This window comes from Martes martes (genome assembly GCF_963455335.1).
Source record: "Martes martes genome assembly, chromosome: 17".
Taxonomy (NCBI): domain Eukaryota; kingdom Metazoa; phylum Chordata; class Mammalia; order Carnivora; family Mustelidae; genus Martes; species Martes martes.
This window is the reverse complement of record NC_137905.1, coordinates 53,754,190-53,826,278: the sequence shown is the minus strand read 5'-3', so window position 1 is coordinate 53,826,278 and position 72,089 is coordinate 53,754,190. Positions and strand designations below refer to the sequence as shown.

The 72,089-nt window shown below is 46.0% G+C and overlaps 3 protein-coding genes across 3 annotated transcripts in view; 1 reads left to right on the top strand and 2 right to left on the bottom strand.

Moving 5' to 3' along the window:
• LOC308358420 (zinc finger protein 701-like) overlaps window positions 1-7,064 on the bottom strand; it is a gene marked incomplete at its 5' end in the record, with an annotated part of 16,725 nt that extends 9,661 nt beyond the window's left edge. Inside the window, 2 exons of the mRNA XM_080828602.1 lie at window positions 745-836; window positions 6,865-7,064. Coding sequence (XP_080684728.1) covers window positions 745-836; window positions 6,865-7,064 — 292 coding nt within the window. The remainder of the gene's footprint in view (window positions 1-744; window positions 837-6,864) is intronic.
• Window positions 7,065-38,167: 31,103 nt separating this feature from the next.
• Window positions 38,168-67,432, bottom strand: LOC308358419 (vomeronasal type-1 receptor 4-like; the record flags this gene model as incomplete). The annotated part of the gene is given in 3 exon segments (XM_080828601.1): window positions 38,168-38,368; window positions 38,372-39,142; window positions 67,388-67,432. Coding segments are annotated over 3 exon segments (1,017 nt in total).
• Window positions 67,433-67,819: 387 nt separating this feature from the next.
• On the top strand, window positions 67,820-68,758 carry LOC308358418 (vomeronasal type-1 receptor 4-like; the record flags this gene model as incomplete). The annotated part of the gene is made up of 1 exon (XM_080828600.1): window positions 67,820-68,758. The coding sequence occupies one exon, from the start codon at window positions 67,820-67,822 to the stop codon at window positions 68,756-68,758; it is 939 nt and encodes a 312-aa protein (XP_080684726.1).
• Window positions 68,759-72,089: the final 3,331 nt, after the last annotated feature.

Below are 72,089 nucleotides of genomic sequence, written 5' to 3'. Positions count from 1 at the left end.
ATGCTTCCCATGTGGCAGGCATTGTGTTAAATGCTGTACGTGCACAAACTGTAACAACATCACTCACCGAAGACAGATCTGTTGCCACCTTCCTGAGGAAACACCCGTGTCACACACATTCCCTGAAACCCGCCCAAGGTCAAATGCTAAGAAACGGCAGAATAAGCTCCTGAATCCAGATGTTTAGGCTTTGGAACTGAACCTAAACAAGGAAACATATCACCGACGGCATCAAGAGTAGACTGGCAGAGGGCTCCCTGACACAATCTGAAACAAGTTCAAGGCCAACAACGTGGAAATGCATAAAAGGTCATGATATGTGCACACATGTCACTCTTCTTATATTGTTTAATTCGTGTTAGTGCAGGAAAAATGTACAGCTGTGGAAAACGCTTAAGATTTCACTTCAACAATTAATAATTTATTTATGAAATAATGATAATGTATTTTCAAAAACGAGGGGCTTGCGCGTCTACGCATTCACCCACACACATATACACGCTCAAACGTACTGAAATAAGGAGTCAGCTCTCCAGGACACAAAGGGGCCCCCTCACGGGCTCCACGTCACTGGGGCACCAGGAGGTGGAATCTGAGTGGAGGCAGACGGACTGAGGGACGGCGGGGGGGCGTGTGCACAGACACGACTCAGGCCGGACACTTCAGGGTCAGAGAAGGTGAGCGAGTCCCTCAAGGGCGCGGCAGGAACGAGAGACAGAACGCCAGCCCGGAATATGACTGTACCTGACAGCCAGCCATTCCCGGCTCCTTCCTTCCTCTTCCTCCTCGTCCACGCTGCTGCCTCCTCAGACAAGACCAGCCTTGAGAATTCAATCCTAAGGGTCAAGAAGCTGCAGTTGAATGCTTAGGATCAACCAACGTCCTTCCTGTACCGCAGCGTCACACGCGAAGCCCTCTCCGTGTGGACACGACAGTCCTCTGCTGCCCACTGCCACAGGAGGGGCGCACAGGGACAGTGACCTCCTCCAGACACCAACCAGCGAGTGTCCCCACCCCTTTCTTCAGAACTGGCTCCCGCCCGGGAGAAGCCCCCCCCCCAACCCATGGCAGCAGTGGGGACCCGGGCTGGACCCGACACTCCCCTCCAGGTCACAGACCCGCCCTGATCACACCCCACGCGGAGCAGGGCCCCCTCCCCTCTCCCTGGGTCAGGGGCTGCTGTCAGCCTCCGAGACGGAGGACCCGGAGCCTGGGTGATGCTGGATCCACGCCAGAAGCACCCGGGGCACTTTAAGTGGTACTGAGGCCGAGTCCTGTCCTCCCCTCCGACCAGTGCAGGGGGCACCTCTGGGAGGGACTCCGGAGCTGTATCTGCAAAATGCCTCAGCCGTCCCGCGTGACGCGGGGTGCAGCACACTCACAGCCCAACACACCTCCCACCTTCTGGCTCTGCTCGCCCCTGGGCCCTGCTGTCGCCAGCACCCGGATCTGGAAGCGACAGGGGCTAGAAGGAACATGCAGGGCAGGCAGCAGAGGTGGGGGGTGGGCTAAGAGGCTCCCCTGAGAAGGTCGTGTCAGACTGAGGACCTAGGTAACAGCACAAGGTCACGGGTCTCTGCCTAATCCCACTCCCTTCGTGCCTCCTCGGGCGTCAGCATGAGCTTCCCAATGAACCCAGCAGGCAAATCTCAGCCTCGGCGTCTGTGTCCCAGGGAACCCGAGCTATGACAGTGGCACCCCAAACGGACCCAGGCAGCCCCGCAACGACCCATAAATCCATTTCCAGGTGCTCCTGCTAGAACGAGGACACCCCTTCACGGCAGCGCCACACACCCTCGGCCCCATAACCACGCTCGGGACACGCGCACACGCCATTCACGGCATCCGGGGGCCCCACACTTGCTTCCGCGTGGCTCCCGCAGACCCCGCGAGGCTCGCTTCCATCCCCCCACCTGCCTTCCGCCCCCGCAGGCCCCACGCGCAAACGGGCTACGGCACAGGGACCGCTGGGCACGGGCGGCACAGCAGTGATGGGCACGAGCGCCAACTGAAGGGCGCTGGGCCCTCACTCTGGACACCGGGAAGCTGGCCCTGCTGGGAACACTCGTGAGCAACCGGGACAACACGGAGTCCAGCTTAAAAACCGTCCAAGACTGGCCGGATGGAGTTCAGTGAGGACATCAGAGGCAGAGAAGCCCCTCGATCCTTCCTCCTGGCCCCACGCACAGCAGATTACAAGACCTCTAGTTCTTCAGGGTGTCTGTTTTATGGCCCCTCGGGCTCCTGACCTGGTCCGCACCCTTCCTGAAGGGAAATTAGGATCCCTGAGCCTGAGCAGATCACCTGCTGGAAAGCAAAGCCCCTGCCCGAGACGCAGCTGCTCCCTGGTGATGCGCACAGCGCGGACCACCCGGGGGCTGGCAGAGGGCAGTGACACCGCAGGGCGACACGTGTGGGGACCCTGGGCTGCAGGGCTTTCTAGGCTTCAGCACATCTTCTTGCTCTTATTTTGAGTAAAAGAAGCAGCCATGGGAGGTTTAGATCAATTGGTGTTGAGATTTCCAGAATAATGGGCACCACCCTCATCACCTGCCCTAGCTCCTTGGTCTTTGAGGACCACCCGGGAAGCATCTCAACCCAAGCCCGAAGGAAGGGGCAGCAGCCAGCCGGGAGGCCCTCCACTGCAGGGAAAGCAAAGACTCCAGACAGTCAACGGAGAAGAGCTTTTCTCATCCGGGTGATTGCCATGGACACAAGTCAACCTGCGTAACACGGCAGACCGACCGGGGAAGGACACTTCAGACGACGGGTGGGCAGGAGAGGCCGGGCAGACGTCTCTGAGCCGACACCTGAAGGAGGAGAAAGGGCCAGAGCCGAGACGATTTAGGGACAGAAGTAAGAGTAGGGACCAGGTCCTGGGACAGAAAAGGATGGTGTCTGGGAACAGAGACGACGTGAACGCGACTGGGGCAGAGCGAGCTGTGGAACTGTGTGAGCTCCCAGCAGGAGGCTGGAGACCGGACAGGAGCCCTGATGACACAGGGCCGCGGAGCTTGTGCTGGTGACAACGGGAGGCCGGCGGAGGGTTCGATGCGCTATCATCTGCCTATAGCTTTCCCCCTGCTGCAGAGAGAGACAGCTGCCGATGGTCTAGGACGCGCAGCCCGTGTCTCTGCCTCCATCCTAGTGTTCCTGTGTTTCCGTTTTGGAGGACGGGGACCCATTAAAAAAATTTTTTTTTAAAGGATTTATTTATTTTAGAGAGAGCGAGAGAGCAAGAGCTAGAGAGGGAAAGAGCACAGGGAAGGTACAGAGGGAAAAGAGAATTTCAAGCAGATTCTGTTGCAGGGTTCCATCTCAAGACCCTGAGTCAAAAGCAAGAGTCACGGATGCTCAACCAACTGTGCCACTCAGGTGCCCCCCCGCCCCATTTAAAATTCTATTGACAGCTGGGCACTCCGTCCATGAACTGCCACGCAAAGCTATGCACTGAATTTTGCCAATCAGTTCAGGGTTCAGTGTTGCTCAAAATCAGTTTCTGTCTAGTCCATCACCTCCGTGTTGGGGTGGGCTCACTGAGGCCTACAAGGGAGTCATTTCCCCAAGTTATCCTGAGAAGGTCTATGTTGGGTAAGCAAAACTTGGTGTAACTGAATTTTCATATGGTGGCCTGAAGGGGCCAGTGGGCAGAATCTGCCTGCATCACTCTTCTCACTTAAAAATCCCAGGACCATCTTTTACATGACTGAGCAAAACAAACTTCAATTTCTTTTTTCTTTAAGTAATCTCATCTCTAAGCCCAACATGGGGCTCAAACACATGACCCTGAGATCAAGATTCATGTTCCACTGACTGAACCAGCCAGGCATCCCTAAGAAACTTTAATTTCAAGATATGATCACAAGGATCTCAGGCACTAAATTCCCCTGTTCCAGAACATCACAGTAGAAGATTTACAAAATACAGATTTTTGAACACGTAAGAGTTGCTTCTGTCAATACCACAAAAGCGTGTACAGAAATAAGACAGTCAAAATATCCTCATCAGGAACAGACGGGCTCTGTTAGGTGACATTTCCAAGTAAATCAGCTCATTCTTCAACATTTGCAAAGAACGGACAAGAGGAACTTGAGGGGAATGTCTATTTGGTCACTCTTAGCCCACTGTTTCAATACAACACATAAAAGATAAGAAAACTGAATATCACAGTAACAGAGTAAACCAGGTTTCAATGTAGATAAAAGATAACTAATACAACCAAGTATACATGGAACAATCTAAAATTACTTACTAGATACCAAAGAATGTTCTCAATATACGTGATGAAGAGAAGAGAGCCTGCCTGCAGACCTCAGGCTGAACTGGACAGAATTAACTTAAAAATGAAAAAACTAAAAAAAAATTAAAATTGAATGAAGTATGAGATCAAAAATTTTAAAAATGGCATGGTCACATTTATTTATTTATTAAATGTATTTATTTGACCAAGAGGGAGAGGGCAAGGGCGAGGGAGCACACAAGCAGAGGGCGGGGCGGGGGAGGGAGAAGCTGACTCTCCAGAGGGAGCCTGGTGCCCACTGCACAGACTCAATCCCAGGAACCCAGGATCATGACCAAGCCCAAAGCAGACACTTAACCCCCTGAGCCACCCAGGTGCCCCTAAAAATGGGAAGGTCATCTTTAGAAAAGAATGCCTGAACATAGCTCCAAAGCTCGCTTCATTAAGTTAGTAATTATTTATAGAAAAGTGTAACTTAAATAACCAAGATTTATTTGAAGCTTCAAAACAAAAAAATGATGTAAACATAAACGAAGAAGAATAAAGTAAATCTATTACAAAAAAGCAACACTTTTGATGATCCTTAAAAAGCACTGTGTATTCACAGTCATTTCTTGCGGCTCTGAGCCCAGGCAAAGGGACAAAGGTGACCCAAGTCTCCGCCCTCTTGATTGAACAAGGATATAATTATAAAATGCACAAGCCTTTTAGACAGGCGTTTGGCAATGCTCATCCTTGCCTGCATAATTCAGTTTTAAGTGCATTATAAAGCCACACATCAATGTAACGTACTTACTCATCCATAACCAATCAACTCACCACTCATCTGGATCCCTTTCTTCACTACTGTCTGTCTTTCTCTCTCTTGATACTCATCCCCTCCCCTTTTTTTTTTCTTTTCTTTTTTCCCCTTGGCTTTCTTCTCATTCTGTTCCCCTCTCCTGTCTTGCGGTTCCTCCCGTTCTCCGGATTCCTCCTCCTGTTCTGCCCCATTCTGCAACCTGTTGCCCTTGTTGCTCCTTCTCCGCAACCTTTCCAATTGTCCTCCATCTCCACACATTTTGGCCTCTTTCCTCCCCCATCTCTACTCCCCATCTACACTCCCAGTTAAGTTTGCTCTTGCCCTGCTACTCCTCCTTTGTCCCCACTCTCTGCCCCCCCCCCCCCCCCCCCCGCTCACTCAGCTTCCTCCTTGCCGCTCCAACCTCTGTTCCTGTCTCCTGCCCCTTCTTTCCTCCAGCACCACACAGCTCTGCCATGACTTCAACTTTTTTCTTTTTAAAGATTTATTTATTTATTTGAGAGAGGGAGAGAGCTCATAGGATGGGGGATGCAGAGGGAGAGAGACAATCCTGAGCAGACTCCCCGCGAAACCCAGAGCCTGACTTGACTTGAGATACCAAGAGAGTCTGATGTTTAACCCACTGGGCACCCAGGCGCCCCTGCCACAATTCCAATTCTTTAACCTCTCCCTTTGTTACCGGAGCCCCGCCCATCAAGAGCTCCTCTCAAAAAAAGGGGGGGCCCTCTCCACATTTTGTTTCCTATGATCTCCTTGGAGATTTCCTTCTTACTCTAAATTTCTCAGTCTTCTTTTCTCCCACTGCTGCTACTTTGCCATCTGTTTGTGGTCCTCCCTCATTTTCCTTTGTTCATTTTTCTACAATTCTCTCATTGGGTCTTGTGAAAATAAATAAGGAAACTTCATTTAAAACGGAGTAGGCATAACCCCGAAGTGGGAGCTCTCAGGCAAGTACCACTCCCTGCAGCCTACTTTACCAGCAGGAAAAGGGGAGAGAAGAGTTATTTTTAACATGGGAAGGTATTTTTTTTAATGAGAATTTCATCTCCTGCTCGCAAGAAAAAAAAAAGATCCGTCTTGCCCCAGCACAAATGCACTAACCACGTGCAGCCACTGAAAAACCGCCACCACCTCCAACTCTTGTTCTTCTCCAGTGAACTTGTGTTTAAAGCAACCCTCCCCAACCTCCTAAAAATGAGAGCGGACCTTCCTTTCCTTTCCCGACTAGCCCGTGCGCGCCATGCATGTCCCAAACCGCAGTTCCTCTGCTTCTTCCCGAATCATCTCGTTTTGCTAGTCAAGTGATGGGACATGTGCTTGTAAGGTGGACAGCCCCTCCGCCCCTCCGCGTTCCTCTCACCCAGGAGGGGGTTGGGTAAGATGCCCACCTCCCACAAGAGCGCCTTATCCGGGGCGGGGTGCACTGTCTCAAGACAGGACCTTTTTAGTCACCTCCCAGCACAGAGAGAGGAGAGGCGGGGACTGACGGGGGGAGGCCCGGGGAGCGGAGGAGTAAGGCGGAGGGGCAATGCGAGCGTCTCCGGGGAGCGCCGAGTTCTCCGAACCTCCCGGCCCAGGTGAGGACCGGCCTCTCCCGAGGGGCGGCCGGCGCTGCCCCCTAGGGGCCGAGAACGGCGCGCACCCACCTCGCGGATTTCAAACCCAAACGGAAGCCTCCGGCCTCCCACGGAAGCGTCTGAATTGGGGGGGGGGGGCGCGGGCTGATAGGGGTGGTGCAGGCATTTTGGCGGCCCCCACACCCCGGGGGTAGAGGAGGTGGGGACTGCGAGGCGCAGGTTTAAACAATAAAGACGAAACTCACACTCCACAGACTGGCCTCGGCTCCACGAAACCCGCTTCCGGGTCTGCAGACAACTGCGCGCGCGCAGAGGGAAGAGGCGGGGCCTGGGCGGGGCGCAGAGCAAAGCCAGGCCTGCGTAGGGACCGCGGGGGCCGCAGGAGGGGCCTCAGGGGCGGGAGGAGGGGCCTCCAGGGCCGGCGGTAACCATAGAGACGAGGCATTGTTCGGGGAGAGGCCCGGATGGATGCGCGGGGCCGATGCGGGGGCGGGACCTGGGAGTAGCTCCCAGGTTTTTAGGGTTTGGTGATACTTGAGTCCTGTTTCCTCTCCTGGGCAGCAGCATTGCTTTCTGTTTCAAGTTAATGTTTCAGTTTTAAGGTAAAAGCTGAGAGTTTTATGAGCGCCCCTTCTGTTGGAGAGTAAGATGTTACCCTCTTCGCAGCTGAAAACGGTTCAAGTCAAAATCCGCAAGTCCCGCCGGAGAAGCTGGAACAGCTCCGAGATCCGGGATCTGGGACCTCGGAGCGAGGTGGAGGTGGGCGGTGGGCGAATTCTGGAACACTGCTGCAACTCAATGAAACAAAAGTTGGACTGTGCCTCGGCGGTGCGTTCTAGAATGTCAAACGCAAATTCTGCCTGGGCGGAATGTGCCATCTCATTAGGGCACATCATTTCCAGAACACCATTTGCGCTTCTACTCTCCGTTCACCTCTAAGTCGGTGACTCAACCCTATCGTGTTCCGGAGACTTTCCCAGGGACGAGACCTGAGGTGTGGGACTTGGAGGACTAAGGCGTGTGATAATTTATTGCTTTTAAAAAAGCAATAACTTTAAAAAAAGGTTAAATTGCATCGCTGTTTTTATACTTATATCGTTCCACACGTGAGATGAATTATACTCAAATGCATTTGAGATAAACGCTGTTGGCATCACAGTATGGTTAAATCGTAATTTCTAAATATAACTTCAAAATACAGTCACACTGAAGATAATTAGAAACCATGTTTTTTATTTATTTTCTTATTTAAAAATTTTACTGGGGAGCCTGGCTGTACTAGCCAGCCATTGGTCTCCCTGCTCAGTGGGGAGCTTCTAGAGAGAAGCTCCCCCATGTTGGTGTTCCCTCTCTTGCTATCTCTCTAAAAGAAAAATAAAATAAAATTAGGTAAGTGAAAATGTGCTCTTTTGGTTATAACCTATGGGTAGGGAATTCTGCGAAGCACAATGTCTCCAACTCCGGGGGCCTGCTGGTCACTCCGCATGTTTAAAAAAAAAAAAAAAAAGCACAAATGAGCAAGCCATCAGAAAATCCCTCCCACTAACCCCACCACTCCTTTAGTTTTTTTTTCTTCTGTGTATATTGAGCTACTGTCACATGAAGAGCATTTTAAACATCAGTCATAAGGAAACAGAAGAGACACAGGGAATCTGCCCCCAGAAAGGGAAAGCCCTGCACCTAAATCCTCCTGAGGAAAATGGTTATCTAAAACCCAACTCCCAGGGTATTACAAGAATTAACTCACAAACGATATGTGAGGTTCCCAGCACAGTTCCTGACATGTGAGCACATCGCGGGTGTCAAAAAACAATATTGCTTTAATGAAACGAATGCACGTTGCTTCTGTAAGGACAAATGTAAACTAAAAATGTGAGAACTTTTTTTCTTTTCACATTGAAAAATGTGAGAATATTTTTCTTTTCTTCCCTCTTGGGGGAAGAAAAAGCGAAGAGACTTCTCTTTCCCCCTTTTCCCAGATCATTTCCCTTAGAAACCTTGTAAGTTCTTTGCCTTCCTGTTTGAAATGTTTGCACGTCTTTGAAAAGCTAATCAGGCTCTTGCCAACACTGTAACGCAGGGATGTTTGCTCAAGGATCTGGGAGCCACCTCTTTGAAATGTAAACAAAAAGGGGATATCTCTTTATCTCCCAATTCTCGTGGAAGGGTAGGTGCCTAACTCAGCAGTGGCCTTGTTCCTAGTGGCAAAACTCCCTCCTGTCATAAAGATAAGTTTGTTTTCCCTATGGTTAAAGCCGATTAGCTAACACAAACGGCCACCGGCTTACCCGGTGATGTTAGGAGGAACCAGGTACGACAAATGGTGCTGTCGTGTCTTCGCGAGGACTAGTTGGGATCTTTCTTTCTTTTTTTTTTTTTTTTAATTTATTTATTCGACAGACAAAGATCACAAGTAGGCAGAGAGGCAGGCAGAGAGAGAGGAGGAAGCAGGCTCCCTGCTGAGCAGAGAGCCCGATGTGGGGCTCGATCCCAGGACCCTGGGATCATGACCTGAGCTGAAGGCGGAGGCTTAACCCACTGAACCACCCAGGCGCCCCTAGTTGGGATCTTTCTTGAGGACACGTATGTAATCGTCGTATCGCCCCGTCTTCTCTCACAGGGTGACATTCATTTTTGCAGTCTCTCAAGACTGCCTCTGATGCACATCACATTCTGGTTTAATGCCTATGCACTAATGGAACTGTTTCCTTTCTGTACTACTTTTGTGGAGAGGATTGCTGGGTTGTGAGACGATTTTTTTAAAAAAAAATGGTATTCCCCAGCACCGCCCGCGGAGCTTTTGCTTAAACCGGTTTCCATTTAACAGGAAAACATCTCAGTTTCTAATAGAAATCACAACTCTAATCTCACGTTGTCTGAAACATTCATTTAAAACGGCCGGGAGACTGTTCGGTCCGCGAGACACCGAGGTACTCTCTGGGCTTGAAAAGGCAGGAAACGTCCGGAGGCGGGGCGGAGGTCCGGATTCCGCCCCTGCGTCGGTCACGCCCCTTCTGTCCAGTCCAGGCCACCGTCCACGGCCCGGCCCCGTCACACGACGCGCACGCGCAGCGTCTCGCAGACGCGGAAGCGGAGCGAAGGGCAGTCGGGTGAGTCAGTGTCAAGATTTTCTGGTTCAACGCTGGTCTTTGCGGAACTGCCCTCCCGCCTCCGGGTTCCGGCCCGCGGCACCCGGAGTTCCGGGATCGCCACGTGCGATAAAACCCCTTCGCCCGCGTGTCTCGCGCCCGATGATTCCCGGCAGCATCGTCAGACATTCCGGGCCTGGGGGCTCCACGGCGGGTCCAGGGGTTCACGTCTGTTTGGAGTTAAAGTCGCCGAGGCGGATGCCCGCCTTCCGCCCAGGTAGACAGCGCCTGCGTCGTCGTCTTCCTGCTGGAAAAAACCCTCCGGGCCTCCCGCCACGCTCCGGCCCCTGCCCCTCTCAGCCGCGCTGTGTGTGGAGCCTTCCCTCCCTGACCCCCGGGGCGGAGGCGCTCGTACAGAACCGGCCGCCACATCTCCGTGGCCTTGGGGTTCCCTCTTCCCTGACGCCCCCTCCACCTACGCGACCTCCGGAGCCGGCGGTCCCCTCCCTTGTACTCGCCGCCTTAGGGTTTCTTCCGCACAAACCGCGTGCCACTGGCTGTGCTTGTCATGGTGTTTGCGTTCCCGAAGCCCTGTTAGAAAGTAGGGCTTCTTCCCAGGCAAAGAACATATTTATTCCATACTTGTGAGAGGGTGTGGGGCGAGCAGACAGCCTGAGAGAGAGTGAGGAAGACCACGTGTGTGAGAAAGGAAGAAAGTGTAGAACCGTGTAGAGCAGGCGGACGTGGAGAGAGAGTACGAGTGCAGTGAACCAGAGAAAGTAGAGGGAGAATAGAGAAATCCAGATTAAAACGTATCTCCAGAGAGGTGAAGGGTAGGTAGCCCATTAGACGAGAGTCACCTTAACCGGTGGTAGGAGTGGGGCAGCAAGCAGCAGATGCATCGGACTGAGACCGTGGGAGAAGAATAGAAGAATGGGAGCCGTGGCAGGCAGAGGTGGTGCTGGGACAGAAAAACGGGCAAGGGTTGACAGCAGAGGGACAAACAGAGCCTGGAAGGAATCCCCTGGTTTTAATCCCTTCGTTGGCTTCCTGTTGCCCTCAAAACAAAAATCCAATCGCACTGGACGGCTACAGCAGAGAGCTCTGGATGTGGGCCCGTCCAGTTTGAGGGAAGGAACAAGTTTCTCTTTCCTGCATTGACCAGACGTTGGACACTGGCTGCCCAGCCAGGGGCTGTGAGGAAGAGACCCCTGCTCCCTGTAGCTGACTCGGTTTACAAGGAGGGAGTGAGCTGTCCAGGGGTCAGCAGCCGAGCTGACAGCTTTGGGGCAGTTTGTGTCTGAATCCTGAGGAATGGATCCACGAAGGCCCGTCTGGTGCTCATGTGGTTGACTTCTGCAGGGTCTCTTAGGACCCATAAGGGGTTGAAGGGAAACTGTCACCATTTGGGGGGTAATCTGTAGTGGTTTTGATCGGGGATCTCATTATTCCAGGCAAAGCATTACTGAAGGTATCACACGTGTTTTGTGGGATACAGATGACATTTGGGGGCATTTCATTAGAAGATACCTGAGTCTGGCTGGAGTATGGAGATCATTATAAGACAGACATTACTGTTGTATTAATGGCATTATGGAGGTGTCTGAGTTTAGATTGTCTTCAAGAAGGAACACATCAGATCCTGGAGTGGTGGGGGTCTTCCTGCCAAAACAAAAGGTTGATGTGAGGAACACACTGTGGGGTTCTTTGGCAGTGTACAGGTGGTTAGGAGGTTTTGTCCTGTAATAATGTGGAGTGTCCCCTGGGATTGTAGAACAAACACCGTGGGAACTTGCAGGAGTGTCTGAGTCAAGAAGGGAGACAGTGGGGGGCTGGGACCCAGGTGGTGGGTGTTTTCACTGGGGCAGACTTTCTGGAGGTGGGTCTCTGGGGACAGTGGCAGAGCGGCAGAGGGGCCGTAGGGTCCAACAATGTAACAGTCGCAGGATCCTTTGGACACTGCCACTGCTCGGCAGTTCTTAACCTTATCTCTAGGCAATGACTTTATTCACCATATACATACAGTAAGTTGTCCCATCTTTAAAAAAATCCACAAAAAGAGCCTTTTACTACATTCCCCCCTCTTTAAAATGAAACATCCTCAATTAGCTATACTTCCTACTCTGGTAAGTGTCCTTTCTTACACTCCATTTCAGAGCAGAATGCACTAAACACATGCGTATACTCTGCTTTAGATCTTGCTTCCAATTTTTAAAAAGATTTTATTTATTTGAGAGAAGAGCAAATGAGCAGGGGGGAAGGGCAGAAGCAGGGGGAGAAGCAGACTCCCCGGTGAGCAGGGAGCCCGATGCGGGGCTCAATCCCAGAACCCTGAGACCATGACCTGAGCCAAAGGCGGACGCTTAACCAACTGAGCCACCCAGGCACCCCAGTTCTCACTTTCATATCCACCATACTGCTGAGACACTCCATGTCTGAGTCACTGGGACCTCCCCAATTCTCAGTTCAGGAATTGGTTTGCTCTTACCATGCTGGTCCCAGCTACAGCGCGCTGGGCTCCCTCTTCCTGAAGCACTTTCTCTTGGGTTTCCACATCACAGTATTTTTTTTAAAGCACATCTATCTTACAGTCACCCCTTGGCTTATTCCCTGAACCCCTTCTCTTCTGTCTCCACCTCCTACCTTTCCATGTCACTCCATCTCATAACTCTGAACAGCGACGTCACTTTGCACCACTCAACCCAGACCACCAGACCTCTCCTGAAACCAGGGCCGTGTATCCAGCTGTCTCTGTGACATCTCTGCTGGGATGATAGCCTGGCATCTTCCCCTTAATATATCCAGCAATGACCCCACAAACTCCTCCAAGTGTCTCCTGCAGTCTGCCTCTGCTTATAGGGCGACCCTGTATTTCCCGCAGCCTAGGGGGGCATCCTGGCATGTTTGCAAAGTATACAAGCTGTTACTTCTTAGTGTTTTAACTTACGACAAAAGAAATAAAAATTAGATGTTTACTCAAAATGGATAAGGGGATACATGGTTTCCAAAAGTCTTCTGAGGTATGGGAGAAAAAGTGTGAAGAATTCTGATCTGCTCTGGAACTTTCTGATCTGCTTGCTTGAATACTCTGATCTTACCTGCTCTTTGTCTCCTTCACTCACCCTGCTCCAGCCATACAGGCCTCCCTGTCCTTTCTGGAGCCCAGAATGCCACTATCCCAGGGTCTTCACATGGGTGTCCTTTTGCCTAGAAGTCTCTGACCCCTCACATGCAAGGGGCAAAACCTCCTCTTTCCTTGGGTCTTTGGTTCTGAGATCACCTCTCAGTGACACCTTCTCTGGCTTCTGTCCCTTCATCTTCCACTCCCTTTAACAGTCCACGTACTCCCTCGCCCTCAATTCTGGTCCCTTTTGCCTGCTCTGCACGTTTCTCTCTGCATCTTCCCCTTCCACTGGCTGGACACTCATGACAGCAGGGCCCAGGGGCGAGCAGAGCCAGAAGGTGGGAGGTGTGTTGGGCTGTGAGTGTGCTGCACCCCGCGTCATGCGGGACGGCTGAGGCATTTTGCAGATACAGCTCCGGAGTCCCTCCCAGAGGTGCCCCCTGCACTGGTCGGAGGGGAGGACAGGACTCGGCCTCAGTACCACTTAAAGTGCCCCAGGTGCTTCTGGCGTGGATCCAGCATCACCCAGGCTCCGGGTCCTCCGTCTCGGAGGCTGACAGCAGCCCCTGACCCAGGGAGAGGGGAGGGGGCCCTGCTCCGCGTGGGGTGTGATCAGGGCGGGTCTGTGACCTGGAGGGGAGTGTCGGGTCCAGCCCGGGTCCCCACTGCTGCCATGGGTTGGGGGGGGGGCTTCACCCGGGCGGGAGCCAGTTCTGAAGAAAGGGGTGGGGACACTCGCTGGTTGGTGTCTGGAGGAGGTCACTGTCCCTGTGCACCCCTCCTGTGGCAGTGGGCAGCAGAGGACTGTCGTGTCCACACGGAGAGGGCTTCGCGTGTGACGCTGCGGTACAGGAAGGACGTTGGTTGATCCTAAGCATTCAACTGCAGCTTCTTGACCCTTAGGATTGAATTCTCAAGGCTGGTCTTGTCTGAGGAGGCAGCAGCGTGGACGAGGAGGAAGAGGAAGGAAGGAGCCGGGAATGGCTGGCTGTCAGGTACAGTCATATTCCGGGCTGGCGTTCTGTCTCTCGTTCCTGCCGCGCCCTTGAAGGACTCGCTCACCTTCTCTGACCCTGAGGTGTCCGGCCCGAGTCGTGTCTGTGCACACGCCCCCCCGCCGTCTCTCAGTCCGTCTGCCTCCACTCAGATTCCACCTCCTGGTGCCCCAGTGACGCGGAGCCCGTGAGGGGGCACCCCAGGCGCATCCTGCATCCCGGTGGGCTTCACTTCAGGTGTGTGCTGTCAGCTCTCTCTGGACCAGGAGCCAAGAAGCTACATGGGGAAGTCACATATTAACGTGTATGGATAGTTGGAAAATTCTGGAAAACAAGTACGAGAAGAGGAAATCAGCCCTGCCTGACTTTATAATGCATTCAAAGCTAAACAAGTGAACCATACATAGTGTTTCTGGTTCTAAAATACGATTTAGAATAACGATTTAGAATATAAAGTTCAGGAATAGATTATCAGTAGGATGTTTTTTATCCATAATTGGCTTTAAAAATGGAATCAACCTAAATAATAAACAGTAAGAGGTTTTTAAAAATCATTCTCAGCGCATCTATCCCACAGAGACCATGGTGTTCCTGTAGCAACTCTTGTGCAGAAGATGTTTTAGGTAAAAATGGTGGTTATGTAGCCAAGATGCGGAGCACAGAACTCTCTTTGCCGTCAGAGGGCAAATTCTGGTTCCACCATTATTTTTAAGTATTTTACCTCTTTTATTTTCAGTATCACATGGATGAGTGACCCATGTATGTATGGATGTACTGACTGATTAAACTCCTCACAAAGCGGCCGCTTAGGCAGTTGAGATGTAATGGGAAGGGGACACCCCTCCCCGTGCTCCCCTCCACTGTTCACGTCTCAGTGGGGAACCACTGTTGTCAGTTCCGTGGCAAGCAGCAGTTCAAACCTTATAAAAATGCATTTACACGTTGTTATAAAATTTTAGAAAAAACCGCTCAATGAAGTGTGTTGTAACATTTTATCTTGCAAATTTAAAAAAATGTACCCAGCACGTCTAGGCGTTGTTTTCATGTTAATAAACAGAGACACAGCTCGCTCTTCGATCCTCACGGGGGCAGTCTCTTAATGAAGACGTGTGGGACCTTCACCATCTTTCACGGGTATAAAGAATGCCGCAGTGGCTGCGTAGAGCAGACCGTCAGAGGACTTCTCTGGGTTGGGCAACTTGACCTGTGATTACCAGGTGGAGGATGGTGCATTACACCAGGACAGATTCTGTCCGACGCGGTCCCCTGAAGCTGCAAAGTACCCCATCCCACAACAACATGTGTGACTCCCTCCTCCGCCAATGTAAGCAAAACTTGGTACTGTAATCTCTTTGTGTTTTGAAAATTGGGGGGAAAAGGACAATCCCTTGTATTTCCATTTTTTTTTATTTAAAGATTTTATTTATTTATTTGTCAGAGAGAGAGAGAGAGCACAGGCAGACAGAGAGGCAGGCAGAGGCAGAGGGAGAAGCAGGCTCCCTGCCGAGCAAGGAGCCCGATGCGGGACTCGATCCCAGGACGCCGGGATCATGACCTGAGCAGAAGGCAGCCGCCCAACCAACTGAGCCACCCAGGCGCCCCTGTATTTCCATTTTCTACCAACTTGTGATTTGCATTATTTTTGTGGACTCAAACATGGTTTTTCATACTTTGCTGTTTTCCTTTGATGTATTTTTAGGAGCTATCTTATATTTTGTGGTTTAATTCTTTACATACGTGCTTGTGTCTTTCTTAGTTTAGCAGTGTTTTGCAGTGAAATGTCAATCTTTCTTGCCCTCTGCTTTCTGATCTTGCCTCGGAAAACCTCAGATAGCGTAATCTCAAAGTACTGTGTTCCACTTAGTACTCTTTGTTTAAAATTGTCTCTCTCTTATTTTTTTTTTAAGATTTTGTTTATTTATTTGACAGACAGAGATCACAAGTAGGCAGAGAGGCAGGCAGAGAGAGAGGAGAAAGCAGGCTCTCCACGGAGCAGGGAGCCCGATGCGGGGCTCGATCCCAGGACCCTGGGAACACGACCTGAGCCGAAGGCAGAGGCTTTAACCCACTGAGCCACCCAGGCGCCCCTAAAATTGTCTCTTTGTCTTTTTAATGTATATCTTGTAGCTATTTATTTCATTGATTGAAAAGTTTCAGGTAACACACACATTAACAGGTTCACGTGTTGTTTGGCAAGGCTCTCCATTTTTTCTTTTCAAAGTGATTTCTCCTCAGCCTCATGGAGACTGTTTTTTTTTTTCTTTTAAACCCCACATTTCTTCTGTATTTGAATTGCTCTGAATTTCTGAATCACTGAGGTCTTTATGTCACCACATTTTCCAGTTAAGAATTAACGCTTGTCAGTCTTTGATCATGTCTTTGTTCCGTCTTTCAGTAGTTTCCTCTTCACATCGGTTGGGAAATGTCTTGCAAATAGAGGTCCTGGTACAAGTGCTAATGGGAATGGGTGTCTCCCCCCACCCCTTCGGGTCTCGTGCATCATCATCAGTCATCAGTGGTGACTGACAGGAGCCTGGCTGGCCCATGGGCTTCAGCCTCACCTGTGGCAGAAATCCTTCCAGCACTTACTAGAATTTGTGATGCCTGGTGGACTGGTCTTGCTCAATAACAGGTTTTTAAATGTCCTGTTTGGCATGATTTTTAATCATCCAGTATTTCTTCCAAGATCTGCTCTGATCAACCTGTGTTCTACTTAATCTGTTAAATTAACGTATTTTAGTAAAGTTCCTCCTCATGAATTGGGTTTTTGTTGTTGTTGTTGTTGTTGTTAGAATAAACTCCATTTGGCTAATAAACTCCATAATGGTTAAATGTCTGACTTTAAATGGAAACATGTAATTTATATATATATATATATATTTTTTTTTAAAGATTCTATTTATTTATTTGACAGAGATCATAAGCAGGCAGAGAGAGAGGGGGGGGGGGAAGCAGGCTCCCCGCTGAGCAGAAAGCCCGATGTGGGGCTCAATCCCAGGACCCTGAGACCATGACCTGGGCTGAAGGCAGAGGCTTAACCCACTGAGCCACCCAGGCGCCCCTGTAATTTATATTTTTACAGATAATTTGTCAACACCTGAAGATACCTCTTGTGCTCTAGATCCTCTAAGTGTGTAGACCTATCACTAGTGTGGAGAACATAATATGTACCATGGCCACATAACCAACCGTGTGCTGGACAGTTTTCATGTATATAGTTCTTTTATTTTCCACGAAAATGGGCAATCTCCACTGTTTTAGTGGATCTGATATCCTCTGATGGAAAAACATAATAAAATTAGGGATATATAAATTGCTGACAATTATCTGTTCTTGCTCAAAATGATGCTGAACATTCATTTCAGTTGAATCGATCCTGACATCCCTTTCCTGCTCACATTTTGTGTGAACATGAGAAGGCTCCCCAAGGTTCCTTGGTGAAAAGTGTTTTTCATTTCAGGAACGCTTGACCTTCAGGGATGTGGCCATCGACTTCTCTCAGGAGGAGTGGGAGTGCCTGGACCCTGCCCAGAGGGCCTTGTACAGGGACGTGATGGTCCCTTGTACAGGGACCAGAACCTGGTCTCCCTGGGTGAGGATAACGTTTCTCCAGAAGTCGGGGGCTGCCCCAGTGAGTCTCTTAGGAGCCCCTGGCCTGCCTGAGATTGAGGCCGTGTACCTTCTGACACGAAAACGTTTATGAGGCAGCATGTAGACTTTCACCTCCCCCTGTCCTCAGATGATCTCCCCACTCCACCCTAGCTTAGGGGCACTTCCAAAAGCTGAGTAAGAACAAAACGTTATGGCAAGCTTTAAAAAACATCTGATTCTGGATCCACTTTTATCCCAGTACTTTTGATTCAATAGTTCTTGGAAGAGAGCTGGATATCAATGTTTTAAAAATATCCCTTAAGCATTCAGAAGGACAGACTGAACAACTTTGTGAAAAATCTTTTCTAGACACATCGGTAACGTCCTCTCTCGTCAGCTGAACAAAGGGCTGGAACTGTATTCTGGAAAAGACACAGCACAACATATGCCTTTCTTCTTCTAAGCAGGAATCCCTCTTCCTGACCTGAATAACACCTTTATTTTGGAGCAGGGGAAAGAGCCCCAGACTGTGGAGAGCAAGGTGAAGACAGTGAAAAAGCCAAATGGTGGGAACACAGGGAAGAGCTCAGAAAGGCAGAGAGGGGGCCACACCAGCAGTAGTGTTTGGGGACCTTTCTCCCAGTGGGAGAGTTCTTCCTTCTTGTGAGCTCTTGGAGGAAAGTTGACTTCCCTTCCCCTTGTCACTCCTTTCTTCAGACACGTGGAAGTGTATCCTCGCAACCTCTAGCGCATGCAAAGACCAAGGCAAAATCTTCATCATGACCTGTGGTTCTCTACTATATGCTCCTATGACCTCTTTTTTTTTTTTTAAAGATTTTATTTTATTTATTTTTTAAATTTTTATTTATTTATTTGACGGAGAGAGAGAGAGATCACAAGTAGGCAGAGAGGCAGGCAGAGAGAGGGTGGGGAGAAGAAGGTTTCCTGCTGAGCAGAGAGCCCGATGCGGGGCTTGATCCCAGGACCCTGGGATCATGACCTGAGCCGAAGGCAGAGGCTTAACCCACTGAGCCACTCAGGTGCCCCTAAAAGATTTTATTTTTAAGTAATCTCTATACCCAATGTGGGGCTCAAACCTACAACCCAGAGACGAGGAGTCGTATGCTGTATGGACTGAGCCAGCCCAGAACCCCCTGCCCCTATGACTTCTTTGGTTCTTTGACCTGAAGGAGCACTGGGAGGCTGGTTTTAATTAAGGTCCTTGGCCTCAGCCCCACCCCTGTTCCCACTCCACGCGCGTCAGAGCTGAAGACTCCCCAGTCCTGGCACCAGGCCTTTTCCAGGATCCACCCCATTCTGTACACTTGGGAGACCGCCTCCTGGGGTTGGGAAACATCAGCATCTGGGGCCCCAGAGTTCTCTGCCTCTTCAAGCCCCCCAGCCGTTTCTTCAGTTCTGCTTTCGCTGCACATCAGAAAGTGCGTCCCACCGGGGAGTAGGGTAGGGGCTCTCGATCCAGCAGTAAAACTGCTTTCACGTTGCTGGACTCTAAGCAAGTCCACACCAAAACGATGCTGTAACCTTTGCTATGTTGTGGTTTTGTTTCTTTTCTCTCAAAGTATTTTCTAATTTCCTTTGTTATACCTTCTTTGACCCCCTGGATTTTTTTTTTAAGACTGTTTAAAATTTTTCATGTATTGTTGAGCTTTCCAGTTTTCCTTCAGTTCTTCCTTTCTAGTTTCGTTCTTTCGTGGTTGGTGAAAATAGTTTATATGATTTCCCTCTTTTTCAGTTTGTTGGGACTTGCTTCATGGACTGATACGGGTCTGTCCTGGAGAATGTTTCACATGCGGGTAGAGAAGAATGTATTTTGCTCTTACTGGGTGCAGTGTTGTGTGTTTGCTGGTACTCGTCGGTTTATAGTCGGGCTAAGACTGTCTGTATCCTTATTGAACGTCTGTCTGGCTGTACTCTCCATTTTTGAAAGTGAGGCCTGCAAGTCTCCAAATACTATTCTAGAACTACTTTTATTTCTCCCTTCAAGTCTGTAAATGTTTCATATATTTTGGGACTCGCTTTTGTATATGTTCGTATTTGTAATTCCTTAATGAGTTATCCTTTAAAAAATATATATATATTGCCCTTTGTCTCATAAAATTTTTTACTTTAAGTACATTTTATCTCATTAGTACTGCCACTGGGAAATGAAAAAATTCATTAGATTTGCTATATTATATTCCCACAATATTCCCAAGGTACTATATGAAAACTTGGCTTCTCTATATCCTGTCCTTCTCTCCTGTTACTGTCATAAAATTTTATCTCTATATATTGTGACCATCAATGTAGACTTAAAATAAGTTTTTTTTTAATTTTTTATTTATTTTCAGCGTAACAGTATTCATTGTTTTTTCACCACACCCAGTGCTCCATGCAATCTGTGCCCTCCCTAATACCCACCACCTGGTTCCCCCACCCTCCCACCCCGCCCCTTCAAAACCCTCAGGTTGTTTTTCAGAGTCCATAGTCTCTCATGGTTCACCTCCCCTTCCAATTTCCCTCAACTCCCTTCTCCTCTCCATCTACCCTTGTCCTCTATATTATTTGTTATGCTCCACCAATAAGTGAAACCATATGATACTTGACTTTCTCTGTTTGACTTATTTCACTCAGCATAATCTCTTCCAGTCCTGTCCATGTTGCTACAAAAGTTGGGTATTCGTCCTTTCTGATGGAGGCATAATACTCCATAGTGTATATGGACCACATCTTCCTTATCCATTCATCCGTTGAAGGGCATCTTGGTTCTTTGCAGAGTTTGGCGACCGTGGCCATTGCTGCTATAAACATTGGGGTACAGATGGCCCTTCTTTTCACTGCATCTGTATCTTTGGGGTAAATACCCAGCAGTGCAATTGCAGGGTCATAGGGAAGATCTATTTTTAATTTCCTGAGGAATCTCCACACTGTTCTCCAAAGTGGCTGCACCAGTTTGCATTCCCACCAACAGTGTAAGAGGGTTCCCCTTTGTCCACATCCTCTCCAACACACGTTGTTTCCTGTCTTGCTAATTTTGGCCATTCTAACTGGTGTAAGGTGGAATCTCAATGTGGTTTTGATTTGAATCTCCCTGATGGCTAGTGATGATGAACATTTTTTCATGTGTCTGGTAGCCATTTGTATGTCTTCATTGGAGAAGTGTCTGTTCATATCTTCTGCCCATTTTTTAATATGATTATCTGTTTTGTGTGTGTTGAGTTTGAGGAGTTCTTTATAGATCCTGGATATCAACCTTTTATCTGTACTGTCATTTGCAAATATCTTCTCCCATTCCGTGGGTTGCCTCTTTGTTTTGATGACTGTTTCTTTTGCTGTGCAGAAGCTTTTTATCTTGATGAAGTCCCAGAAGTTCATCTTTGCCTTTGTTTCCTTCGCCTTTGGAGACATATCTTGAAAGAAGTTGCTGTGGCTGATATCAAAGAGGTTACTGCCTATGTTCTCCTCGAGGATTCTGATGGATTCCTGTCTCACGTTGAGGTCTTTTATCCATTTCGAGTTTATCTTTGTGTACGGTGTAAGAGAATGGTCAAGTTTCATTCTTCTACATATAGCTGTCCAGTTTTCCCAGCACCATTTATTGAAGAGACTGTCTTTTTTCCACTGGATATTTTTTCCTGTTTTGTCAAAGATTATTTGACCATAGAGTTGAGGGTCCATATCTGGGCTCTCTACTCTGTTCCACTGGTCCATGTGTCTGTTTTTATGCCAGTACCATGCTGTCTTGGTGATCACAGCTTTGTAGTAAAGCTTGAAATCAGGTAACGTGATGCCACCAGTTTTATTTTTGTTTTTCAACATTTCCTTAGCAATTCGGGGTCTCTTCTGATTCCATACGAATTTTAGTATTATTTGCTCCAGCTCTTTGAAAAATACTGGTGGAATTTTGATTGGAATGGCATAAGTTTTGTTTTTTAAATCAATAGGGAAAAGGAGGAGCGACAAACCAAAAATACAGTAATACAGTAACCCTGTACACACTTAGGCACTGTCTTTATTACTGTTCGTTATTTTTTATGTGGATTCAAGTTAGTCTCTTCCCTCATTTTAGCCTGAGGCATTCATTCCCTTTACCATTTAAAAAAATATTTTTATTAACATATAATGTATTATTAGCCCCAGGGGTACAGGTCTGTGAATCATCAGGCGGACACACTTCGCAGCACTCACCATAGCACACACCTTCCCTTTACCATTTTTTATTGGGCTGGTCGACTAGCAAGGGAGTCTCAGTTTTGGGTTTTTTTTTTTCTGGCAATGACTTAAGTTATCCTTTATTTTGAAGGGTAGTTTTGAAGTATGCTGACAGTTTTTGCCACTTACTTGCTGTTTTTGTGGAGACATGCACTTACAATACTCAGTGATTTTCATGCTGTTACTTTTACCCAGTTCTTTCTAATACTGTCTGAAAACTAGTATTTTCAGAAGCCAGTGGACATGGGTGTAACTTAAACTGCTAGGAATGGGTGGGAACTTTTCTTAACATGTTTTCCAATTCTTATCTTATGTGCTTTTTCTGGAACATAAGTCTTTTCTCTTGTTCTTATTAAGAGAGAAAGGATTAGAATTCCACCGTCTATAATTTTGTGTAATTGTGGTTATTTATTATTTACCTGTTGGTCTTATCTTGATGTAACTGAAAAATTTCATTTAGTAACTTGTCATTTAGAGATTATGGAGTTTAGCGTCTAGTTTGGAATATGATGCAATTCACCAGTTGTTAATGTTCCAAAATGCCTATCCTGCATAGAGTATAGATAGCTTTAGAGTAGATATTAAGAATATTTTTGTTATTCCAATGATGTATTAAATTCTTCTTGATTTTCCTATTACGCTTTTAGTTTTCCAATTCATAATTTCCATGTATTTATCTTATTTGTTAATTTTTTTTAAGATTTTATTTTTAAGTAATCTCTACACCCAACATGGAGCTCAGACTTACAACCCCGATATGTCACATGTTCTACTGACTGAGCCAGCCAGGTGCCCCTCATTAATTTTGTAAATGGATTATTTTCCCCCCCCCCAATCTATTACTTCATTTATAGCTGTGTTTCAGCATTTCTTTGCACATAACAATTACACTGTAAATATGCATTTGTATGTTTCTTTTTTTTTTTAATTTTAAAGAGAAAGAAAGGGGAGTAGGGGGAGAGGGAGAGAGAAATCCAGGCAGTCTCTGTACTGAGCCCAGTGTGGGGCTTTATCTCACAACCCTGAGATCACAACCCGAGCCCCAAAAACAGTCAGACATTTAACCGGCTGTACTACCCAGGCCCTCCAATATCTGTTTCTTTTCAATACGAGACACCCACATTTGTCTACTGCTAATTGGTGTGTGTTTTGGTGTGATAGTCAAAAAATACACCTTCAGAACTTATGTAAATTTACATAGTGTGAATGATTTGGTCATACAGTGTTTGAAAATAGGTGTTTCCAGGGGCACCTATGTGGCTCAGCTAAGCGTCTGACTCTTAAGATGATCCATCCTGGGTGTGGAACCTGCTTAAGATTCTATGTATCTTTCCCTCTGCTTCCCCTCCCGTTCTCTAAACACACACACACACACAGTAAGCTTCCCTTAAAATAATTTGAAATACACATCATTTAAAAGATTTTTTTATTTATTTGACAGAGAGCACTAGTAGGCAGAGAGGCTGGCAGCACAGGGGTGTGGGGGGGAAGCAGGCTCCCCACCGAAGCAGAGAGCCCGATGCGGGACCTGATCCCAGGACCCCGGGATCACGAACTGAGCCGAAGGCAGTGGCTTAACCCACTGAGCCACCCAGGCGCCAGCAAAATACATGTCATCTTTTATTAAAGGGATTCTATTCTATTCTATTCACTTTGCATTCTTAAACATTTGCAGATGTTGGCTGGGAAGTTTTTATCTCTTCAATCTACTTACTTTTAGTGTAATATCCATTTTGCAACTCTAGTTAATGTGAAGACTATGGTTTTTAATATCTTTCAGATAGCTCTCCTAGATTCATGATCAAGGAATTATTACCAAAGAAAGAAATTAGTAACAGAGAATTATGCCAACCAGTGATCTTGGGAAGACATGAAAACCATGGCCTTGAGGATTTTGACTTCAGGGAAGTTTGGGGAAATATGTCTGATTTTGAGAGTAACTGTGGATATGAAGAGAGAAATTCCAAAGGAGTGCTTGTGACAGTATATTCTACTGGTAGAATATATAGAATATATACCAGATATACTGGTAGAATATATATATTCTACCAGTATATCTTACTGGTAGAAAAGATACACAAGACAGCAAATCCTGGATTAATTTACCTTTAAGGCAGCGTGTTTCTTTAAGAAAAAGTGCCTATCAGTATTTTAAGCAAGGGAAGTCGTTAGCAAAAGATTTGTTAAAAATAAAAAAAATATATAGTCTATGCAGGAAACAAGTATACAAAATGTTTTGAAAATAGAATTGGATTAAGCTTTCAGTCACATCTAGTTGAATTGCAGAGATTTCAAACTGAGGAGGAAATTAATGAATGTAACCAAGCTGAGAAGTCTGTCAAAACTTGTTCTTCAATTTTGCCACTTCCAAGATTTCTTCCTAGTGTCAAAACCAACCTCTGTAATAAATATGGAAGGGTTTTTATGTATCCTTCATTGTTCACACAGCACCAGAAAACAAAAATTAAAGAAAAACCATACAAATGTAGTGAGTGTGAAAAAACTTTTAGCCATCATTCAGTCCTTACTAGTCACCAGAGAATTCATTTTGAGCAGAGACCTTACAAATGTAATGAGTGTGGTAAAGCCTTTAAGCAGTTCTCAAACCTCGCAAGACACCAGCGAATCCATACAGGAGAGAAACCGTGTAAATGTAATATCTGTGACAAGGTCTTTAATCAAAATTCCCACCTTACAAATCACTGGAGAATTCATACTGGAGAAAAACCACACAAAAATGTCATGAATGTGGTAAGGCTTTTATCAAATGTTCAGATCTCTGGCATCATGAGAGAATTCATACTGGAGAGAAACCTTACAAATGTAATGAATGTGGTAAGGGTTTTATCAAACGTTCTTATCTTTGGGATCACAAGAGAATTCATACTGGAGAGAAACCATACAAATGTACTGAATGTGTTAAGGTTTTTAGGCAGTGGTCTACCCTCAGGATTCACCGAAGAATTCATACTGGTGAGAAACCTTATAAATCTAAGAGTGTGGCAAGGCTTTTAAGCAATGCTCACACCTCACTAAGCATCAGAATGTACATCCTGGAGAGAAGCCACACAAATGTACTGTATGCACCAAGACTTTTATCCACATTTCAAGCCTTATGAAACATCAGAAAATCCATTCTGGAGAAAAACCGTACAAATGTAATGAATGTGGTAAGGCTTTTTTCCAAAGTTTAAGTCTTGTGGCACATCAGAGAATTCATACCGGTGAGAAACCTCACCAATGTAATGAGTGTGGCAAAGCCTTTACTGTCCAGTCAAGCCTAACTAAACATAAAGAAACCCCTACTGGTGAGAAGCCTTATAAGTGTAATGAATGTGATAAAACGTATATACAGCTTATACACCTTACTAGACATTGGAAAATCCATACCGAAAAGAGACATGAATCTAGTATATGTGATAATGCTTTTATTCAAAGCTCAAGTTTGGGGGCTCATCAGAGAATTCATGGAAAAGAGAAACCTTACAAATGTAGTGAGTGTGGCAAAGCCTTTAACTGGTGTTCTCGCCTCCCTCGACATCAGAGAAGCCATATAAATGTATTGTGTGTGGCAAGGCCTTTAGTCAAAATTCAAACCTTACAATTCATCAGAGAATTCATACTGGAGAGAAACCTTACACATGTCATGAATGTGGCAAAGCCTTTAAGCAGGATTCAAGCCTCATAAGACATCAGAATATACATCCTAGAGAGAAACCACACAAATGTATTTTGTGTGGTAAGGCTTTTATCAAACGTTCACACCTTTGGGTCATGAGAGAACGCATACTAGAGAGAAGCCATACAAATGTACTGAATGTGGCAAGGCCTTTAGACAACGGTCTGACCTCAGGATTCACCAAAGAATTCATGCTGGAGAGGAACCTTAGAAATGTAATGAATGGCATAAATCACTTAACCATTTCTCACAATACACTATGCATTAGAGAATTTATAGTAGGGAGAACTACGTATAAGTCCAAGATTTACCTCATGTTAAATTCTTCACAGTAAGTAAAAGTCAAATTCATTTGAAGACTCATGAGATGAGTGTGAGTGGAGCAGGCAGAGCTTTGGGAACGTAGCATTCCTTTTAAAAATACTTACATTACTTGCGTTTCCTTGAAAGGCCTGCACCACTCACTACTGATGTCTTTTGATCTGAAGTTTGGAATTTGTTGATGTTATACCTTCGTTACATTTTTCATGAATTACCATGATGGTCTCTGGGGGCAGATCATGTTCAGGATCCCTTCTACAGTTAAGTCTGTATAACAGAGGGCCACGGGGTCATCAAAAACCATTGCTCTGCCAGAGGCGCACGAAACAGCAGACTCCGAGACTGAAAGACGGATTTTCATGATAGGTTAGGAGGGACTGCCTATTGGATAGAAATAATGGTGAAGTGATGGTCATCCTCTTCCTCTTACGAAAATAGTGCTTGTATATCAAAGATGAGTGAAAAGTTAGTCTTATTTTGGGGGGAACTAAAGAGAGCAGTTATCAGGAGAACTTAATCAAAACAACCAGAATGCAGTGTACAGGTATAGGATTCCCATTTAACCACTACACTGATGCCGTTTTACTCAGAAGGTATCATACTTATATTTTAAGTAATAAAATTATTTTTTCAAAACTGAATGAATCGTGTTTTTTTTCCCCTATCAGATCAAGTCTATGCTGTTTCCTTACAGTACTTCATAACGAACACGAACACTACATCTTCAGGCTTGTTGAGGCTGAGAGGCATCTGCGACAATTTTTCTTCCATGATGGAATCAAACGACATACAATTTTATGAATATATACTCATCATTTGCTTGAGTTATTCTCTCCACAGTCTGCTGCTTGGATATTTATTTATGTGGCTGTGATTACAATACCACAGCAGTGCAACTTCAGACCCTCCCTCTAAACATCTGAAGCGCAGTTCGTGAATATGCACTTGATGGCATTTCCACGCGCCCTCTGTTATGCCTACGTGAGACCCATGACTTGCAGTGGCCTTGATGTACATGAGGATGTGTATGTGTCTGTGTGTGTAATTAAAAAAAATACATTTTACTAAGTAATCTCTACACCCAAGATGGGCTTTGAACTTAAAATTCCAAGATCAAGAGTCACATGTTTTACTGACTGAGCCAGCCAGGAGCCCAGAGGCAAATATATTAAGCATAGGAGAAGTGTTAGGAAATAAAATTTCAGGAATAGAGATTGATACGCACGATCTCCCCCCAACTTGGAGCTTGCACTGGAGTACTTTGGAAAGATCACCGATCGAGTCTCTCCTTAACAATGAACACATACACCTGAGAATACAGTGGGTTTGTTTGTAGGCCAAGTAGGAACTTAACATATTGACCCCCTCAGAAGTAGTTCATCACAAGATGAACCCCTCCAAAATCTAGTCTTGGGTGTCAAGACTGATAATGCTAGACACCAAGAGGGGATACAAATGTTTTAATGCATAATGAGACTTTGCAGGGAGAGTAGGGCAGGTTTCCAAAGTTGCCAGAAAAATAGCTTGAGAGCAAGAAACGGAGACTCATTTTATGAGGTGGTCCTGCAAGGGGTCTGCTCTTCCCGAGGGCACCAAACAAAAAGGCACGTGGGCTTCTACGCTTGGCCACTTGTGGAATAGAAGGGATAAAGGGGGATACACTGAATATATGGTCTGGGGTGGGTTTGTTTATGTATGAATGTATTGATCAATTATACCGTAAACTACCAGAGACAGGGAGAGCAGCTGAGAGAGGGTTGAGGCTTAAAAGCTATCCATGGTCAAATATCAAAACAAACAAAAAAGAAAGTAGAGTGAGATTCTAATACAACACAGAATATTTACTGTCAAACCTCCTGATTGCTTGGTTACGAAAGACCAGTTTAGTTTACACGTTTTCCCTGTGTTACTACACTGAAAATTTTGGGGAAAAAATGCATGAGTTAAAGAATCTTTTAAGAGTTGTGTAACGTGGGGCGCCTGGGTGGCTCAGTGGGTTAAAGCCTCTGCCTTCGGCTCAGGTCATGATCTCGGAGTCCTGGGATCAAGCCCCACGTCGGACTCTCTGCTCAGCGGGGAGCCTGCTTCCTCCTCTCTCTCTTTCTGCCTACTTGTGATCTCTGTCTGTCAAATAAATAAATAAAAATCTTTAAAAAAAAAAAAAGTTGTGTAACGTGAAAGTGAACCCAGGACAGTAAGAAGTACAGAGGAAGTGTTCTATAGATATGAAGAACAAGAATCCTTTTATATCTTTAATTCAATGAAAGAAGTGGGACAGTATGAAACCGTAAACTGGAAACTAGTAAGATGCAACCAGGAAACCTTTCGATACCCCACAAATCTAACACTGGTGTTTGGGGAACACAGCATGTTCATTTTACCTTAAAATCACTTCCAGTTCTAAAAAAAAAAAACCAAAGCCATCTCCAATTCTTCTGTTATTATTGCCCTAAGACGAATCATCTCTGTCCTACATTATTGCAATGGACACTGGACCTTCTGTCTCCAAGTCCTCATAGTACAGGGTCAAGATGTCAAATTTTTTTCTAAGTTCAATGTGAAGCTATTAGATGTTTTTACTTGGTTTAATAAGATGTCATACCATAAAATCCACTCTTAAAATGTACAATTCAGGGGCAAGGATGTCCCCTCTCACCATTCTTATTTAACATTGTGCTGGAAGTCCTAGCTAATGCAATGAGAAAAAGAAGTGCACAGGACAGTCATTAGGAAGCAAGAAATAAAACCGTCTTGTCTACAGATCATATGGTCTATGTAGAAACTGCACGGAATCAACAAGACTGAAGGCCACAAGTGTCATACAATGTGCTGTTTGTGTCACCCTATGTTGTGTTATCCTATGGAGCAATTCTCCCCCACAATGTGATGTGTGGAAGGGTGCCTTTGGGAGGTAATGACTACCTATGAGTGGAACCCTCACGAATGAGATTAGTGACATAGTACAAGGGACCTCAGAGAGCTCTTCTACTCTCCACCATACGAGAATCCAACAAGATAGGCTTTTGCAGCCAAGAATAGGGCTCTCACCCATACCTAATTCACCAGCACATTGACCTGGGTCTTCCCAGCTCCAGAACTGTGAGAAACAGCTGTTGCTTATAAGCCACCTAGTCTAGGTTACTTTTTTGTAACAGCTCAAACTGACTACAACAGTATACAAGTGGAATTCGAAATTAGTAACACAGTAACTTTACACTAGCACCAGAAAAGACCCTCACTTAGGTATAAATCTAACAGAGTATGCACAGGATCTACATGAGGAAAGCTACAGAGCTGATTAACAGAATCAAAGAACTAAATGAAGAGATTATTCAGATACAGGGACAGGAAGACTCCATATTTATGAGATGTCAGTTCTTCACTAATCAACTTACAGATTCAATGCAATCCCAAACTAGAAAGCAACTGATTCTTTGCATATCAACAAACTGATCCTAAAGTTTGTATGGATAGTCAAAAGATGCACACTAGCAAACAAAATACTGAAGGAATGAACAAAGTCAGAGGACTGATACTACTTGATTTCAAGGCTTCGTATAAATGTACAATAATAAAAACAGTGTGGTACTGGCAAACAGATACACAAACTGACCAAAGGAACATAATGGAGAGCTCAGAAATGGACCCATACAAATAGAACCAACTGATCTTTGACAAAGAAGCAAAGGCAGTATGATAGAGAAAAGGCAGTCTTTTCAACAGATGTGCTGAAGCAAATGGACATCGATCTTCCCCAAAAAACCTGCATCTAGGCATAGGTTCCCTATTCCTTTCACAAAATTCAACTCACAATGAATCACAGGTGTAAATGTGAAATGCATAACTATAAAATTCTTAGAAAGATGACACAAGAGGGTGGAGATTCCTCAGGAAATTAAAAATAGAGCTTCCCTATGACCCTGCAATTGCACTACTGGGTATTTACCCCAAAGATACAGATGCAGTGAAAAGAAGGGCCATCTGTACCCCAATGTTTATAGCAGCAATGGCCACGGTCGCCAAACTCTGCAAAGAACCAAGATGCCCTTCAACGGATGAATGGATAAGGAAGATGTCGTCCATATACACTATGGAGTATTATGCCTCCATCAGAAAGGACAAATACCCAACTTTTGTAGCAACATGGACGGGACTGGAAGAGATTATGCTGAGTGAAATAAGTCAAGCAGAGAGAGTCAGTTATCGAATGGTTTCGCTTATTTGTGGAGCATAACAAATAATATAGAGGACAAGGGTAGATGGAGAGGAGAAGGGAGTTGAGGGACATTGGAAGGGGAGGTGAACCATGAGAGACTACGGACTCTGAAAAACAACCTAAGGGTTTTGAAGGGGCGGGGGGTGGGAGGTTGGGGGAACCAGGTGGTGGGTATTAGGGAGGGCACGGATTGCATGGAGCACTGGGTGTGGTGAAAAAACAATGAATACTGTTACACTGAAAATAAATAAAAAATTTAATTAAAAAAAAAAAAGAAAGATGACACAAGAGAAAATCTAGATGACCTTGGTTTCATGATGACTTTTTCTGACTTAACACTAAAGGAGTGGAGGCAATAATAATTCGGGTTTCATCAAAATTAAAAACTTCTGTTCTGCAAAACACACTGTCAAGAAAATGAGAAAACAAGCCACAGGTTGGGATAAAATATTTGTAAAGCACATTTCTAAATGCACTGTTACCCAAAATGTACAAAGAATACTCTCAGAGCACAACAATAAGAAAACAAAAAAAAAATCATCTAAATATTTGGGAAGACAGGAATAAACACCTCACCAAAGAAGATACACAGATGGCAAATTAAGCATATGAAAATACGTTCTACATCTGGTATCATTAGACAACTGAAAAGTAAGACAATGAGTTACCACTACACACCTACTACAATGCCCCAAATCCCAAACCCTGACACCGCCCGATGCTAGTCCAGATGCTGAGCAACAGACACTACCATTTGCTGCTTCTGGGAATGCTAGAGCCACTTTGGCAATTTAACTCTTTCTTACAAAACTAAACATACTCTTACCATATAATCTAGCATTCATATTCCTTGTTATTTAAACAAATGAGTTGAAAACTTATGTCCGTGTAAAACCAGGCACAGGAGCTTTTATAGGAACTTGTGCATAACTGCCCAAACTTGGAAGCAACCAAGGTGTGTTTCAGTAGGTGAATAGTTAAACAAGCTGTAATATATCCAGAAAATGTAGGGGGTATAGCTCAGTGGTAGAGCATTTGATTGCAGAAAATGGAATATTATTCATTGCTAAAAAATGAACTATCAAGCCAGAAAAAGACATGGAGGAATCTTAAAAGCGTATTACAAGGTGAGAGACTCCAATCTGCAAAGGCTACACATTGTACGGTTCTAAGGACATGACATTCTGGAAAAGGCGAAAATAGGGACATGTACATTTGGACAGGCAGAACTACGGGTAGGCAAAACACTTTCCCACGTAAGCCAGCGGGCCAACCACTCTACTAATCTTGACACGTGAGCTCGGACCCAGTCCCACCTGTGAGGAAACCTGTGTTGCCCTCAGCTACATTCACGGAAATCTAACCCAGCAACAGCGGAAATGTAATACACGTAGAAACACATTCAGGGAAAAATATTTAAACAATGACTTACTCCACAGCTGATACCATTTTGATCTTCACATATAATGTTTTCTTCAGGAGGTTTCTCCTCCTCTAGGCACGGTTTGTGTCTGATACTGCACCATAATTGCACAAATAGCACACGCACCCTGCGTTAAGATTTTCTGCTCTAGAGTCCACGGGTTTACACAGGTGGTGTTGGCGTGAACTGACATCCAATCCAGCTGGTCTCCTGAATCAGTCATCAATGAAGGACATATTGTCACACGAATAAAAAGAGATCTATCACGTGCATTAAACTGCCACACATTTTCCAGGGAGATGATTCACTAAGCATCTCTACTGAAACACTCCCTGTTTAGACATTTGTAGAGCTGATGCGCGGCATCGAAGACGGCAAGGAGCGTGGATCAGCAGTCATGCGCATCTGTGCACACATGGATTGTCTGGGTGGTTCTGAGTCAAGGAGTTGCCAAGTGTCGTGGTGGCACTTGGGCTGCTGATGCCTATCTATGGCAATGAGCGCAATAGTTGGGTTCCTCTGGAATCGTAATGTGGAGACAACTCCTCACCAGGATGTCATTCTGGGGTCGCTTCTGTGAGGGTGATCAGATTTGGCTGCAGTCATGAGGGTGGCATTCTCACATTTAACAAGAAGAGACCAGAGCTCCCTCTCCCTACCCCATGAGGATACAGCAGGGAAGATGACAGCCTCCCAACCAGAGGACCCTCGGGACATAGAAAACCTACCAGAAACTCGATCTTGGATCCTCTAATGTGGAGGAGGCTCTCCTAACACAACAGAGCTCTCCCACGTAAACTAACACTAGACAGCCAGCGGAGTAGACAGTGCACACAGATTCTCCCCGCTAACACAACGATGTCTTCTCTGCTTTTGTGACTCTACAATCCAGTTATGGTGGACATTGTGTTTAACTGTCTTGACTCACATTTTCTTACACCAGATCTGTTGCCACTCCCCTGTCCTCAGGAGAATGACTGTTTTGAAGAATGCGCTCATTGTCTGCAAAATGTCCTTCAGTATGGCTTTGTCTGATTGTATCTGTCACCCTTACACTCGGGTTCCACATCCCAGCAGAACTTCCCAACACAGATACTGGCGGCACCCTCTTAGTCCATCACTTCGATGGTCTAATATGAGAATTTTCTATTATTGTTGGAGGCTAAGACATGCACCAGGCCCTCCTGGCCCTGGGGGCAAGGATGACAATTCTGGCATCTAGGCACAGGCTGTCAGGACACAGCTTATCTTGTTAGTGGCTGGACCTGAGGCAGGGGCTGCTATGTGGAAGTTGGGTCCTGAAAGCCATTTGCTGTTTCTGGCCACACACCAATCTCTCAGGCAACACTCAGGTCTTGCCCAGACACTGGCCCAGGTCTGCCATTCACATAACCCAACTCTGTAACACTGCCTGTTCTAGGAGAGGTGCTCTCTGCCCAAACCGGCACCAGTCCAAGCCCAAAGGTCTGGAAAATACCACCTCTCTCAACACAGAATCTGCAGCTGCAACCTGGCCCCTCCAGCCTGGGCCCCTGGACCACCTGCCCTGATCCATTTGCTACCCAAGCCCAGGTTTCAGCTCCAGGTAGAACTAGAACGCAAAGCACAAACCTGCCGTGCTAACATGGGCTCTCCTCTCATGGGTCCCTGATTGGCCTCAATTCCACCTTTTCCTTCCAGCAATCCCTCGGGCATGTGCACACATGGTGTTCGGCATCCCCAGTCCCCTCCAGTCCTTGAATGCTGTACCTCCTAAAATTTAGATGCCTTGGAGGGCAGCCCCTGGTCCTGGCACTGGACTCCCCCCAAAAATAAGGTATCCAGCAGTGCTTACTCCAAAATGGCCCTAACAGAGGACCCCAAGTCTTTGGCCCCACACATGCACCCTGACACAGAGTTGTGGGCTTGGCTCTCAGCTGCACCCAGAGTCTGGCCCAGGTACGTGCTACTCGACCACTTTGGAGTCTGAAGGCACTAACAAAGCACGGTCCTCTTGATTTCCTCAAAAATAACCGCCCAGGTGGAGAACATACAGATCTAACTGGGCCTCATCTCCAGGCGGGCCTCCTTCGACTCCTAATTTCTGCTGGGAAAGCCAGGGGTCACCCCACCTAACACCAAAGCCCGCACATGCGCATGAGCCAGTAGCCGTACCCACATGCAGGGATCACATGCTCAGGCTTGCTCAGAGGCTAAGGATGCCACAGCTCCAAACCCCTGCATCTGCACTGACTACGAACCAGGCATCTTCTGATGGGGTCCTCAGACTTTCCCCGTAGCAGCCCCTCCCTCCATAAAGGGGTCACTTGTCCTGGTTCAGTTCCTTCCCCATCATTTGCTGAACGCAGGAAAACCACAGTAGCGGTGTTGAGAAATGATGGTAATCTGTTAAGAAGACCAAGAGTGCTCTCCTTGCTTTCGCCAGCGTAGTGCTGCTGAAAGGGACTGGAGGGAATGCTGTGGAAAGGGCTCTGCGAGAGAAGCATCAGCACCCCTAAGGACGCTGTTAAAAATAAAAATTCACAGGCCCACCTCAGAAGAAAGACTGTTGGATTTCTGGGATTCTGCAGAACAGACCACAGACACGTGTTATCCTTCAAATATGGGGGATTAAACCAACAGAACACTCATTCTTCTCAAGGGCACATGGAACTTTCTCCAGAATACAGAACACTCCAAGTACGGGGAGGTATGACCCTGAAAGGGGTCCAGAGATCCTGAGGGCTGCCATGGTCACCATGTGCCAGGCTGCCATTGCCCTGGGCTTTGGGGACAGGGCTGCTGCCCAGGGCAGTGGGAGGAGACATGCAACCCAGACTGGCGGGGGATCACTGATGCTCCCGTGGGTCCAGGCAGACACAGCTGCCATCACTGTGGGCCCAGAAGACAGAACATCCAACAAAGAGGGTAACAGTTGACCCCATAATGTAACAGAATTTGCCAGGCTTTTAGGGTCACACAACTTGCTGCTTTTTTTCAATTTCTCCTTTTAGAATGGGAGTGTCTATCGATGCCTGTCCCACCATGGTTTTTTGGAAGCAGAGAATGTGTCTGTTTCAAAGGATCGCAGCTGGATGGGAATTCTGCCTCAAGCTGAGTCACATCTGGAGTCCCACCCACGCTTGATGTAGATAATATTTGGAGGAGATTAGAGAGCAGGGCGCTGGGCCTTTCACTCAATGCTGGGAAGGGTTGAGACGGCAGGGCTGTTGGGATTGGGGTAAAGGTATTGTGCAAGTGAGAACAACGTAAATTTTGGAAGTCCAAAGGGCTGTTGTGGGTTGAATGGTGTCCGCTCACCAAATTCATACGTGATGAAAGATGAGCCCCAAGAACTTCACAATGAAAATGTATTGGGAGATCGGGCCTTTCAAGGAGTGATTAAATTTAAATTAGGCCAACTGGGCAATCCTTAAACCAGTGTGACTGGTATCCTCATGATGAAAGGGAATTTGGACATACCTAGAAATGCCTGAATCTGCATGGACCCAGAGGAAAAACCTTGGAGGAAAAAGTGAAAAGGTGGCCACCTCTGAGCCAAAGAGGGAGACCCCAGAAGAAAGCACACCTGTCCCCGCTCTGACCTAGAATTCCAGCCTGCAGCACCCCCTAGCAGGGCACTGAGAAAGCATCACATTCCGGCCAGGAAGCAGAAGCAGGAGAGAGGGAAAGCCCAGTCGGAGCCTTCACTGCAGCACCCTGAGGGAAGACAAGGCGGGGCAGGACCAACAACTCAGAACCGGCGAGTGGGCCCTGACTGTCCCTAATTGCCTGGTACCTTGTCCTGGGTTGATTTCGGACAGTGGAAATAGTGGCTTAGTGTGTCCGACCTTGAAAAAGAGATGTTGGGGGGGGGGTCTAGACTCTCAATCTGTAAGTCTGCATAAAAAGGGGTGCCCCTGTAAAGGCCTTTCCTATTTCTATGAAATGGTTAGTCATGAGAGAGGCAGCCTGTCGCTCACCAGCAAGGTCACGAATGTCAGAGCACCAAGAATACAGAAAATAAAGCAAATGTAAAGGCCCTGTACTGAATGGATTCCAAATACAGAAATACAAGGTCTAATAAACACACACACACACACACACACACACACACACACACACACACACACACACACACACAGTTAGAGCGGAGCATTTGTCAGAAAAGAAAACAGGTTCTGCAGGACCGTCTGTCCTGTTCTGAACTTCACCCTCCTCTCTCTCCTGCATCTCCCTCCCCAGACCGGATGTGCAGCTCTAGGTCCCCAGTGAAGCCCTGGGCTGACACGAGATGGAGACGGACCCCACGGAGGGGGGGACCCTCCGGCTCTCGGGGATGGCTTTCTGGGTGCCGCAGGTGAGCACTCATCACTGTCCCTGGCTTGAGGTAAGGGGGAGGCTTCTGGTCACTAACGAGTCTGTCCGTGGTCTCTCTCCTGCCCTGGAGCCACTGCTGAGCTGACCTCCTCTGACGTTTACGGTTCGTGTTTCGTGTGTGTACTTGCTTCTTCCCGAAGACTGGGCCGAGATCTGTCTGGTTCTCCTAGCTTTTCGCTGTTTACGACGAGAGCTCTGGCCGAAGTGGATCTGGACTTTTTCAGAGGCTGATTCACGGAGACTTTCTGAAAAGGAATTTCCAGTCGCTGCTCTTCTGGAGTGAAGTCACTGCCGTATAAGCCGAAGCTTGCCCTTTCCATGGCCGGAATGGATTGTTTTGTGCTCAAATATTTCTGCTTTATGTTTGAAAGGATCACGGGAACTCTTCCCTCTGGAATGGGAGATCCTAGTTCTGCATCCTGTCCTTACTACGCTGATTTCAACCTTGTGCAATCATCTGTCCCTCCAACTCGGGCTGAATTCTCATCCTGGATCTTGGGAGCCTGCATCTTTGGGGTGCTGGGATCTAACTACATAGGGTGTTCCCACAGCCTTCCACAGGGCTCTAACAGTGCCTGGGATGTTAGCAGATTTCTACCAAACATGGTCTGGAGATGAGCCAGTGAGACAGTTAAGAGCTGAGCCGCTGAGGAGGGCACTGTAGTGGAACCACTTTGAAACTGGTTCTGGGACTCTAACCTCCAAATCTAACTTCAACTCACCATCAGAACAGCTTGTGGGGCACCTGGGTGGCTTCTGGTCATGACTCAGGTCCCGATCTTGGAATCCTGGAATCAAGCCGCTCAGTGGGGAGTCTGCCACTCCCTCTCCCTCTGCCACTCCCTCTCCCTCTGCCACTCCCCCTCCCTCTGCCACTCCCCCTCCCTCTGCCACTCCCCCTCCCTCTGCCACTCCCTCTCCCTCTGCCACTCCCTCTCCCTCTGCCACTCCCCCTCCCTCTGCCACTCCCCCTCCCTCTGCCACTCCCCCTCCCTCTGCCACTCCCCCTCCCTCTGCCACTCCCTCTCCCTCTGCCACTCCCCCTCCGCCACTCCCCCTCCCTCTGCCACTCCCCCTCCCTCTGCCACTCCCCCTCCCTCTGCCCCTCCCCCTCCCTCTGCCCCTCCCTCTCCCTCTGCCCCTCCCCCTCCCTCTGCCACTCCCCCTCCCTCTGCCACTCCCCCTCCCTCTGCCCCTCCCCCTCCCTCTGCCCCTCCCCCTCCCTCTGCCCCTCCCCCTCCCTCTGCCCCTCCCCCTCCCTCTGCCCCTCCCCCTCCCTCTGCCCCTCCCCCTCCCTCTGCCACTCCCCCTCCCTCTGCCACTCCCTCTCCCTCTCCCCCTCCCTCTGCCACTCCCCCTCCCTCTGCCCCTCCCCCTCCCTCTGCCCCTCCCCCTCCCTCTGCCACTCCCCCTCCCTCTGCCACTCCCTCTCCCTCTGCCCCTCCCCCTCCCTCTGCCACTCCCCCTCCCTCTGCCCCTCCCCCTCCCTCTGCCACTCCCCTGCTTGTGCTCTAATAAATAAGTAAAATATATTTCTTAAAGAAACAGCTTGTTAACAATGACTTTCCTACTACGTTGGCAACCAGCATTCATGGTGGAGGAGAGTATGGTGTGGTTACTGGAGCGCTGAGTGGCTCCTGATCCCCATTTAACTTCTGAAGGGTTGCCACCACGTCTCAGGTCTTCCTTAATGTTAGCTAAGGGTCAGGGGGACTCTCAGCCTTAACTTCTTCCCTGAACTTCTAACATTCTTGTTGCCTTGGGTGTTGCCATTCCTTACCTACAGTCTGTCGTTCCTTGTACAGCAAACAAATCTGTCCTCTTCCCCAAACGGGACAGTCTCCCTATGATCTAAGGCTTTTTTTCCCCTATAGAATATCTATGAACTAGAGTCCATGATAAAAGCTGCCCGTGCCATTGCCCGAAAGACCTGCACATGCATAGGAACCCATGCAGAACTGCCTCCCAACAATAGCCACCCCTCACTGCCTGACTGTAGTCACGCTTACTTGATGTGCCCATGAGGACACTCTTGGGAAACCACCGATTCACCTGTGGAGCCAGCACCAAATCCACTCAATTTCACTCAAAAATCATTTTATGAAACTACTGTTTTCAGGATGCTAGGCATCAGAATGAGACCAGCTGCTCTATTCCCTTCTATTATGCCCACGTGTGTCCCATCCTGAAGCGGCTGATGAAACACCAACACGCATCAGTGTCCTCCTTTGAATGGCATGTGGCTTCTCCTTACATTCATCACTGACTTTTCCAGAATGAGGAATGAATTCACAATAGGATGGGGCGCCTGGGTGGCTCAGTCCTTAAGCGTCTGCCTTCAGCTCAGGTCATGATCTCAGGCTCCTGGGATCGAGCCCCGCATCGGTCTCCCTGCTTGGCGGGGAGCCTGCTTCTCCCTCTCTCACTCCCCCTGCTTGTTTCCCTCTCTCGCTGTGTCTCTCTCTGTCAAATAAATAAATAAAATCTTAAAAAAAAAAAACCAGAAAAAAAAAACCCAGGATACTGTCCAGAAACATATTTATTTCTTTCTGGTACAATTAAAGGATTTTATGTTCCTTATCCAGGAAAAGCTGAGCCTGGGTATAGCAGAGTCTTGACTCATGAGCAGAAAGGGGCTGACAGTTGGAACACACACAGAAATCACCTCAGCGGTATTCACCAGCCACCAGCGGGGATTATAAATAAAAGCAATACAAGCATGAAAGATGGAGGAAAGGAATTAAAAAGACACAAAGGTGGTCACCAGGACAAGGATACTCTGGGTGGCTCTGGACTCAGCAGAGGATCTGGGGGAGACATTATTAGGCCTGTGAATGTGTTGGACCCGCTGCCTGTGCCTGTGTAGGATGAAAACCATGGAGCCACAGGCCCAGATCATGAGCCCAGAAAATGGAACTTCAGAGAGTATTATCAACAGTGCATACCCTGGGGCTGTGATTGTCTCATGGTCTATAGTAAAACAGTACCGTAAATCGCCTTTGTTTGTGATGTTTCTCATGCTCCATTTACCAGACACATACAACACATACACATGAAAAATTAAATTTACAAATATGTACATGATCCAACAGAGGGAGATGGAGAGGCCAACAGACTTTGGGGCTTTGACTTTAAGATCCTCCCAACAGGAGTTCATGGCGCTGATCACAATGGTCTGGAACACACTCAAGAGGCAGATGCTACTAATGGACACGCCCCTGCTCACTCTCTGAACATACAAAAGAAGTTTGCACCCAAATTTGCTGGAAAAATGCTTCAACCCAAAAGTCATCATTGTCTGGGGGACTCCTTTAGAGAGAATGACCAAGGAGTTGGATATAATCAGGTGCTTGAGAATGAAATGGGTACACCTCACCCCGCATTTGGTGTGGAAAAGGAACAGGTAATGGTAAAGAAGGAAGAAATTACCCACAATTCCAACTATCATCAGTGACAAGAAGATGATTCCCATTATCAAATCCCTGGAAGATATTCTGTCATTTGACATGTTTTCCTAAAAATTGTGGCAACAAGCATTCCTCTGAGCAACAAGGCCAAATGAAGTTCTGACACCCAGATTCACTTTCACTGTGCGCTCCTGCTCGACTGCCAAACCGTCAGAGATGGGAAGAGACGGAGAGAGATCTAGTACATTTCATGTAAAAATCAGCAGTAGGGATGGGGGCGTGTTAACCCGGGAGAGGCAATGACAAGGGAGACCAAATGGAAAGAAAGAATAATACAAGATTTTCAGAAGAAGCTGAAATTCGCTAGCCCTATTGGAAAAAAGAGAAAACTTGATCACTACTCGTGCCATAAACCAAGTCAACTGTGAATAGATTGCTGATCTAAATTTCAAAGGCATAATAGGTTTTTTGAGAAAAATTTAAAAAAAACCTTGACTTGGTCTTCGAACAAAATATTTCTTAAACAGCACTGAACATATTACTCCCATGGGAAAATGATTTTATAGTAAATTTAGAGGCGTTTTTCATCAAAACATCCCCACTACACACACAATCTATAATTAACACAGAGAATTCTTAAAGACTATGCAGCAGAATAAGCAACAGACAAACCGTTCCAACAAACACTTAGTGGAGAGTATTATGCTAAATGAATTATGTGGCATGTGATGAATAGTGTGGAGGCTCAGAGGGGAAGGGAGGGAAAACTGAATGGGAAGAAATCAGAGGTAGACAAACCATGAGACACTCTGGACTCCAGGAAACAAACTGAGGGTTGTGGAAAGGGAGGTGGGTGGGGGAATCGGGTAATGGGGTGATGGGCCTTAAGGAGGGCACATGATGTGATGAGCACTGGGTCTTATACGCAACTAATGAATCACTGAACATTATACCAAAACTGAAGATGTACTATATGTTGGCTAAGTGAATTTAAATTAAAACTTCAAAAAAGAGGTTCTTCAACAGATACCACGTGAAAATGTCCAATGTCTGTAGTCAGAAAAATTTCAAATATAACACTACTGCCTGGTGCCATCAAACACTACCCAGAAATCTAAACTCAGAATGAGAGAAATTTCAGCAAAGATATGGATCAACCAAGAATCTCATACACTGCTGATGGGTGTTAAAATGAGTACAAACATTTGGAAACTGTAGTACTATCTACTTTCACTGTCCCACAAATACACTCACCAAAAATTTGTACAGGTATCCCCAAAAGACTGGTTATAGAACTTACATACCAGCATTACTCACTACTCACAACAGCCCAAACTCAGGAAACCCATTTCTCATTAACAGGAGAAGCAATCAATGAATGGTTTCATATTCACGCGGTAGAGTCTTCTATGGCAAAGCCAAAATGCCAACGATAATATGAAACAACACAGATAAATTTTGAAAAGTCATACGGCATGAGAAAGAAGTCATTATAACACATTTCATGCAGGATGAGTCCATTTATGTTAAGTACGGAACAAGCAAAAGTGATTAATCTTTCAAATGTTGGACACTTGTGAACTTATTCCCAAACATCCCAATCCTACAGATACAGCCAAGAAAATGATGCCTATGGGAATAGTGACTTAGTGGGGGGGCACAACAGGATATGTGGGGGTTTGAAAACATTCTGTTTCTCATCTAGATGTGGTCACTTGTGAACTCCCAGTGAGTTGCACAGTTGAAACGTACATACCTTTAATTTTTAAAATACAAATCATCAAAGTAAAATTGCAAGGAGATGAGAAGATTCTTCCTGTGAATGTGTTTGGCCTGCTCACAGAGTCTGTACAGAAAGAAACTTATAGACCTGAAGGCTTAGATTTGAGCCCAACAATGAACGTCACAGAACTGTAACATTGCTACTTAGGGTGAGTCTCAGATTTTGTGCACAGCAGCATCCTAAATCTTTGTTCTTTCTGATGAGTTTGTTGCTCTGTCATAGGAGAAAGGATATTTACCAACACATACAGAGTCCAGTAGAGGAAAATGGAAATCCCAATACCCTGGGGAGGCTTCACGTTTTCACCCACCTGGAGGTCCAGGGCTGCTCCTGATGATTGGAGATGCAGAAGAGGCAGCTGGTACCAATGGACACACCCTGCCCACTCTTGAGGACAGCAAACTGATGTGCGCTCAGAACTCATGGGAGAATGTTTCAATTGAATGCTGCAAATATCCTGAGACACCTGTAAAAGAAAATGACCAATAAGCAACTGTACTCAGATAAGGATCACATCTGGGGACCTCATCTTGGATTCTCTGTAGAAAAGGAAGAGATGATGAGAAATAAGTGAGAAAATCCCAGAATTCCAATCACGGTCTCTGATGAGGAAACCATTGGCTAAACCCATGGCTAAACCCTGACAGGGAGGAGTGGGAGTCCATTCTGACAGATCCCAGTGACTGTAAACTTCCTCAAAATCAGAAGATCCTGCCCTGGGGGCGCCTGGGTGGCTCAGTGGTTTAAAGCCTCTGCCTTCAGCTCAGATCATGATCTCAGGGTCCTGGGATGGAGTCCCGCATCGGGCTCTCTGCTCAGCGGGGAGTCTGCTTCTCCCCCTCTCTCTGCCTGCCTCTCTGCCTACTTGTGATCTCTATCTGTCAAATAAATACATAAAATCTTTAAAAAAAAAAAAAAGAAGAAGATCCTGCCCTGGAACAGGTCCTGGGGGCTACATACATCATATCAACTGAAATCCATGAACTCTGGGAAACATGTTTACTTCAGCATGGCTTTGCTAAGATGCTTCCCACTGTGGAAAAAAGAACCTTCCAACATCCCATAAAATGCATGAATCAGAGCTATCATGCCATAAATTTGGAATCTCTTCTATTTTCCTATCTGCATGATGGAGGCACTGACATTATTTTCATTGTAGAGATAAGGACAACTTAGGTACAGAGGGTAAAGCAATCTAAGTTCACATGGTGGTTAATTAAGGGCCGAGTGGTGACTGGAGCCTAGCCGGCTGGTGCCAAGACAGTGTCCGAACCTCTGTGCTCTATGAACAAGGCATGTCGCCTGTGCTTTCAAATAATCCAGACCTGTATTTCATGTCATACTCTTCCATTTTCCTATCAGTTGTATTTTATTTTATAATCTCAGCTGTAACAAGAATCCATCTTTCACTAAGGATATTTTCTCTGTGAATAAGATACATAAATAAAGTTTTCTATTTTTTTTTAAAGATTTTATTTGAGAGAGAAATAGAGGGACAGAGAGAGGGGCAGCACCCATGAGCAGGGGGAGAGACAAAAGGAGAGAGACAAACAGGCCCCCACTGAGCACGGAGCCCGACGCAGGGTTAGGTCCCAGAACACTGAGATCATGACCTGAGCCAAAGGCAGACACTTAACTGATTGAACCACCCAGGAGCCCCATAAATAAAGTTTTAGTATCATAATGAAGTGTAGATCCACCAATTATAGGCTAATCCTACGTCAAACATCCCTGTGCCGACATATTGGGTAAACACAGTATCTGCTAAACAATACTTTTTTGACAGTATAGTCATTTCCTGTCGCACAAGGAACAAAATTCATGGCTTCCATCACACAAATAAAGCATCATATTACTTTGTTCTCTAAGCAATGTTCTAGGAAATACTACTATTTGACGAAAGAGAAGTAGAAAAGTTATTGATAATTCTGTTTCAAATGTTGAGGTATTTATCAAAACATACACTGAGTCAAACTATTAGCACTAGGGCAAGAAGTGTAACAGATATTAAAATACAGGACTCATATAAAATGGAATCTAAGAATATGGAATTGTGTGCATCATGTAAGTTAAAATCATAATCAGTTCTGAGACTGATGTTAGAATATCACTAAGCCAGAAAGAACGAACCAAGATTCATGTTGTCTAACGCCTCCAGTCTGATCCTGTAGCGATCTTTTCCTTAAATGCTGTCTCTACCTTCAGGAGAAAAAGCAGTCTCTTCCTAGACATGACACCTCGGATGGTTTCAGTAGCGGCACAATTACTATCTCCAGTGTGTCACATATTCAGTGTTAGATTAAAAATAACTTTAAAATACTCTGGAAACAAATTCATCTACATGATCTCTATAGATCAGAAAACTGTGACATCTCTAATCTACTCGGTATTAGAAGCGTGGAGGCATTATAAGTACACCATTAAGAAGAATGAAAATTTAATATGATTCCTGTAATGTGAACAAACAGAAGACGGGTTTCGTAACTGCAGGCCTTACACTCGAAACGACTCTTTGCTGTCACCGAGATTTTCATGAGTTAAGTGTCCTCAGAGAGGATTTCAGTAAGTCACATCAGGAGCCATCAGGTGTGGATCCAGGGTCCAGGATCCTCATCTCTCTTTACAAGCTTGGCTCGTACCCAAGGAATTATTCCACCTCCCTGTTCAGCTTTGCCTGAAACCGTCCCGACCCACAGAATCCCTTTTCGAGATGTGACCACTTAGACGTGCTCCCTTACAGGCGCTCTCAGACTGAAAGAGCAAATACTCACTGGACTCCTTCATGGTGAAGGATGGGGCTCAGTGTGGCAATGAGGACGTGTGAGGGAGGGAGGCAGCCAGACCCTGAGATAAGACTTCCCCTCCACTCCCCTCAGAATTGCAATTATCATTTCACACAGGATGGCAGTGAGAGTGCAGGCTTCAGTAGCTGATAATATCTCCGAAAAACTTTCTCCCACTGCTAATTATCAAACCCAGTCACAAGTCTGTGAGTATCTCCAAAGAGACTGCTGTCTGGTTTAAGAGAGGCACCTACTTTTTCATGATCCCTGATGGCTGACAGGGTCTCACGTGGAAGGGGCAGTAAATACTCAAGGGACTGGCGGTGAGATGTACGTGTCTCACGGGTGTCCCTGATTCCCTGAGAAGTTCTGCCACTAAAGATCGAGTTCATGCTTAGTTCTGTCTGCTAAGATGCATCGTTACTAAGAATTTAGAAAAGACATGGAATCAGACAGGGTCCAACAAGTATTTCTAATGAAATAAAAAGGAGAACATGCCATTAATTTTTAAAAAGATTTTATTTATTTATTTACTTACCTGAGAGAGAGAGAGAGCGAGAAAGAAACCGGGGGAGGAGCAGAGGGAAGAGAAACAGACTATGTGCTGAGCTCAATCTCATGACCCTGAGCTCATGACCTGAGCTAAAAACAAGAGTTGGATGCTTAACTGACTGAGCCACACAGGTGCTCCAGAACATAACAATAATTTATGTTAGAAATCATGGTAATCAGGGCGCCTGGGTGGCTCAGTGGGTTGGGCCTCTGCCCTCGGCTCGGGTCACGGTCTCAGGGTCCTGGGATCGAGCTCCGCATTGGGCTCTCTGCTTGGCGGGGAACCTGCTTCCCCCTCTCTCTGCCTGCTTGTGATCTGTCAAATAAATAAAATATCTGGGGCAGGGGAAAGAAATCAGGGTAATCTTTTTTATATCTACATACAAATTAAACTGAAAATGATATGCCAATATCTTAGCAAAATACAGTTTACTAACACTGACCCTCGCAATGATAGGAAGTCTAAAATTGTAGCCTCACGAGAGTGACGTTCGTGTCCCTCAGAAATAAAATAGGATTCAATGATTCAACAAGCAGATTCTACCATTCTTCTATCAGAGAATCCAATCATCCTCTCTCAATTCAACAGTATTAAATGGTTACCAAAGCTCTTCACACTTACCCTGGCTACTTTTCAATGGACCACTTGCTGCCCATTCAATTAATGAAGACATATAAAATTTATGAGCCAAAAGTCATGCTATGGCTTCATCAACAGACAATGATCACAACAAGGTCCACTATCCATTTCCCTGAGAGGGTTTTTCATCCATATGAGAACTTGGAGGAACCACAATCCTCCTAGCACCACACCTATTTTTTTTTTAAACTTAAATTCAATTTAGATAACATGCACTGTATTATTAGTTTCAAGGATAGAATTTAGTGATTCATTAGTTGTATGTAACACCCAGCGCTCATTACATCAAGTGCCCTCCTTAATGCCCATTACCCAATTACCCCATTCCCCTACCCATCTCCCCTCCAGCAACCCTGTTTGTTTCCTACAGTTGAGTCCCTTAATGGTTTGCCTCACTCTGTTTTCATCTTATTTTATTTTCCTTCCCTTCCCCTATGTTCACCTGTTTTGTTTCTTAAATTCCACATGAGTGAAATCATATGGTATTTGTCTTTCTCTGACTGCTTTTGCTTAGCACAGTGCTATCTAGTTCCATCCATGTTGCTGCAAATGGCAAGATTAAGTGTTTTTTTGATGGCTGAGTCATAGTCCACTGGATAGATATACCACATCTTCTTTATACATTCATCTGTTGATGGACATCTGGGCTCTTTCCATAGTTTGACTGTTATGGACATTATTGCTATAAACACTGGGATGCATGTGCCCCTCTGAATCACTATAGTCATATCCTTTGGATAAATACGTAGTAGTGCTATTACTGGGTTGTAGGATAGCTCTATTTTTAACTTTTTTAAAGTTTTTATTTATTTATTTGACAGAGAGAGATCACAAGTAGGCAGAGAGGCAGGCAGAGAGAGAGGGGGTAAGCAGGCTCCCCACTGAGCAGCGAGCCCAATGCAGGCATCGATCCCTGGACCCTGAGATCATGACCTGAGCCAAAGGCAGAGGCTTAAACCATTGAGCCACCCAGGCACCCCTATTTTTAACTTTTTGAGGAACATCCATACTGTTTTTCGGAGTGGCTGTAGATGTTTGCATTCCCACCAACGGTGGAAGAGTGTTCCCCTTTCTCCAAATCTTCGCCAACACCTGTTGTTTCCTGAGTTGTTAATTTTAGCCATTCTGACCAGACCACACCTACTTTTTTTTTTTTTTAATGTTCAATGGGAACACACCTACTTCTGATATGAACTCAAGTTTGGGTTCCTAAAACCATGCACTGTTTTCAGAATTCTCCAGAAGGACTCATATAAGTCACCAAGAGCTGCTGTACTCACCACTATGGTTTATTAATCTGTATCTGAAAGGATAGGATACAGATTAATACTGGACAGGGAAGAAGTATATGGGGTAGAGTCCAGAAAATTATGAAAGAGGTCCAGTGTCCCTTCTGTGAAGTGATGGATGTATTATTCTCCAGACATCGATATTTGACAACACTCAAAAGCATACTGCCACCAGGGATGCTCACCCAAACCCAGGTGTTCACACTTTTTACTGGAGCTCAATCACATACTGACTGGATAGCTGTTTATTCTCCCGTTATAGGGAAGTCTGGCTGATTTATTTCGTGTTCAGCTACTTCAGAAGCGGATCTGACACTGCATGGCCCAAGGTCCCATCATACATCACTATCAGACTGTCTGGCGGCCATGCCCTGAGATAAACAAAGGCAATACTATGAGCATGATATTACAAGGGGTCTAGATTATCTTCCAGGGTGCGATGGATGGCAAAGGACAGACCTCTGTTAAGTTTTGCTAAATTTTCCCTATATTCTTCCTACTGATTCCAATATCCCAGTACAGGAATAGAACCATATGGTTGTCAACCCATTCTGCGAACACACAGGAACATGCATGTACATGCTCACACACTCAAAAACACACACAGTACGCACACTCAAGACAAATACACATGCACATACAGTCTTTCCCATCCTGGCATATACAGGCTCACACCCATAGTCATGTGCACACTGACCACATACATACCCACAATGCACACCCAAACACCACTGTCCTACTCAATTTCACAAAAAACCTCACAAAGTCACTAGGGGTATGCTCCTCAGAAAAATATCTGTATAAAGTAATTCTTCTCCTATGTCCAGGCCTGTGAATGCAAGAAAGAGGAGCCATGTCTGCAACTGCACTCCTTCCGAATGCAGATCCCAGAAGCACATTTTACATGTGTAGCATTTCAAAACTTCTCTAAGTTCTGCTCTGGAAATGCAGGGTATGGTGAAAAATTTGGTGGTGAAAGGCAGTTCATGAGTTGTAACATAGCAGGAGAACAGCAGTAGAGGGGAAGAGAGCAAAGCAATGAAACATGGTGACATGGGACAGTGTTAGTCCAGTAGGGCTGCCTTGACAAAATATCAAAGACTGGACGGCATAAACAACAGAAACTTATTCCTTCAGAGTTTTTAGGGGACAAATCCAAGGTCCAGGGGTCAGTAGGGTTGGTTTTTTCTGAGGCTTCTATCCTTGCTTGAATATGGCCAGCTTCTCCCTGTGTGTTGTTCGCACAGCCACTTTCTGGTCTTGCACATCTGCATTGCTGCTATTTCCTAACTTCCTCTCCTTGTAAGGACGCAGGTCATATTGTATTAGGGTGCACTGCAAGAGCCTCATTTTTAGCCTAATCATCTCTTTGAAGGCCCCATCTCCACATTCTAATGTATTAGTTATTAGGGCTTTGAAATATGAATTCTGGGATAAACAATTCAATTCCTAACAGGAGTATACGGAGTGTGGGAGGTGTGAGAGCATGCAGGATAAAAAGGCACCCAGGGCTTAAAGGGTGCACGATGTTTTGAGTGCATTGCAGGTTTTAAGGGAACAAGGGGACAATGTGCATGGAAGTTAAGGGTGTAAAGCAACAGACATTAGTTTGGGAGCCTAGGGGTACACTAGTCATAAGAACATGGGGGAAAATGGGGAAGGGAGATAATCAGCAACAGTAAGGGGAAGGGTGGGAAAGCCCAGGACAACTCATGTCCATGTGGGCTTAGAGAACAGAAGGCAGGAAACATACATTTCGTAGGATTTCAATGTTATTTGATGATGGACAACACTATGACACGTGACTGGAAGAAAGGCAGAACTCTTTTTTTTTTTTTTAAGATTTTTTTATTTATTTGACAGACAGAGATCACAAGTAGGCAGAGAGGTAGGCAGAGAGAGAGGAAGGGAAGCAGGCTCCCCGATGAGCAGAGAGCCCGATGCGGGGCTCGATCCCAGGACCCTGAGATCATGACCTGAGCCGAAGGCAGAGGCCCAACCCACTGAGCCACCCAGGCTCCCCGGAAAGGCAGAACTCTTAATAACAGCTCCAAAAGGAGAAAGATGCCAGGCAGGACCATGCTGGAGGGAGGGCGCTATATATGGGGACAGGGTAACAGAAGCTAGAGCCACAGGAACAGCTCATGTGTGGAAGCAGAGTGAGAGGAGCTAGTTTTCTAGAGTTCCCACTGAACTGGCTGACTTGAAGCATTTCACAGGTTCAAAACATAAAGCTGTCCCTGGTTGTCTGGTACCTGACCCTGGGTGGTCACGACTGCTGCAAAGTGGCTCAGCCTGTGTGAACCCAGTAATGGAAGTGGTTAAAGCATGGACTGGTCAGCTGCTTAACAAGGGGGAACTGACTGCTTGGTAGCTGGAACCTTCAAATAGCATTGATACAAAAGACAACAAATATGGTATGAGACTATGTTCTCGGAGTATGGATGGGCTGGACAGGGTTAGTGGTCCAGGACAAAGATAGAGGGTTAAAAGAGAGCTGAAACCTTGGTGGAGGGATAATGGTGTTAGGGAAACAAAATGAGTGTGGGTGATGAAGTCGGCTGGGAAGACTGTGGGAATGAAAAGACTAAGGGCATCACCTCAGAGGCAAAGGTTCTAAGTATCTTCTATTATTGCTGATTAAGTTTTCTTATTTGGTTATGGTACCATTTACTAGACCTGTTAATTTTCAAGGTGCTTTTCCCCTGCTTCATTAATAAGTAACTGCTGGAGTAATATATTTTTTATTTTTATATTTTATATATATCATTTATGTGTATATTATATATATATTATATTTATATATATCATTTATGTGTATATTATATATAAATATATATTTATGTATTTTTATCTATATATTTATTTTTAAAAAGATTTTATTAATTTATTTGAGAGAGAGAGAGAGAGAGAGAGAGTGTGTGTGTGTGTGTGTGTGTGTGTATGTGTGCAAGTAAGGGAGTGGCAGAGGGAAGAGAGAGAATCCCAAAAGACTCTGAACTGAGTGCACAGCCTGACTGGGAGCTTGATCTCATGACTCTGAGATCATGACCTGAGCTGACCCAAGAGTTGGACTTAATGGACTGAGGCACCCAGGTACCCCTGGAGTGATATTTTGACATTGTTGGAACAACTTATCTCTCTTCTAAGTATTTTGGCATCTAGTGATGATTTTTATCTGAGTCAATTATCAGATGATGGTTGCAAAATAGTTGTTCTAACATCCTACTACCTTTTTTCCAAGTTTTTATTTAAATTCTAGTTAGTTAACATACACTGCAATATTGGTTTCAGGAACAGAATTTAGTGATTCATCACTGACATACAACACTCAGTGTTCATCAAAACAAGTGCCCTCAGGGTGCATGGGTGGCTCAGTTGGTTAAGTATCTGCCTTCAGTTCAGGTCATGATACCGGGATCCCAGAGAGCTCAGCAGGGAGCTTGCTTCTCCTTCTCCCTCTGCCTGCCACTCTGCCTACTCGAGTTCTCTATCAAACAAAAAACAAACAAATGAACACAAGTGCCCTCTTTAATACTCATCACCCATCTGATGCATCCTCCATCCACCTCCCACCATCAACCCTGTCTGTTCTGTACATTTAAGAGTCTCTTGTGGCAGTTTCATGCTCTTTTTTTCTTTTCCCCCTTCCCATTTGCCCATCTGTTTTCTTTCTTAAATTCCACATATGAGTGAGATCATACGGTATTTGTCTTTCTCTGACTTATTTCATTTAGTATAATACACTCTAGCTCTCTCCATGTCACTACAAATGGCAAGATTTCATTCTTTTTTATGACTGAGTGATACTCCATTGTATATATGTGTAACACATCTTCTTTATCCAGTCATCAACTGATGGACATTTGTCCCTTTCTGTAATGTGGCTGTTGTTGATAATGCTACTGTAAACATAGGGGCGCATATATCCTTTCCAATAGTTATTTTTGTATCTTTTGGGTAAATACCTAGTACTGCAATTGCTGCAGCATAGGGCAGTTCTATTTTTAGCTTTTGGAGGAACTAACATACTGTTCTCCAGAGTGGCTGCACCAATTTGCATTCCCAACAGAGTAAGAGGGCTCCCCTTTCTATACCTCCTAACTAACACCTGTTGTTTCGCATGTTTTTAATTTTAGCCATTCTTAAGAGTTGTGAGGTGATAGCTCATCGTAATTTTCACTGGTATTTCCCTGATGATGAGTGATCTTGAGTATCTCCTCATGTCTCTTAGCCATCTGTATGCCTTCTTTGGAAAAATGTCTACTCATGTCTTCTGCCCATTTTTAAACAGGATTATTTGGGTTTTGGTTGGTATATGTCTATATCAACCAAATATATATCTTATATATATACATATTCATATATATATATATATATATTTGATACTAACTCTTAGCAGATATGTCATTTGCAAACTCCTCTCCCATTCTGAAGGTCACCTTTTAGTTTTGTCAATTATTTCCTTTGCTGTGCAGAAGCTTTTTATCTTGTTGAAGTCCCAGTAGTTTATTTTTGCTTTCATTTCCCTTGCCTCCAGCAAGGTAGCTAGTAAGAAGATGCTATGGGCAAGGTCAAAGAGGTCACTGCCTGTGTGCTCCTGTAGGATTTTGATGGTTTCCTGTCTCACATTTAGCCCTTTCATCCACTTTGATATTATTTTTTTGTATGCAGTAAGAAAATAGTACAGTTTCATTCTTTCCCATGTTGCTTTCCAGTTTTCTCAAAAACATCTTTTTCAGGGCGCCTGGGTGGCTCAGTGGGTTAAAGCTGCTGCCTTCGGCTCAGGTCATGATCCCGGGGTCCTGGGATCGAGCCCCGCATCGGGCTCTCTGCTCCGCAGGGAGCCTGCTTCCTCCTCTCTCTGCCTGCCTCTCTGCCTGCCTGTGATCTTTGTCTGTCAAACAAATAAATAAAATCTTCAAAAAAAAAAAAAAACACATCTTTTTCCCATTGAATGTTCTTTCCTGCTTTGGTGAAAGTTAGTTGACCATGCAGCTGTGGGTTAATCTCTGGGTTTTCTTTTCTGCCCCATTGATCCGTGTGTGTCTGTGCCAGTACCATACTGTCTTGATCACTATAGTTTTGTAATATCACTTGAAGTTCAGAAGAGTGATGCCTCCAGCTTTGGTTTGGTTTTTCAAGAACGCTTTGGCTATTCAGGGTCTTTTGTGGATCCATACAAATTTGAGGACTGATTGTTCTAGCTGTGTGAAAAACACTGATGGTATTTGAGGATTACATTAATGTGTAGATTGCTTTCAGTAATTTAGAAATCTTAACAATATTTGATCTTCTAATCCATAAGCATGGAATGCTTTTCCATTTCTTTGTGTTATCTTCAACTTCTTAAACATACAGCATCATACTGGTTACTGGAGTAGAATTTAGTAATCCATCATTACATATGACACCTAGTGCTGATCACAAGTGCCCTCTTTAATACCCATCACCCATCTAGCCCTTCCCCGACCCATGTCCCTCCATCCACCCTCAGTTTGTTCTCTATCATTAAGAATCTCTTATGGCTTGTTTCTCTCTCAACTTTCCTTCTTCTTTCCTTCCCACATATTCACCTGTTTTCCCTCTTAGATTCCGCATATGACTGAGACTATATGGTATTTGTCCTTCTCTGACTGGAGGTCTGGCATCCGTGCACAGGCTGTTAGCTCCGGTCTACTCCAGCCAGCGTCTGGACCTGAGCACTGGGACTTGTTACATGGATGATGAGTCGTGTGCTTTGTGTGCGGCCAACACCTGCGCCCCCGCGTGGACAGTGGGGCAGTCTGTGTGCAGCAACACTGGTGCTGTACCTGGACAGCAGGGAGACTCAGCCCCACCACCAAGCTGCAGCTGCGAAGGCTTCCCAACAATGCTGGTTCTGCTCAGGTGCAACCTCTCCCGCCGCACACCTGTGCCCAGGTCTCCCGGCCCATCTTGCCCTCGTCAGAACTAGGATCTGCAGTCCACACCTGATCCCCCCACATCTGGACCCTGTTAGGGTCCGTGATCAAAGGAACGAGACCGATGCAAAGCGAAAGTCAAGCAAAGCTTTATTTCGCGCCAAGCATCGAAAATCGAACCGACTGGTAAGGGCTGTCTCTTACGAAGAGATGACGACGATGACCTTGACAGGGCCGCTCTGGACGAGGCTGCTCCCTGATGAGGCCGCTTCCCCGATGAGGCCGCTCTCCAGACGAGGCCACTCCGGACGAGGCCGCTCCCTGGACGAGGCCGCTCCCGACGATGAAGAGGCAATGATGACTACGAGGACAACAGCCCCGATGACACAGACTCTGCTCCCCATGACGCTGCTCCCGGCGAGGCCGCTCTGGACGAGGCCGCTCCAGACGAGGCTGCTTCCCAGACGAGGCCGCTCCCCGGAGGGAGGCTGCTCTGGCAAGGCCACTCCCCCGAAGACGCCGCTCTGGATGAGGCCGCTCTGGTCGTGGCCGCTCTCTGACGATTCCTCCTGCTGACAGCTCTTACTGCTCCGACGAGACTGCCTGCTAGCCTCACACACCAGCTTTTTTATAGAGGCACTTTTAGCCGGGCTATACGTAGGTAGCCAATGAGATTGCAATACACAGAGAAAACTGCACAGTCATGCTAGATCTGCCACACATAAAAAAAACTGCTAGGTTACACACGGGCAGCCAATTGAATTTCAATTTACCCTAGTGGATATACGCGTGCCCCTCTGATAGGATGTCTTCACCCGGCCTGACCCGCCCTTGTATCTAGGCTTTGCAAGGAAGTTCCTTTGGGAGGGGCGGGGTCAATCCAAGTTCACTTCAACAATATGGGTCCCTCTGCTTAAGTAAGCCCTCACATTCCCCCCTTTTCTTTGGAGAATAGTCAAATCCTTGACTTTTTAACCAGTTCTATGTTATACTGAGCATGTAAGACTAACATTTACCGCTTTGTATAACTTTCACTTTTCCTAATTCTGTCTAATTTCCCACTTATACTTCACATAAACAGGTAACAATAGGAGCAACAATAAACTCATAGTTTTTTCAATCTTAGCTTTAGTCCATGGTCAGCGGGGTCTGTCGGCTGCAGCTTCCATCCCTGGGGGGTGTCTTTACTCTCGGCCTGTTTGACGTGAACCGCGTGAATCCAGGCCCTAATGCCTTCTACTTTTACTGCCGTGGGGGTGGTCAGGATAACAGTAAATGGTCCCTTCCAGCGAGGCTCCAAGTTTCCCACTTGATAGCGACGTATCCAAACCAAGTCCCCGGGTTGGTAAGGATGTGGTTCCACCTCCGTCTCCTTCCCAGTGTGGGCAGTCCAGATCCCTGCATGGGCTTTTTAAAGACAGACTGTAATGCCTGCAGTGACTGGAGTACAGACTGATCAGTCATTTCTGCTAGGGCAACCTCTTGTAGCCGAGGACAGAGCAGGGGTGGTCTCCCAAACATTATTTCAAATGGGGTCACCTTGTTTAAATAGGGTGTACATCGTGCCCTGAGGAGGGCGAAAGGAAGGAGATCCACCCATCCACCGCCAGTCTCCAGAATTAGTTTTGTCAAGGTTTCTTTAAGAGTCCGGTTCATTCTCTCTACCTGCCAGGAACTTTGGGGCTGATAGGCACAATGTAGTTTCCAATTTGTGCCCACGGCCTTGGCCAATGTCTGTGAGACTGAGCTCACAAATGCAGGGCCATTGTCTGACCCGATCGCGAGAGGCAGCCCAAACCTAGGAATGATTTCTTCTAGTAGCTTTTTTGCTACCACCTCTGCCGTCTCATGTTTGGCAGAAAAAGCCTCCACCCAGCCCGAAAAGGTATCTACAAAAACTAACATATACTTGTGCCCATATTTTCCGGGTTTCATTTCTGTGAAATCTATTTCCCAATAAATTCCTTGTTCCTTGCCTCTTTCTCTTTTCCCTCTTCCCATTTTAGTTCTTCCCATATTAACTGCCTGGCATTGAGCACATCTATCAACTACATCCTGAACCATACGCCCTAATTTAGAAACCTGGAATTGCTTGCCTATAAGGTCCCTGAGTTTGCATATCCCCAAATGAGTACCCTGATGTATCTGGTCTACTAACTTCTTACCTAATCTTCGAGGAAGAATTATTTTTCCTGCTTTAGTCTTACTTAGCCCAGTCTCCTTCATAGTCCAATTTAACCCACTTCTGTAAATACTTTAAATCTTCTTCTGAATAGTTTGGTTTTTCTGGCAGGGCTGGAGCCGGGAGTGTAACTAATTCTTGTACTGTTCTTCGGGCTGTTTGCTTTGTGGCTCGATCTGCCAATTGGTTTCCTTTTGAAATCAGATCAGTCCCCTTTTGGTGTCCCTGGTAATGCATAACAGCCACCTCTTTTGGGTCCCAAATTGCCTGGAGGAGAGCCAATATTTCTCCTCTGTTTTTAATTCCTTTTCCTTCTGCTGTTAATAGGCCCCTTTCTTTATAAATAGCCCCATGTATATGGAGAGTAGCAAAGGCATACCTGCTGTCCGTATAGAGGTTGGTGGTTTTACCTTTGGCTATCTGCAGCACCTTAGTGAGTGCAATCAGTTCCGCTTTTTGTGCCGAAATTCCATGTGGCAGGGCTGCTGTCCAGAGTTCCCACTCAGGAGAAACCACCGCAGCCCCCGCATACCTCTTTCCATTGACCATGTAGCTACTCCCATCTGTGAACAGAGTCATCTCGGCATCCGGGAGGGGAATGCCTCTGAGATCTGACCTTATTCCTGTGACTTGGGTTAGGACCTTCCCACAGTTGTGTGGGTGGTCAGCCAGCTCCTCAGGCAGCAGTGTGGCTGGATTTAGCACCGCTGGGGGCCGGAAGGTCACTCTTGGTTCGTTGAGGAGGAGGGCCTGATACCCCGTCACTCGGGTGTTCGTCATCCATTGGTCTGGTGGAGTCCGGAGAAGGCCCTCAATAGCATATGTGGTGGTTACGATGAGATTCTGACCCAAAGTCAATTTACTTGCATCCTTGACCAAGAGGGCCGTTGCAGCAATTATGCGGAGGCAAGGGGGAAACCCAGCTGCCACTGGATCTAGTTTCTTGCTAAGATAGGCCACTGGCCTTTGCCAGGGTCCTAGAGTCTGAGTTAAAACTCCTTTGGCCACCCCTGCTTTTTCATCCACATACAAGTGGAAGGGCTTGGTAACATCTGGGATGGCCAATGCTGGGGCACTCAGTAAGGCTTTTGTAATTCCCGAAATGCTCCTTCTGCTTCAGTTGTCCACTCTATCATAGTGAGCCCTCCTTTTGCCAGTTTGTAGAGAGGTCGGGCAATCTCTGCAAACCGCAGTATCCACAGCCTACAGTAGCCCACCGTCCCAAGAAACTCCCTCACTTGCCGGGACGTGATGGGGCAGGGGTATCGGGTGATCACCTGTTTCCTGGATTCAGACAGTGACTGCACTCCCTCGTGGAGATCAAAGCCTAGATAAGTGGCATGGCTCTGACAGAGCTGTGCTTTCTTCGCTGACACCTGATACCCTTTTTCCTGCAGAGTCTGTAAGAGAGCTCTCGTCCCCGCAAACATGATTCATAGTCCTCAGCTGCTATTAGCAAGTCATCAACGTACTGTAACAGAGTGACTCCCGGGTTGGAAGTTCTATACTCACGAAAATCCTCATGTAGGGCCTTGTCAAAGATAGTTGGCGAATTCTTGAACCCTTGGGGAAGTCTGGTCCAGGTGAGCTGGCCTTGGAATCCTTCCTGTGGGTCGGACCACTCAAAAGCAAAAAGGGGCTGGGATTCCCTTGCTAAAGATATACAGAAAAATGCATCCTTGAGATCTAAAACGGTATACACAGTTCTTTTGGGGCCCAAGAGGGAGAGTAGGGTATAGGGGTTAGGCACCGTCGGGTGGATATCTTCAACCCATTTATTAACTTCCCGCAAGTCCTGGACGGGTCGGCACTCCCTAGTCTCAGCCTTTTTGACAGGCAGCATGTGTTCCATGGGGATTTGCAAGGAACTAGAATCCCGTCTCCTCGAAGGTGGTTAATGTGTTTCTGATCCCTTCCTTTGCCTCCCGGGGAAGGGGATACTGCCGAACGTGAACAGCCGTAGCTGTCGCCTTTAATTGTACCACCACTGGAGGTTGTTCCTTGGCCAAGCCAGGGGGCTTCCCTTCTGCCCAGACCTGGGGAAACTCGTCCTGTAGGATTTGGAGAAGGCTCCCCTCCTTCGTCTCCTCTGGTTTTGAGACTGGCTCGTAAAGGAGATATTCATCTACTGCTGCCATAAGCACCTGAACAGTGGGTTGTCTCAAGGTTACAGTCGTGTCTCCTTCCGAGAACTGAATGCCAGCTCTTAACTTGTGGAGGAGATCTCTTCCCATCAAGTTATATGGGGCATTAGGGAGGACCAAAAATCGATGCTTAACTATTCCTGAGGCCAAATTCAAAGTCCTTTCTGTTGTCCATTTATGTCTCTCTGTGCCATTTGCTCCTTGTACCCAAACTTCCTCTCCAGACAGTTTTCCCATAGGTTTAAGTAATGATGAAAATTGGGCTCCCGTGTCTACCAAAAATCAACTGATTTCCCCTCCACTTCAATTTCTACCCGAGGTTCGGGGAGGGGCTCCGAACCATGGCCCCTTCAGTCTCTGGTGGCAAGCATTGCTGTCTTCCTTTTGGGGCACTCCCTGGCCCAATGTCCTTTTTCCCTACAATAAGCGCACTGATCCGAACCTAAGTCTTCCTGTCTGCCTTCTCTGTGCTTAGGCTTTTCCTTCCATTTACTATCCCCTACCCGTCTTCTCCCCGCCTGATGCAATGCCAAAACCTTAACCAGTTTTTTTGTCTGTTTTTCATCCTCCTGTGCATCCCTGTTGTTAAACACCTTTTCTGCTATTCCCACTAACTCAGTCAGGTTCTTCCCTTCGAATCCTTCAATTCTCTGAAGTTTTCTCCTTATATCTGGGGCTGACTGACTGACAAAGGCAAGATTCACTGCCCTCTGATTCTCGGGTGCCTCAGGGTTGATCGGGCTATACATTTTGTAGGCTTCAATTAGCCTTTCTAGGAAAGCTCCTAGCGACTCATTCTTACCTTGAGTCACTGTACTAATTTTAGATAAATTTATGGGTCTCCTCGCAGCTGCACGGAGGCCTTCCAATAGAGCCTGGCGGTAGAAACGTAAGCTCTCCTTACCTTCAGTTCATCTAGTCCCAGGTTACTAATTCTGGTTTAGTCCAAATGCAGCCCTTACGTCTGTGAATTTTTACCCATTTCAGTTCCCAGGATTTTAACATATCAAAGACCTGTATTTGTCCTGAACGGCTCCCATTTAACTTTCCTTTAGGGGGGAATTCATCTTACAAGAGAATTTCAACAATTACAAATGACAAAAAAAACTCAGAATAGATATGGTTAAATATCAAGTGATGACCCTTATCAAAACATTGAAATTTTAGGAGATGTATAGAACCTCTGGAGTAGTTACAGCATTTATCCAAATGTAACCCAAGGTTTATCATTGATTTGGCAGTACTCCCTGCGTAACTTAGCATATCGAGGAAGCCTTATGAGCCAAAGAGAACTCATTTACAACTCTGGGCAGGCAAAGAGAAAACCATTTACATTTCAATTGACCGAAGAAAACTTTGCCCTTTTAAACAGAGAGAAAACCAGCTTTTCTATACCAGTGTCTTTCCTTTTTATTTTTAAGGGTACAGTCTTAAGATATGAGTTTTCTGGGTTTCCCTCCCATCGTGAATGATGTCGTAGACAAAGGGAGAGGGATCTTTCAGATGCTGTCCTGCTCGCGTCCCTCGCGGGAACTTAGGAGCGTCTTAGCTAAGGTCTGTCCGTATAAACCCCGGACCAGGCTACTCCGTGGAGTAGATGACCGTTATGCCATATGACGCCCCGCGAGACTCAGGGTGCAGCCCACTCAGACTCCGTAGCCGAAGCGGTGGAGCCATACAGACACATCCACACAGTCGGGCACTCTTCAGATTCAAACAGGTTGGACACCATCCCCTTTGGGTATCCCTGGCTAATGGGAGGCAATCAGTCTCCCCTTCCATTCTTCACGAATGGATCTAGCTCCGACAGTGGCCTCAGGGCTGTTTTTCTCTCTTATTTAAACAGGATGAGGCATCAGGTCTTTTCTCTTTTACATATCTCCTACTTTTTACAAACAGAGTTGCTTTTCTCATTCCCATCAGTCTTAATTACACTTAACAGAATTTTGCATTCTTAGAAATACCTTAACCTCTACTGAAGATTAAATATAAACCAATTGTGAGCTGTTACAACAGCAGTTAAGCACAAAACATGTTTACCAACAGATTTCAATAGCACCAACCCAGTTGCAGCAACCAGCGCCCTAGCACTTCATCCCACTTGTCATCCAAGCAAAGCTTCAAAGCTTCAGGTTACCAAAGACTCCGAAAGCTACTTTAACAATTACCCTTTAAAAACCCTGAGACAGACAATTAACCATCAGCCCAGCCATCCCTCCGCCCACAGACCTCATGTTCCACCTGGGCCCATTCCACTTCAGACGCCATGCTTTCCCAGCCAGCAAGTGGGAGGGGCTAGGCAGTCTACGTCGGGCCAGAGAAAGCAACGAACATCCCCGAAACAAAATTTGTTTTGGCAGCTGCTTGGGAACATTCCTTAAAGTATCTGTCTCGAGTTAGACTAACCCCAGCTGGTTCCAGTTATAGCCCTAAACACACGAAATGAGTGAGGGAGAAGCCCCACATCTATTAGGAGGAACGGAGAGATGAGTCAGAGTCCCCCTACTCTCTGCTTGCCCCATTCCTTCAATCATAACAAACAACACAACAGACAACAAAAGACAACCGCAAACCCAGTTGTCCTGCCACCGGTGGGGATTTTCTTGGTCCCCGGTGACCACCTAGGGGGACCCTAGCTCCCCCCGCCGTCCAGGGGGACTCAAACCCCCTGGCCACCACCCAGGGGGACTCGAACCCCCCGGCGACCGCCTGACCGCCCAGGAGGACTCGAACCCCCTGGCGACCGCCTAGGGGTACTCAAACCCCCTGTCGATCTACCAGCAGAGGGATGGGGCGTCCCCGCATCCACTCCAGCCCTGGGGAGCATGGCTGCGTCCAGCTTCTCCCCGGTGGGCCATACCCTGGAGCTCCAACCAGACAGACAGACGAGATCCCAATACCTAAGATCCCAATACCTCCGGAGGCTTTTCCCAAAAATTCCGATGCTGGCTCAGTTCTCGTCCTTTGATCCCGGACAATGTTTGATCCCCCAATGTTAGGGTCCGTGACCAAAGGAACGAGACTGATGCAAAGCGAAAGTCAAGCAAAGCTTTATTTCGCGCCAAGCATCGAAAATCGAACCGACTGGTAAGGGCTGTCTCTTACGAAGAGATGAACGATGATGACCTTGACAGGGCCGCTCTGGACGAGGCTGCTCCCTGATGAGGCCACTCCCCAGACGAGGCCACTCCGGACGAGGCCACTCCCCAGAGGGGAGGCTGCTCTGGCAAGGCCACTCCCCCGAAGACGCCGCTCTGGATGAGGCTGCTCTGGTCGTGGCCGCTCTCCGACGATTCTTCCTGCCTGCTGACAGCTCTTACTGCTCCGACGAGACTGCCTCCTAGCCTCACAAACCAGCTTTTTTATAGAGGCACTTTTAGCCGGGCTATACGCAGGTAGCCAATGAGATTGCAATACACAGAGAAAACTGCACAGTCATGCTAGATCTGCCACACATAAAAAAAACTGCTAGGTTACACACGGGCAGCCAATTGAATTTCAATTTACCCTAGTGGATATACGCGTGCCCCTCTGACTGGATGTCTTCACCTGGCCTGACCCGCCCTTGTATCTAGGCTTTGCAAGGAAGTTCCTTTGGGAGGGGCGGGGTCAGTCCAAGTTCACTTCAACAATATGGGTCCCTCTGCTTAAGTAAGCCCTTACAGACCCCTCCACCACCCATGAGACCCAGCTCCTCCCCAAGCCCACAGACCAGGACTCAGATTGCCCTCTTCGTGCAAACGGTCCGAAGCACAAACCCTTCTCTCTCTGGCCCTTCCCTTGCTCGTGCTCTCTCTCTAGATTAAATCTAAAAATAAATAAATAAATAAATGAAGCACAAACCCATCTTCTCATTCCCACGTGTTCTGGGTCCCAGAATTCCCTCTTTCCCACCTCCTCCCAGCCCAGGACCTTGCGCATGCGCCCCACGGGGTCCCTTGTCCCACCCCCGGGACCTGAAACCAGTGGCCCCTAAACTCTAGATGCCCTCGAGAGCGGCACCACGGTCCTGGGACTCGTCACCGAATACACACGGTTAACGGTGCCACCAGACTCTAGTCCAGAACAGTCCCTCTCACGGGACCCCGACCCCCGCCTGTCGCGCGGTGCAGGCTCTGGAGCCGCTGTGAGCTCTGAGCGGAGCGGCCGGCAGCACCCAGTCCCCTCCACCACCCTCCCCCGGGGCCCTCAAGCACTACCACACCTGCATCAGCCCACACTCCCTGACAACTGACCTCGCAGAAGGAGAACCCGCCGCTATGACGCGGTCCCTCAGGCGGACCGCGAAAGCAGCTGCAGCGCGGAAGCCAACGGGGAAAGCGCGAGGTCACCTGACCTTGGTTCCAAGTACGCACGCGCAGGGAGCCAGTAACCACACCCACATTCGCGCCTGCGCAGAGGCCACCCACGAAGGCCCGCCCCGCCTAGGACCTAGACCTTGCAAGTTCTCTGTACCCTGCCTTGGCGGGTGGGGTCTTCAGACTTTTCGCTATAGCAGCCCCTCCTCCCTACCGGAACCACCGGTTCTGGTTCCGTTCCTTCCCCTTCGTTTGCTAAATGCAGGGAACCCACAGTATTCATGTTGAGATGTGACGGTAGTATGTAGGGGATTGGGTGTGTCCTGCTTTCTTTCTCTGGTGCTACCGAAAGAGGGACCGGTGTGGGGGATGCTGTGGAAACAGGCTTCTGGGGGGAGAAGCATCAGCCCCTCAGAGACCGTGCTGACAAGGCTCATTCGTGGGCCCTACCGCGGCTGTGTCTCAGTCTCTTAGAGTGGGGCTCTCCTATAGATTCGGTTTCAACAGGAATTCGGGAGATTCACAGAACAACCCTTTGAGAGGCAATGTCTGGCTAAGCGGTCCTCGAGGCTGGATTCCCATTAGGACCACCTGGGAGGTTCTCAGAACGACCGTCTCCTGCGCCCAGCTCTGCTCATAGATACCATCCTACCGCTATGTACTCTCACGGCGAAGGGGCTCTGTGGGGTCGTTTTTTACAACATGAATGTTCTCATTCACGAGAGCTCGTCTCATCACTTATGCATCGCCCCAAACCCCCTCTCCAAATGCAATCTTACTGGGGATTAGGTTTCACCGTGTGATTTGGGGGTGGGGAGAAATAAATATTTAGTCTGTTGCATTGATATTAACGCCTTAATAGATGTTTAACAACAAGATACACATTTATTTTCAAACAGTAATTACATCAAAAACATGTGGGACCTTGGCTGGGTACTCTGATTAGGGTCACCATCTGACATCAGGGTGTCCCTCAGCCTGGGTTTCAATCTCCAGAGCCTGGGGAAGAATCCACTTCCATAATCTTTTAGGTTGTTTGTACAATTTATTTCCTTCTTACGGTTTCTACGTGTGCTCACCTACACTTCAGCTTCAAAGTCAGCAAGTCTGTTCAATCCCTTGTATGCTTCAAATCTCTGATTTCTTTCTTTTTTTTATAAAGATTTTTATTTATTTATTTGACAGACAGAGATCACAAGTAGGCAGAGAGAGAGAGAGGAGGAAGCAGGCTCCCTGCTGAGCAGAGAGGCCGATGCGGGGCTCGATCCCAAGACCCTGAGATCATGACCTGAGCTGAAGGCAGAGGCTTTAACCCACTGAGCCACCCAGGCGCCCCAAATCTCTGATTTCTTCTTCTGTCAAATCTGTGTGTGTTCTCTCACTCGAGGACTCATGGAATTACTTGGGATGCATCAGAAAATCTGGGATAACATCTCTTTGTAAAGGTCACCTCATTAGTAACTCTCAACTTGCCATATCTCTTCTCCTTGGTGTCATAACTCAACCAAGGGAGCAACCCCCAAATTGGAGATCTGTATTAAGAAATCAGTGGAATTTCTGCAACGAAAAATAACTTAGACATTATCAATCTACAACTCTATTACCTGTGATTCCTTCTTCTTGTGGTTTCTTTTTTAAAACCTTTTTATTTTGTTATGTTAGTCACCATATAGTAGGTCATTAATTTTTGATGTAGTTCTTATGGTTTCTTAGGATGAAAACACCTGGGGGAAATATCCTTAAAATTTTCAGGTAGCCCATGGTTTATTTTCTTACAATAAAGCCCATGAATAAGAGTTACTAAAGCTCAGATAATTAAAGTGCTGGATTTTACAAATGTCACAACACATAAAGGAATCTTCATCAGAATGAGGGTTTTGGAAAAAATGAAAGAAGATGGGATTGGGAGGGAGACAAACCATAAAAGACTCAATCTCAAAAAACAGACTGAGGGTTGCTGGGGGGAGGGGGGACGGGAGAGGGTGGTGGGGATATGGACATTGGGGAGGGTATGTGCTATGATGAGTGCTGTGAAATGTGTAAACCTGGCGATTCACAGACCTGTACCCCTGGGGATAAAAATACACTATATGTTTATTAAAATAAATTAATTAAAAAAAAGAATTAGGGTTTTGGAGGGGAAGGGATGGGGGGGACGGGTGAACCTGGTGGTGGGTATTAAGGAGGACACATATTGCATGGAGCACTGAGTGTAGTGCATAAACAATGAATCTTGGAACAATGAAAAAATAAAATAAAATTTTAAAAAATGATATGCTGGGGCATAAAATTTCTTTGACCCATAACAGTTTTTCAGTAAATATGTAGAGTTTGGGATGGGTCAGGTCATCCCAACACTTGCAATGTGGAATACCAGTAAACAGCCTCTCCAGCCTGACCCATCCAGGTCTCATTCTTTACCTGATTTCCCAAGGAAGGGCTGAGTTTTGTTATCCAAAATGGCACCTTCACTCCTATACTATATTTTCTATTTGACGATGTGGTGGAGCATTTTATATGAGCAAGAGTTTTGCCACTTAAATGAAGTTAGAAGCTTGCTTGACACTTGTGAATTAACCATGAAGCTGGAATTAATGAATGGGGGTCAAAGAGTGGATTCCAATGTGTCCTGTGCCACCACCATCCCTCCTAGCTCCATCATTCCTTTGCCCCACCCCACATACCCATCTCCCACCTAGATACTCGACGACCCCACCTGGGGAGCTGGAGTCACCTGATAAACCTGCATGCACCCATCACTTGTGCTCAGCCCCATCAGACTTCTGCATTGCATACCACCTCCTTCTTGTCATCTTCTTGATACTGTTCCTACATGATCACTATCCCAGGGATTCCAAGGTGACCCTCCTCCCTTTCCATCACTCCCACAAACCACACCATTCAGACTCTTCTTTGTCTTGCCAAACATCCACTCCCAATTCCAGTATCTCCCCCTGGGTCCTCTATGCCCAACACCATCCAGTGTCCCAGTCTCGACTCCTGTATGAACCCAATCCACACCCACACCCATTACCCCACCTCTATCACCTTGACCCTTTCTCCTGGCTCCCTGGTTCCCTCACTGTCCTGTGCCTCTATTGCCTATCTCCTCATGTTCAAGGTCTCTTCTCCTAAGCTCTTCTAACCTTCTCTATCTGCCATGGACCACACTCTCTTCCTTCAAGATCCACCTAACCCCCACATATTCCCTTCCTCCTCTCCAAACAAGTTTTAAATCCTATAAGACCTTGTCTCCTGTGAATTTCACCAACCACAGACCATAAATATCTTCCCTACAAAGTGCCCATCCCCATTTTCTCCTTCATTCCCATGAAACCTCACTCCTCTCTTTTCCCAGATCCCAATATACCCCATACCTTCACTTCCTGGCACACTTTGTGTCCTTGTACCCTCAAATGTGGCAGTGTTCTCTGTGACATCAAACACACTTGTCTTTTATCCCTCTGCATTCTTTCTTCTCCTACACTCTCCTCCCCTTCAACCCAAGACCTTGGCATGACTGTCTTGTCCCTATGCCCTTCTTTCCCTGTGCCTTCTCTCTCACCTACTCTATCAGACTCCCATGAACTACCCCACCCCACATACTCCAACATTCCTACCACATGATATGACCTAGGGTTGTAATGCTCAAAGAAATTTTTAAGGCTGTGTATTGAAAATATTCTCCTTGTGGATTGTTGCAGGCTTGGAAGACTACAAATGATAAAAGGGGCCCCCATTTCTGGCATCCAGAGGTCTGGAGATATAACTCTTCTTCTGTATATGAACATGTCATGATGAATGTGTTAGCCAATTGTGTGATAATGAATGTGAACTGTTTGTGTGAAGGTGTGGTGAACATTCAGGTCGATGAGAGTTAGCTTGTATGTGTTCAGTATGTGCCTGAATGTAAGTTTCAACTGCTGTTGTGTAAGTACATGAGTGACTATATATGTGTCTACTACTATGTGAGTATATGCAAATGTGGGTGTGCATACACACGTGTGTTTCCATCTGCATGTAAGTGGATAAATGAGTTCATGTTTGTGTGCAGTCTTAGTTGCCCACCATGATGGCTCTGACTTGAAAATGACAGCTCATTGCACAGTGAACTTGCATCACATGTAGGGAAAACGGAAGGATCAGTTTCAACTCCTAATTTGTATATCTTCTTACCAAAGCGGCAAGAGCTCATTACTGAAAATTCAAACACAACAACAACAACAACACAGTAAAGAACTGTTGTAACCATGTGATCTTCTTGAATTAAGTACGTGAGGGTTGGCTCATCCAAAATCTTGTAAATCTTGTAAAATCTTCTAGTTGAGCCATCTGGTCTGCTGTTTTAAATCTGTGAAACACTGTTTTAGAAACTTCATTCTTTCTTCTGTGGATATTGTTCTGTCTGTATTTCTTATGAAGAGAGGTCAGTTATGGTAAAGCACACGTTCCTAAACAATGATCCTATTAACTGGCACTGAAGTGTTCAAACAAGGTCAAATTCATTAACTTTGATTTGTGAAACAATTTCTAACTGTGTTGTATACATCATGTTGCTTCTTTTACTTGTATCTCTGAATATTCTTCCCAGGTATTTTGTCTCATTCTGTAATTGATGGTTCAGTTCAGTGGTCAGAAGATTAACAAAGTTTCGGGGTAGAGAATCTTCTCTGGGAAGTGAAGAATCCAGTGAGACACACAGACCTGGCCACCAGTCCCTCATGTGTCAGAACTCAGTATTTCCTGCTGTCCTTCAGAGAAGACCCTGTCTACACAGAGAGACCAAGGGAGATAAAAGAGCCTCTCACAAATACTCAAATAGTCTCCTATGGGGTTCTAACTAGAAACTTTTAATTGTTTTTTGTAATTAACAACTGGGGAACTTTTTAAGAAACATCTTCAGTTCCCAAACCCATATTCCCAGTGCAGCTACAAATGAAATAATTGCAGTTTTGAGGGCAGGGACCTCACAGAATCATGAGCTTATATCTCAGGGTCTGGCTGCCCCCCTCCCACACACATACTGGCTGCCATGCCCTTCACAGTGAGTCCCTCCTGGCAGCAGGAAGGTGTTGGTGAGGATTCCTACTTCAAACTGAGAGGCGGTGTCCGTTTAAGAAAAGGCGTCTCAAGCATCTGGGTGAGTGATCATATCAGAAAAGGGCAATGTTCTGTGTATCACCTGATTCATTCTGAAAGCCATGCAGGAAGGTGGAATAATTCTGAGGCTTGGACTCAGCTAGTAAAGAGATGGGGTCCTAGACCTTCACCAATCCTTGATGGCTCCTAATGCAATAAAGTAATCTTCACTCATAGTGACGGTTAGTGTTTCATGCAAGTATGAATACTCATTGATTCTTAAGTCCTTAAGGACTGAGCTGTAAAATCAACCTTCTGTACAGCCCACATCCTAGGAATTGTAGACTAAATGCTCAGGGTTACTAGAGGTGCACCTGTAACACCTCCATGCTTGTAGTGAAGAATATGATGCACATACGGGAAGCATGTGATCCTGTGAGGAAAGTGTATCATCCAAATGGTAATGGCTTGAATGGACAGGGGTCCTCTAACTCTGGATCTACCACTAAATTTTGGGGACGCTAACCGAGTCTGCACTGGAAATCTCCATAATCTGTCAGTGATAGTGAAACATTCATTTTGAAGGTTAGGAAATGAACAAGTAAGGAACAGTTGACATAACGGTGATGCATTACAGATGGTAGCTGTCAGGTGTATATCATTTTCTCTCCACCCATTTGAAAATTATTCAGGACGCCTGGGTGGCTCAGTCGGTTGAGCATCTGTTTTCGGCTCAGGTCATGATCCCAGAGTCCTGGGATTGAGTCCCACATTGGGCTCCCTGCTCAGCAGGAAGGCTGCTTCTGCCTGTCACTCTGTCTACTTGTTCTCTCTCTCCCTCTCTCTCTGTCAAACAAATAAATAGAATCTTTAAAAAATTATTCTACCGTCAATATAAAAGCCCAGTGCTTGGACATAGAGAGTGCATAAAAATATACGCCTTACAGATGCCAATTTGCAGTGAAGTATCTCATGGTAACATCATTTACAAATCTGAGTGCGTTGTTAATAGCTTTACTTAACTGAGGTATTACTAAATGGATAAGTATATCATTTGAAATCAATACTAATTTCATTTCTGCCTTACACTATTATTGTTTTATCATGTGTTAGTGCTTTATGTCCCAAAGTTTAAAGAATTACTTGTGATTATTCAACAATTCCTGTGATTGCTACATTATACTTCGTTCCTGACATAAAAGCAAATGAGTCTTTCTGTGGCCATCTTAGTATCAAGCCAGTCTTGCATGCACTACATACAACTTGTAACAGGACAGGTTCCTGCAATATTCTGCTGCCAACAGTGCGTGTGCATTTACTAGGGTATGGAAAACTTTACCCATAATTGATATTGTCCTGTTCAATAAATCATCACAAGTTAATGGGAACTTGTAATGAAAATCATAGAATATCACCACTCTACAATCAACCATAAGGTGGCAAATCAAAACTTACTGTAGATCTGGATTATTTGATGAACACAACTACCGAGCTTTCTTTCTTTTTTTTTAAGATTTTATTTACTTGAGAGAGAGTAAACATGAGATAGAGGGAAAGAGAGAGAGAGGGAGGGAGAATGCACACAAACCAGGAGAGGGGGCAGAGAAGCAAACTCCCCGCTGAGCAGGGAGCCAGATGTGAGGTTAAATCCCAGGACTCTGCAATCATGACCTGAGCCAAAGGCAGACACTTAACTGACTGAGGCACGCAGGTGCTCCAGCAACCTTGTTGTCTTGCAGACCATGGTCGCTCACTGAACGATCCCCATTTCCAGCCCAACCGATTCCCAGTCCCCACACAGTCTGAAGGAACAGATGTGGAAAAATAATTGGCTTCTCTGTATGTCTGTTCTCTTCCTCTTTTAGTTACATCCACAGTAGTCCTGGCCTCATAGGGTCGTGAAGCATGAAGAAGTTCTCACACGAGCGCCCTCACAGGAGAGATTTTACATTATACGCGCTCTTAAAAGTTCTATGTTCAGTCCCGGGAAGGCTGTGTTTCCAAGGGGGAACGAAGGGAAGGGGGAACATACTGGAATTCAGCTGACGTGATACAGGTGGGCCATGCCTTGCGCTCCCACGAAGGACATTTTAGCTCAGAAGGCAACTAACAGTGACTGGGAACAGAGAAAATGGCCAACAGGGAACTGGTGGTAGGACTGATCTTCTTAACAAAGACGACGGTTGGCATCCTGGGCAATTTCTCACTTCTTTATCATTATATCCTCCTTTCCTTCACTGACTACAGGTCGAGGCCCACAGATTTCATTCACAAGCACCTGACTGTGGGCAACTTCTTAGCCCTGCTCTGTAAAGGAGTCCCCCAGACCATGGCAGCACTTGGGTGGAAACCTACCTTTGGCCACTTTGGATGCAAACTTCTTTTCTTTCTTCACAGGGTGGGGAGGGGAGTATCCATCGGTAGCATCTGCATCTTGAGTGTCTACCAGGCCATCACGATCAGCCCCACAAACTCCTGGTGGGCAGAGCTTAAAGTAAAAGCTCCCAAGTTCATCGTTCCCTCAATTTTCCTGTGTTGGATGCTGCAAATGCTGGTAAATATCATTTTCCCTCTGTATGTAATTAGTGCATCGAGCGACAAAAACAGCACAAATGAAAAGAATTTCGGATACTGTTCTTCAGTTCGCCACGAAAGAACCACAGACTTGTTGTATGCAGTATTGCTCTCATTCCCTGACGTGCTATGTTTGGGGCTCATGCTCTGGGCCAGCGGCACCATGGTTTTCATCCTGTTCAGGCACAAGAAGCGGGTCCAACATATACGAAGGACTGTCTCCGCCAAGTCCTCCCCGGAGTCCAGAGCCACCAAAGCCATCCTTCTCCTGGTGAGCACCTTTGTCTACTTTTACACCCTCTCCTCTGTCTTTCAAGTTATTTTGGCTCTTTCTGATAATCCTGGCTGGATCCTCGTGAATGTCACTGCGATGACAGCTGCGTGTTTCCCAACTATTAGCCCCTTTCTGCTCATGAGCTACAACTCCAAGGTACCCAGGCTCCTCTTTGCCTGGAGAGGGAATATAAAATCCCCTCATCTTATGAGAAATATGTAAACTGTATGTATATCTACAAGGTACAGTTGCCAATTCATTCATCCCCCTCAGGGTCCTAAATAAAATGAATCCAAGACACAGTAAACAGGACACGCTGAGCATCTTCTTCAAAATAAACAATAAATCATGACAATATTGTAATGAAACACCATTATCTTCTAAATACTTATATAATTGAAGTCTTCCTAATACTGCCAGTAAAGGAGTACAGAATTGACACAATAACAAACACCAGGACTTGACACAACCTGGATATTGCAGAGAAGTCTTCAAGTGTGTGGCTTTCAATCTAATGAAATAAATTTCCAAGAATGGAACCTGGCACACAGTTTCAGGAAAAGGTATATGAACATGGGGTAGAGCATGGTCCTGTCATTCCTCCAACTGAAGAAGACAGTGTCCCCACTACATACAGAATAGCCTGAGTGGGGCTGGAGGAAACATCCATTCTCAGGCAGTGGTGTTTCTGGGAGCCAGTTATTAAGTTTTGTAGGTAAGTCACATCCTTAGAGAGAGGGCACTGATTTGTTTGAAATATGAAGTGATGAAGGGAGATGAGCATGTTTACCATATTTTCATGTAGAAATGGCCAGATTAAAGAGGAGCAGGGAAAGGAAAGTACAAAAACAAAAATGTATTTCTGCTGGTCTTTAAAGATAATCAAGTGAGTGCTGACAACATAAACAGACATGTGATGAGATTCGGAGAAAGCAGAGTTTTCTCTGTAATGTTAAGGTGACTTGGGCGTATTGGCAGGAAGGTGGTCTGGAGACCCAGACTCAGGTCTCCTTCAGGGCACACATAGTCCTTTGGGCCATTTACACGGAGCCTGAGCTGGGAATTTGCATCCCGAGCTCATCCTCTTCTTTCACGTTTGTCCAGACACATGGAGAGGAACTAGCCAATGTTATCATGTTTATTAGTTATCTAAAATGGTGTGCAAGTGTCAAATACATGTCCATCCAGACACTTCAGATAATTACTTCTTTTATTTTTTAAAAAGATTTTATTTATTTCTTGGGGCAGGGGTGCGAATGAGTGAGCAGGGGATGGGGAGGAGGAGAGGGGGAAAGAATCTGAAGCCGATTCCGTGCAGAGCATTACTGGAGTCAAAACCAAGAGTCAGATGCTCGACCAACCGACCGACCAAGCCATTCACGCACCCCGATACTTACTTCTTTTAAATGGCTTATAAGGAGTGTCAAGGGCAGATATTCTGCAATGTGCTCTCACTGCTTTCTTTTACAATTTCTTTAAAAGATTTTACTCCTTTATTTGAGAGAGAGAGAGAGAGAGTGTACGAGAGAGCACACAAGCAGAGGGAGCAGCAGAGGGAGAGGGAGAAGCAGGCTCTCTACTGAGCAGGGAGCCTACATAAGGCTTGATCCTAGGACCCTGGGATCATGACCTGAGCTGAAGGCAAATGCGGACCTCACTGAGACACCCAAGAGCCCCTCTTTTACAATTCAAAAAAAAATTTTTTTAGATCTTATTTGAGAGAGGGGGAGACAGAGCATGAGAAAGAGCGAGAGTGAGCGCACATGGGCTGGGGGAGGGGCAGACGGAGAAACAGACTCCTCGCTGAGCAGGGAGCCTGACGTGGGGCTCTATTCCAGGACCCTGGGATCACGACCTGAGCCAAAGGCAGATGCTTAACCGACTGAGCCACCTAGCACCCTTCTTTTGGATTTTAAAATCTAATCAGATTATAAAGCCACTTCTAGAAACCCAAGAACCAATTCAGAAAACTCATCCTTAAATCTGTTTCTCTTGACCCACTCTTGGTCATAATGGAATGATAGTTGGATATTTCTAAAATGGAATTCTATACAGCAATGCCAGTGGATGGGCCACGACAACATGCAATCATAAATTCTCAACTTAAATGAAAAAAGTCAAATACAAATTTGACCTTACATGCTCTATTATTATCTTTACATTAAATACCAAACAGACGATAATAATGTGTGCTGGCAGAGGTCATAGCTGTGTTTACCCTGTGAGTCGTGACAGACAGGGACAGCAGATGGGAGGTTCCAGGGGTCTGATGATACTCTTTGCACTGATATGAGTGCTGTGTACAGAGATGTGATCAGTTTCATTATCTGTGCACTGTATCTGTATTTTTAAGTTAAAAAAAACACGTATCACCAATAAAAACCATGGGATACAGTGAGTACATTTATGCATAATGTCCTTGCATTGTGAAGGAGGAGTTTAAACCTATTCAAGAAAAAAACTCTGATTAGTTTTTCAAATCATGCAGAAATTTTTAGGTTGAAAACCTAACCAATGGTAAGTATACAACTTCTAAAGAAAAGAGGTCAAATATACACTTGTTTTTAAAAGTTTCCTCTCGACATACAGGAATTGAAGTAGAAAATAAGAGTAAAGTCAACAATAAGCACTACCAGATATTTACCCAAAAGATACGAACATAGTGATTTGAAGGGGCACATGTACCCAACATTCATAGCAGTAATGTCTGCAATTGCCAAAATATGGAAAGAGCCCAGATATCCATCGACGGATGAATGGATAAAGAAGACATGGTCTATATATACAATGGAATATTGCTCAACCATCAAAAACAATGAAATCGTGGCAATTGCAATGACGTGGATGGAACTAGAGGGTATTATGCTAAGTGAAATAAGTCAATCAGAAAAAGACAAATATCATATGATTCCATTCATATGTGGAATTTAAGAAACAAAACAGATGAACAAAGAGGAAGGGAAGGAAAATAAAGGAAGATGAAAACAGAGAAGGAGGCAAACCGTAAGAGACTCAACTCTAGGCAACAAACTGAGGGTTGCTGGAGGGGATGTGAGTGGGGGATGGGGTAACTGGGTGATGGGCATTAAGGAGGCACTTGATGTAATGAGCACTGGGCAGCATATGCAACTGAGAAATCACTAAATTCTACCCTTAAATTAATAAAAAATTGTTAAGAAGGTAGATATCCTGTGTTCTTACCACTATAAAATTAAATTACATTAAATTAAAACATGTGGTCCTGACACCTCTTGTCTGGAGGTCCTAATTATAAAGTTATCTTTTCCTTAAAGGCTGCTTCTCCAACTTCAAGAGAGAAAGTAGCCTGTTCGTAATCATCAAGTCACAGATGTTTTCATTAGAGGCACAATTACTGTTTTCATGAAGTGCATCCTATGCCCAGACTTAGAAGAAAAACAGCTGTTGTAGTCCAGAAACAACTGCAGATAGGTGGCTCCTGCGTAGGATAAAGTAATTCTTATTGGTTTCATCATACTCTTTATTATAAGCATGGTAGTACTGTAAGTACACCTCTAATAGCACTGAAAATTTA